Consider the following 70,457-nt stretch of genomic DNA (forward strand, 5'->3'; position numbering starts at 1 on the left):
TCTGGTGTGTCTGAAGACAGCTACAGTGTACTCATATATAATAAATAAATATTAAAAATAAATATAATAATAAATCTTTAAAGACATTTTGATAGTTTGGCAGACATATTCCAAGCTGGAGTGATGAGAATGGGCAGTGGAAGTGAAATCAACCTTTTAGGCTTGGGGATCTTATAAACAGGAAGCAGGCTTGAGAATCCAGAGCACACAGGTGATTCTCCATGGACAAGAGGGTATACCCAGCCATCTGGAGCGTGGAGCCTGACCCATGGGGAAGAGCTGAGCCCTGCTTAGGACTGCTTTCATGGTATGTGCTGATGGGATTTCAAGATTGCAGAGTTTTGGGGGGCTGGCCACCACAGAGCATGTCTCTTCTAGTATGTAAGCTGTGACTTGTGGAGGCAGACAGGCTTGTCACCCACCAGGTCTTTAGCTTGCAAAGGAGCACAGGAGCTCATACTTGTGACTTGCTACATTCCCACCTGATGACCAGCCAGCCTCAGCAAGGTGGCCCCTGCTTTACTCTGAGTGGGATGGGCAGCCAGGGAAACCCAGAGCCCAGGGATGACTGAAGTCTAGCACTGTCTGAGACTCACTTTGAGTTCTAGAAACACACCCCACCCCATTGTTTTGTTTTTTTTTTTTTTTTGGTTCTTTTTTTTTTTTTTTTTTTTTTTTTTTTTTCCGGAGCTGGGGACCGAACCCAGGGCCTTGCGCTTCCTAGGCAAGCACTCTACCACTGAGCTAAATCCCCAACCCCTCATTGTTTTTTTAAACACAGGATCTCCCTAGATAGCTCTGGCTGCCTTGATAGTCTAGAAAGATCAGGCTGACCTCAAACTCACATCAATCCACCTCCTTAAAGGGCATAGCTTTATACCTGGCTCTAAATTTTTTGAATGCTCTTAAACAGCAAGAAAAATAGGGTTCAGGCCCTGCTTCTCAGTGCTGGTACTATAATCTAGTATTTCCTATATGAATTCCTATTTTAAAATAACCAGTAAGCTAGGGACTGAGTTATCCTTTTACTGTGTACACTCTATAAACATGTGCCATTGTGTGCATGTGGAGGTCAGGAAGAACTTTCAGAGGTGGATTCTCTCCTTTCACACTGTGTTCTTGAGATTGAACTCGGTCATCAGGCCTGAGCAGCAAGTGCCTTTACCCACTGAGCCATATCGCTGGCTCTGGTTGCCTTGACTGTTCAACATAGAGCCAAGAAGTGTCAGAACTAAATTAAGCTGGTACCAGCATGATTAATTCTTCACAGTCCTAGGCTGATTGCTATCTCTCCCTATGCGTCTCAGGGTAGATGGGTCAGCTTATCAGGGTTGTCATCCCACAGCCTCTGGCTGGTGCTCTTTGTTGTGAAGCTGTCCTTGTTTCTGGCTGCTGTCAGGATCCTGTCTTTTTAGCAGTTCTGCTGCTGAATTGCGAACTTGTCTCTTTGGTAGGAGGTTGTCAGCTGAGACTCGAAGGCAAGTAATCAACTCTGCCTGAACCTAAGGAGTTTCTGAGCTCTGGGCAGGTCTGGTAAGCTCATGGGGCCCAGGGTCCTCCCTGTCATTGGCAGGACATATTGTCATTGGCTTGGACAAGTGGATGTTTATCCATTGGCATGGATATGTCATTGGCCGGACAAATGACATCCCTTGTAAGTTGGCATGAGAGCTTGACGACTTTGAATCTACACTGGTGCACTCTGCATATTCTCAAATATTTGAGAACGCTGAACGTTGGGTTGGGGATTTAGCTCAGTGGTAGAGCACCTGCCTAGCAAGTGCAAGGCCCTGGGTTCGGTTAAAAAAAAGTTAAAAAAAAATATTGAAGTTTTTTTTTGTTTTCTTTGTAAAATTACTGCTTTATCATATGTACTGCATGTATGTCTGTATACCACATGATTACAGCACACTCAGAGGCCAGAAGAGGTTCTCTGGAACTGGAGTTAAAGATGACTGTGAGCTACTTGCCATGTTGAGTACTGGGAACTAAACTTGGATCCTCTGCAAGAGCAGCCACTGCTCCTAACATTGAGCCACCTTTTCAGTCCCTGCTATTTGGTTTTTAATATTCAGACTTTAGACATAGCCACTTTATAAAAGCCATACTTTGGGGGCTGGAGAGATGGCTCAGCAGTTAAGAGCACTGACTGCTCTTCCAGAGGTTCTGAGTTCAAATCCCAGCAACCACATGGTGGCTCACAACCATCTGTAATGGGTTCTGATGTCCTCTTCTGTTGTGAATGAAGACAGCAATTGTGCACTGATATGCGTAAAATAAATCTTGAAAAAAAAAAAAGCCATACTTCAAAGCTGTCTAAGAAAGCTGGGGATGGTGCTTCATGTCTGTAATACCAGCACTTGAGAGGTGTGGGCTCAGGAGCAGAAGGTCTAGGTAAGTTTCAGATTCATTAAACCCAGTCTCAGTAGTGTCTGTGGCCTGTCATACAAGGGAGCTTTTGGTGAGATCTTTCCTCCGCTGCCCGTCCTGTGTCCTTACGACTGCCCAGCTTGTCTTCAGAACTACATGTATAAAGCTGGCACAGTAATAGAATCTCCCCCTCCTGGGAGGTCCCACGAATTAAATGGGAAAGTGAATGCTATGGGGTGATAATAATGTTACACTGGTGCCTCTGAGACCCCATGCTCCTGAACTTAGAACACTGAATTGTGAAGTAGTGTGAGTAGCACTCTCCACGCCTCCTTAATGTGCTTTGTCTTCAGAGACCTTGGTGCTATGAGCACTCACCATCCAATCTGAGGTAATGTGCTAACCAACCCCTGTAAACAGGCTTCCACTGTATAAGGGGTTTGCTCCTGTGCCACTACCACCCGTCTGCACCTGCTTAAAGAAAGTCAGCATCCGCATGAGTGCTCACAACCATCTTCACTCCAATTCCAGGGGAAGTTACCCTCTACTAACCACCGTGAGCACCAGGCATGCGTGTAGTGCACATGTGTGCGTACAGACAAACTTATAAAATTAAAAAACAAAACGTAGTGAGACTGGGAAGCAGAGGCAGCCGGATCTCTGAGTTTGAGTCTACACAGTTCTGGGCTAGCCAGTGTAATCGGTGGTTGGTCTCTTTGGTCCCTGAATGATTTAGACCCTGGAAAGCATATCAAAGGAAGGAGAGGAAGGCTAGGAAGACTAGGCGTGGCCTCTTGTGGGCGTGGCCTCTTGTGCGGGTGGGTGGTGTCTCTCACCACCAGCTGCTTTGCCTCCGGTCCCCTTGGAGCTGGTAATAGCAGGAAGCTGGGGCAGAGCCTTTCCCCTGTGGTTTCTCCTGCAGTTGAAACTGCTCTGTGAGGGCTGGAGAGGTGGCTCAGAGGTGAAGAGCACTGACTGCTCTTCCAAAGGTCCTGAGTTCAAACCCCAGCAACCACATGGTGGCTCACAACCATCTGTAATGGGGATCCGATGTCTTCTGGTGTGTCTGAAGATAGCTACAGTGTATATAATAAATCTTTAAAAAAAAAAAGAAAATGTTCTGTAAACTGTCTTGACTCTATGTATTCCCTAGACCTGCCTTTATGACCTCTGACCTATCTCCTGGATTCTTTTTGGATATCCAGAATTTGTTACATGCCAAAAGGTATCTTGTGACTGAAGCCTTTATTTGGTATGTTACTTCCCTGGTGACAAAATAATTGACAAACCAATTTAAAAGAGGAGATTTGGGCTAGAGAGACAGGGCTCGACAGTTAAGAGAACTGGCTACTCTTCCAAAGGACTAGAGTTCAATTCTCAGTACCCACCTGGCACCTCACAACTGTTTATAACCGTTCTATTAGTCAGGGTTCTCTAGAGGAACAGAACTGATAGTATCAATCTCTGTCTGTCTGTCTGTTGGGGTATTTATTAGAATGGCTTACAGGCTGTGGTCCAAAATGTAGTTCAAAAGTGACTGTCTGTCAATGAAAGATCCAAGAATCTAGTACAGTGTTCAGTCCACAAGGCTAGATGTCTCAGCTGGTCTTCTGTATACACGAGAATCACAAAGAAGTAGTCTCTTCATCAATATAGGGATGGACTTAACATACAGAGCAATCAGGCAGAGGGCAAGCTTCCTTCTATGTCCTCTACGTAGGCTGCAGAAGGTGTGACCCAGATTAATGGTGTGTCTTCCCAGTTCCAACAATCTGGATTAAAAGTGGGTCTTGGCCCTGGGTTCGGTCCCCAGCTCCGAAAAAAAGAACCAAAAAAAAAAAAAAAAAATGGGTCTTGGGCTGGAGAGATGGCTCAGTGGTTAAGAGCACTGACTGCTCTTCCAGAGGTCCTGAGTTCAAATCCCAGCAGCCACATGGTGGCTCACAACCATTTGTAATGAGATCTGATGCCCTCTTCTGGTGTGTCTGAAGACAGTGATAGTGTACTCACATACATAAAATAAATAAATAAATCTCAAAAAAAAAAAAAAGAAAAGAAAAAAAAAGTGGGTCTTCCCACTCCAAATGATTTAATTAAGAAAAGTCCCTCGCAGGTGTACCAGCCGTTTGGGTTTTAGTTAATTCCTTATGTAATTAAGTTGAGCAAGAATAGCCGTCACGACTGTATCCAATAAAGTACAGAAGTCTTTGAAAAGCCACACACACACACACACACACACACACACACACACACACACACACACACGCGCGCGCGCGCGCAAAGGAGATTTCTCTTGGCTCAACAGTTTCAGAGGGTAGTCTTTCATGACAGGACAGGGATGGTGGATGTTCAGCTCTGTCCTTGTCAGTTGGACCAAACTCTGCAGATCATGGAGCAGATACTAGGCCAGAATGTGGGTTGTATCCTTCAGATATTGCCCGTGTCTGCCAGCTGGGCCACGTGTTCCACAGGTTCCATGGCCTCCCAAAATAGCAGCACCGGCTGGGGATCACTTGCTAAACAATCTGGAGGGACTGGTTTTTAGATTCATGCTGTGTTTGGGGAAAGGGATTCTGCAATGTCCCTAAGGAGCTTGAAAGTGTTGAGTTACACAGATGACCCCTCAAATCCAATCACTAGTGTCCTTAAAAAATGCCACAGGGGCTGGAGAGTTGGCTCATCAGTTAGGAGTACTCTTGCAGAGGACCCAGGTAAGAGTCTCAGTGCTCAAATGGTGGCTCACACCCTCTATAACTCCAGTCTCAGGGGATATGACACCCTCTTCTGTTCCCTGCATACATGCAGGGAAAACACTCAGATGCATAAAGTAATTTTTAAAAATTAAAAATATCAAAGAGGAAAAGAAAAAAACAGTTCCAAAGAGAAGTGTCACAGAGGAGAGGAGTCAGAGACTGAAGTGGCAGGGACACAAGAAGCTGGAAAAAGCAAGAAGGACCTGTGGGAGTGCAACTCTGGGACAACTCCATTTTACAACTGCTGGCCTCAGAGCCACAGGAGAATAGTTTCTAGAAGTTCTGCATGTTATTTTGTGAGATTGGGTCTTGTTCTGTAGCTAGGTTGGCCTTGAATTTACAGTCCTCTTTCCTTAGCCTCCAGAGTGTAAGGAGTCCAAGCATATTTGTTAATTGTTTCTGTTGAGTGAATATCTGCTTGTAGCAGTTTTTTTTTCTCTTTTTTTATGGCAAAACCACTGAATAATAAAGTTACTGTCATGTAGAAAATTCAGCATCTTTGGACAGAAGTCTGCACGGGCTCTTTGCATAGTCCAGATATATCAGACTGGTGCATGGGTTATTTGCATATTAACCCAGATATATCTGGTGCAGGTGACAGTCATTATGTGGAGGGTAGCACTGGCTAGCTGGTTTGGCACACAGATGTCATGTACTTGGGGTACTTGTCAGCTCACTATGTCTCCTCTGGTCTGCGTAGCCTCAGATAGGAGGCAGGGGCAATGTCCAGTAGCCTGAGGCCTTTCTTCACACTGTGGCATTTAGACCCTGTGCTTACGTGTGTTGGGATATGCTAGAGTCTGTGGCTATGATTTGGGTGTATTAAGGTGGTACTGTGTTGGGATTGCTGAGCTGTACTGGGATAAGTAAGCTTGTGTGGACCAAGGTGAGCTAGGATCTGTTGGGGTGAGTTGAGGTGGGCTATGATAGTCACAGGTGTGCTCCTCTGGAACCCATCCTTACTTGAAGCTGTGCCAGCAAACTTACGTACTGGAGTAATCCGAGTTGTTCCAATGCTCTAGTAGTATACCATTGAGTAGTGGACTTTTGGAGTTAGACCATCACGGTCCTTCCCCTTAGCATGGCCCAGTGAAGGCATGTTTATCAGAGGGAGATGAAGGCAAGCATTGAGGAGGCAGGCTGGTGACATTGCTACTCCCCATCCTGGAGGGAAATCAGCCCCCTGGTGGAGTCGCAGCTTATCTGTGAATGAGGATGATTTTAATACCTTCCCTCAGCTGGTCACCTTGATAAACACTGTGTTGCCAGCTCCTGTCCTCAGCGTCACCAAAATGTGGCCTAAGTGGACCATCCAACATTGAGTGAAACACCACGGCTGGCCTACAGGCCACTCCCTGCAATCTGATCTGTAGGAGAGTTTGAAATACTTGTTGGTTTTATGTGAATCCATCGACTAACCGAACATTTCCCTAAAAGGGCACACATTGAAAGCCTTTAGGAATTACTCAAATACAGCTGAGCGGTGTGGCGCATGTAACTTAATCAGCCACAGGGCTTGGGAAACACAAGGTGACCGTGGTGATTTGAGAAGGCCACCATAGGTCCAGATCTGCCCAGGGAGAGGAGATGAGGACTGTTCTGGGCAGAGTTCCTCTTAGGCACTGGTGCCTGCCAGATGTCTCAGTCCTTATCTGGCCCCTGCCTGCTGTGATCCAGGTCACAAGTCCCCTGTCCTCAAGAAACCTGGAGGATATTAAGGGTCTGTAGCAGGTCGTGCAGCAGGTGAGGGCACTCCTGGCCCCGGTTGGCTGAGCATGTACAGGATTGGGCTTCTGGGCCCATAACCTGTGGTGGCCTGGCCTGACTCCTGGTATGCCTAGTATCAGCCCCAGGAATACCCAGTGGCTTTCTAATGTCTTCCTTTTTAGGTCTTATTCCAGATGCTTTCAGAACTACTCCATTTTGTACATAACCTAACCCTGTACCTAACCCTGCAACCTTTTTTACTTCTTGTTGTTTGGGAACAAGGTTGTCTATAGATTACAAGCATGTGGAATTACAGCCTATTCCTAGCCAAGTCAACAGGCATTTTTGCTGCCCCCCCCCCCAGCACCCTGGGAAGTGGTCCATCCCAGTCACACCCACCGGTAGAATGAGCACCCACCTTCAGTGTTCAAGTGCACAAAAGTGCCTTCCAATCACACTGTAGGTCCAGAAATGAGACCCCATAGGGCAGGGACTTGCCCAAAGACAAATTACCCTCAAAAGACGGGAAGCTGGGCGTTGGTGGCGCCTGCCTTTAATTCCAGGGCTCGGAAGACAGAGGCAGAAGGATCTATAGGAGTTCGAAGCCATCCTGGTCTACAGTCCGAGCTTCATACTGAGACCTTGTTATAAAAAAAAAGAAAAGAAAAGAAAGGCAGGGAGATGAAGGTGGTCGCATTGGGCTTTGGAATCTGGGAGCCACTGGAGCTCTGCCGGTAGGCACTACAGCCAGCCTTCGCCTCCCCGCCGACACCCGTAGGTTAACGTCACACCCGGCGCGCGCCAGCTCACACAAGGGGGCGGGGCCAGCAGCGGCGCACCGGACTCGTGGAGGGAGTGAGAGGAATGGGAGCGTGCGTCCCGAGGCCACGCCCACAACAAGCCGGGCAGTGACGTCGCCCGTCTAGCGGCGCGGCTGAGGGTTGATTGCTTGCGGCGGCTTCCGCGGGCGGGTGCGCGAACGGACGGCTGACGGCTCGGGGCGGTGGTAGCGGCACAGCGGCCAATGAGGGGATCCGGAGGGGGCGGGGCGTCGGCTGCGGTTTTGTTCCGCGGTGGCTGAGGCGCACGGTCCCCATGCGCGGAGCGCGGCCTGCGCGGCCGGCGCCTTGCCCCAGCTACGGAGCCCGGTGCTCACCCGTCGCGCGGACATTGCTCTGTGCCGTCGTTCGCCTGCCCATCGCTAAGAGCTCCATCCACCGGAACGCCGTGTCCTTGCGCTGTAAGCCCGGAATCTCCGTACGTCGGCCGGCGCCGCGCAGCCGCACGTCGAGAGCCGGGTGCATCGCCACAGCGCGCGGAACACCCTCTAGGTCCGGCCGGCACCTCAGCACCTTAAGGTCCCCGCGCGCCCCGGGCCCAGCACTGTCCTTGTGTCCCGTGTCCCCGACATCCTAAGGTCCTCCGGGACCCAGCATCTCAAAGAACCCTGGGCCCCAGCTCCCCTGAGTTCCCTGCGCCCCAGCTCCCCGAACTCGTGGCGAGTCCCGGGACCCCTCCAATTAGGCCAGGCCCCAAGCACTCCTGTTGTGCGCGCTCCTGCACGCCGGGCGGTAAGGCCTGCCCGCTGCGCCTGGGGCGCGCTGCCACTTGTTGAATCACTTTTCAGGTCGACTTTGAGACCTGTTGTCGCCATGCTGAGCCCGTGGGCCTGTGAGCCTGCTGCTGTTGAGACTCAGTGATTGTTATTTTGTACTCAGGAAGCAGGAAGTTTGACGAGATATGATGGTCCCTTAAGAGAATCCCAAGAGCAGATCCTCCCCGACGTCCTGTGGAAGGTGACTTGGAAGTGTATTCCGAAGCCACTTTTCTGCGTAGACTGAAGGGTGTGTAAGTCCCTTTAAGACTTCCTGTGTGGAGGATGGGATGTGCGATGTTCAAAGTGTATTTTATCGCTCCGAATGGCTATATTGCCTTTGTACGTTGCATTTTATTTTCCCTTAAACTTAAGATCTGCGATGTATCGCTCCAAATTAAAATCACAGCTTAATCTTTCTGCACTTCAAATTATTTAATCATTAGATATATCTTTAAGTATGATTCTAAGCTTCCGTAACTTTTTTTTTGTTGGGACTCTAACCCTGGACCTACAACCTCCAGTCCCACTACTTAAGTTTATACTGATGTCTCAGCTCAGAATTTTGAAATGGATTAGTTTGACTTCAAGCGTGTGCTTTAGTTTTTACTTTAAGAAATTTGACTTGTGCTTACTGATGCTGCCTCTTCAAATACATATTTGGTCATCTTATGAAAGTGGGTCTTGGAAGGGAAGATCAGCATCTCTTAGAAGGTAGGACTGAGGGTAGTTTTTCCAAATTCTGACTATTCAGGATGGAAATCGAAACTGATTAGGAAGAGCAGACTTCTTTACACAGGTTTGGTTAGTGCAGGACTGCATGTGGTAGTTCTTTCAGATGACTCCTTCCGACACCTTGTTCCTCTCCTTACTTCTCTTTGTGTATTGGGGATAGCAAGTCCCATCCCTGCTAGCTGACCCCTGGAGCTTAGATCTTGCTTCTCGAACTTTTTCCTCTGGTATGCGAGCTTGCGGCTTGGATGGAGCCATACCAACGTACATGGCCTTTCAGTTTTCCTTCCCTTAGGTTGGATTTGACAACCATAGAAGATTTTTTTTTAAACATTTTTTTCACGTGAATGGATGAGTGTTTTGCCTGATTGTGTGTCTTCATCATGTGCATGCTTGGCGGGTGTCCTTTGAGGAGAGAAGAGGGTGTTGGTCCCACAGAACTGGAGTTACAGATGGTTATGAGACATCATGTGGTTGCTGGGGATCTAACAGGTCCTTTGCAAGAGTAGTCAGCGCTTTTAACCACTGAGCTATTATCCCTGGTGCCCAAACAATCCTTTTTTTCTTTTTTCTTTCTTTCTTTCTTTCCTTTTTTAAAAATTTTTTTGTGGTTATTCAAGACATGGTTTCTCAGAGAACCATCTGCTCTGCCTCTGAGGTACTGGGACTAAAGGCATCGACTTTTTTTTTAAAGGTAGTTGTATTTCCAACTTAAAGTTACAGAGATTTTGTACACACACAGAGAGAGGGGGGGGGGTATGCTCAGGGTTCAGGAATATCAAGAGCTCCAGTCTAAGAATGTATAGAGTGAAGAAAATCCTTAGGTTTTTTTCCCACTGGTACTTTGGAAGCACTGAAAAAAGTTGTTTTTTTTTTTTTTTTTTTTTTTTTTAAATTAAGTAAAGGTACTTCCCAAGTGACAGACACCTCAATGCCAGCACTTAGGAGGCAGAGGCAGGCAGCTCTCTGTGAGTTCTAGATCAGCCTGATATGCAGAGTGAATTCCAGGACAGCCAGGGCTATACAAAGAAACTCTTGTCTCACAAAACAAAACAAACTTACTGGGTTGAGGATTTAGCTCAGCCGTAGAGCACTTGCCTAGGGTAGAGCGCAAGGCCCTGAGCTTGGGGGTGGGGTTGGGGGTGGGGGTGGGGGTGGGGGGAGTAAAACAAACTTACTGTTTTTGAGACATGGTATCCCCGTGTAGCACAGGCTGGCCTGAAAATGGGAAACCTCTTGCCTCTGCCTTTCAAATGCTGCAGTCATAGGTGTACACTATGGTGTCTGGTAATCCTTTATTTTTGGGAGCAGTTTTAGGTTTACAGGAAATTTTGCTCTCTTTCCTCCCCTTACTTAGTCTATGCTGTTATCAATATCCCTATTAGTGTGACATTTGTTACAGTTGATGCTGGACTTTTTTTTTTTTTTTAATGTTTCTTTAGAAAAAAAAATGTTATGTATTTTTATGTTTTGAGTGTTTTGCCTGCATGTATGTATGTGCACGACATGTGTGCCTGGTGCCTGCAGAAGTCAGAAGGGGATGTCAGGCTCTCTGGAATTGGAGTTGTGAATGCTTTGGAGCCAACATCTGGGTGCTGGAGGTTGAACTCTACTTCTGTGCAAGAGCAACAAAGACTCTTAACCACTGAGCCAGGCCTCTAGCCAGATGCTACTCCAGGGCTACTTTGCTAATTCTTTCAGATTCTTTTCTGTAGATGATCCTGTGCTTCTATTTCTTCTTAAGCTGTTGGTCTTTTATTTTCCTTTCTTTATTAGAACTAACTAGAACTTGTAGCATGATATTGAAGAACCGATGGTGATGGGACAATTTGTGCTTAAGTCTCAGCGATTTGAGTTTTTGGCTGTCAGTTAGGAATGTTAATTGTTGGGTTTTGTTCTTTTGTTTTTTGTTGGTTGATTTTTTTTTTTCTTTTTTCTTTTTTTCAGAGCTGGGGACCGAACCCAGGGCCTTGCGTTCGCCAGGCAAGCGCTCTACCGCTGAGCTAAATCCCCAACCCCGATTTTTTTTTTTGTTAAGCAGAGTCTCATTTTCATCCTGGTGTAGACCAGGATGACCTCGAATTTAGAGATCCATCTGTCTACCTTTTACATGCTGGGATTAAAGGCACCACGTCTGCCCCCTACACCCCCCAGCATTTTGCTTTGTAGCTCTGGCTGTCTTGGAACTCCTGCTGTAGACCAGGTTGGCATGAAACTCGCTTGCCTCTGCCTCTTCCTCTGCCTCTGCCTCTGCCTCTGCCTCTTGAGTTCTGGGTTTAAAGGTATGTGCCTGGCTGTCTTTTGTGTTTTTTATGGGGACTTCGTTGCATAGTCATGATTGGAGCAAGGACAGCCATGTTAAATGGGATTGGACACAAAGAAGTGACTTCATGCTGACAGTCTCTGTGGTAGCAGCCCAGATTCTTGAACATGTTTCTCTTGAGCACTTGAACAGGACCAGTTCTCATGGGGGGTGGGGATCTTGCTATCTACAGTTGACAAGACCTTATCTAAAGAGAATTTCATATTAGTGTTTCTAATATTAAGTTATCTTATTCAGGGACAAGAGCTTAGCAGGTGAGGGGGATTACAGAGTCTGCGTCTAAGCCCTGTTCTAACATTATACTAATAACTTAAATAGTGAGTTGGGAAACCTGAATGAAAACCAAGCTATCTGTGTAAAGCACATTATACTGAGTAATTATAAAGAATTCAAATTTATATTCCTAGTTCTGGAGGCTGGGAAGTTCAAAACAAAGAAGTCAGCAGGGCAGACCCACATCCCCAAATGAAGCCTTGCCATTGCATCTTCTCGATGGAAGGAAGGATGCACTGTCTCCAGGTGCGAGTGAGGAAGCCATGTCATGATGCAGGAGGGAGAAGGCCATGGCCTTATGAGGTTTAAAGCGGGAGCAAGGCTGCCCTTAAGGTGGTAGGAGGGAGAAGACCATGTGCTCATGTGCACTGGAGAGAGGAGACTACCCTCCTATGGTGGGAGAGGGGAGGAGGCCATGCTTTCACATGTGATAGAGGAGGCCATGTTGTCATGTACTGTGATGCGAGAAAGGCAGGGTCTATCTGGTACAAGAAAGGGAGGGCCTGTCCTCACATTAGGAAGGAAGGACAGACAGAGTCATGACATTTTGTGATAGAACGGAAGGAGAAAGCTTTTCCTTATGTGGGAAGGGAGGGAGAGGTTGTGTTCTCATAAGAAGAGAGGGGAAGGCCACGTCGTTCTGTAGTAGAAGTCAGGGAAGACCTTGTTCTTCTAGGGTAGAAGGGAAGGTTATGTCTCTTGTGGAAGGGAGGGAAAGACCATGTTCTTGTAGAATAGGAGGGAAGGGATCCTGTAGAAGGAGGTTCAGTCCTCATGTGCTAGGAGGGAAAGAAAAGGCTGTGGTTTTACAAGGCCCAAGAGAGGGGTCGTCTCCTCATGAACTGGAAAGCAAAAGGGTGAGCTGCAAAAGCCTCTTTGATTTTATTAGGGAAGAGTCCTGGTGATGTAATAACACTGAGAAGAAGGTTGGGGATTTAGCTCAGTGGGTTGGGGATTTAGCTCAGTGGTAGAGCGCTTGCCTAGCAAGTGCAAGGCCCTGGGTTCTCAAGGCCCTGGGTTCGGTCCCCAGCTCCGAAAACAAACAAACAAACAAACAAACAAACAAAAAAACAAAAAAAAACACTGAGACGCTCTGAGATACTATTACACCCACGTAGTAACACCTCTTACACCCCCTTTCTTCCCTTTTTTTCCCCCTCCTTGTACTAGGGAGTGGAACCCAGATTCTTGTGTGCTTTTCCCCTGAGCTATTCCTAGCTCATCTGTTCCTGTGAGGTTTTATTGTTTGTTTCGGTCTATTTACTAATTTTCTTCTTTAAGATAGGGTTTCTCTGTGTAGCCCTGGCTGTCCTGGAACTCACTCTGTAGACCAGCCTGCCACTGTAGACTCAGAGATGCTCTGGCCTCTGTGCCTCAGGTGCTGGGACTAAAGGAGTACACCACCACCTGACTGCTTTGTGTGTGTGCCTCTGTCTGTTTGTCTCTTTCTGTCTGTGTGTCTGTCTGTGTGTTTATCACAAATAGGTTGTTTGCTGCATTTTGTCAAATGCTTTTTGGCATCTCTTGATTCCAAAATGTGATTTTTTTTTTCTTTTTTGTTTTAGCTTGTCAGTGTGAGGGAGAGCATGAATTGACTTTTACTCCTGTACACCTTTAAATAAACATCCTCCTGTCCAAACAACTGGTTACGGGTTTCAATACTGTCAAGATGTTGATTTCTTATGTCAGGGGAGGTTCTGTCTTTCCTGTTTCGTTTTGAAAATGGTTTTCAAAAACACTTGTGCAGTTTGCCAGTAAGACCAACTTTGTGGTACCCAACAAGGCTTTGTTCCAGGCTTGCAGAATCAGCGTGGCATCCAAATATAACATTTCTTTAAAAAGGATTGAGCCCCAGCTTATCGGTGACTGCCAAAGAAGGACAGCAATCTAAGTTGGTAGTCTGCACTGCCTTCATTTGCTCGCCTTGTGTGGCAATGAGATTCTAGCCCTCCATCTTCCCTGATTTCCTGCAGGAGTGGTGACTGGCCCCAGGAGAAGAACAGGGCATTTGCTCTGTTCTGTGGATTAAGTGTCATTGTTTGGACTATGATGGCAGCATAACAAATTACCTGCACAATTGGTAGCTGGAAATAGTGTTAGTCATTGATTTTTGTCCATGGTTGCTGGGATGTGGAATTCACAGCAACTTAGTGGGATAGCCCCATGTGTAGGGTCTCTTCCAGGTTGATCAGGTGGCTCTGGCTAGACGTCACATACATATAGGCCACTGTCACGTGTCTTCTCGAATGCTGCCTTTGGGGTTTGTCTCTAAGAGCCTGGCAGATGGAGTACCCTTTTCACTTTAGTCTGTGCTGCCCAGCTTCTGACTACTATCAAGGTGGTAATAGACTGCTTTTCCTGAGAGGGGCGTAGGTGTCTCAGGCATGTTCTAACGCCTCTGCTCATGACTTGACAGGTATAACTGATGTGCAGTCAGATTATTGGTTACTTTTCAAGTGCTCTACCTGAAAATTATTTGGTGTGTGTGTGTATGTGTGCACGCATGTACACATGTACATGTACATGTAGTATAGTGTAGTGACAATTCTGGAATTTTGGGTTCTTTTAAACCCAGAAATAAGTTGATCATGGTGGCACACGCCATTGAACCTAGCATTCTGGAGACAGAGGCATGTGGATCTCTCTGAGTTTTAGGTCAGCCTGACAGTTTCAGAACAGCCAGGGCTTCACACAGAGAAAACTTGTCCTGAAAAACAAAAACAAAAACCCACACAGAAATACCGTTTTCATTTTAATCCCAGGTGTGGAGATATGGTGCTGCTTCAGGCTGTCTTTAGCAGCTGACTGATTTTCCTTGCGTTGTGGTAGAGGTGTGGTTTTGCCAGCTGCAGATAGTTTCTGTGACTGTGTGACGTTTGGAACTCTGGGAACTTTTCAGAGGGTAGATGTTAGAGCCAGAAGAGGAGGTGACTGGTTGTTGGTAATTCAGGACCAGGGGTGGTTTGTTAGTAGTCATGCTCAAAGAAGAAAGAAGAAGAAATAAATTAGATTCAGATCTCTCTCTCTCTCCTCTCCCTCTCCCTCTCCTTCCTCCTCCCCCTCCTCTATCCTTTTTCTCTTACCTAGTGATAGGAGGTAAAACCAAAAATGGGGGGTGTGGGGATAAAGGGTGGGAAAAGAAGAACCCACAAAGTAGCAAAGACCAGCTACAAGCAAAGAAAGGAAAGAACTCGATTTAGGGCACGATCTCTCTCCCCTTTTTCTCTCCTATCTAGTGATAGGGGATGAAACCAGGGGTGAGGGAGGTGATAAAAGGTGGGAAAAGGAAGAACCCACACAGCGGCAAAGACCAGCTCTGGCGTAATAGTCAGTTCTCTACATTTCAGTCCTAGGGAATCAAACTCAGGGTGTCAGACCTGGAGGTGAGCCTTTTACTCACTGAGTCATCTTGCCCCTCCTGCGTTGTAGTTTTAAAGATGTATCTGTATGTGTGAGAGCATTTTGTCTGCCTGTCTGTATATGCACCGGTTGCATCCTTGGTGCCCTGAATAGACCAGAAGAAGTCATTGGAACTCCTGGACTGGAGTTAATAGTTGTGTAAACTGCCATGCGGGTGATTGGAATAGAACCCAGGTTCTTTGGAAGATTGGTGAATGCTCTTAACTGCTGAGCCGTCTCTCCAGTCCTGTTTATACCTGTATCTATCTATATTCGTATCTATCTATATTTTAAGAGATGAAAATCTCTGTCCGCCCAGGCCAGTTTCCAGTCACTAGGCTTGATACTTTTCCTACCCTACCCTCTTGAATAGCTGAGATTATAGGTGTGTACCATTGTGCTTAGCTTTCAGATGCTTCTTTTGAGAGAAAACTAAAAAAAGAAACAGAAAACCTGGGGCTGGAGAGATGACTCAGTGATTTAGAGCCCTGACTGCTCTTCCAGAGGTCCTGAGTTCAATTCCCAGCAACCACATGGTGGCTCATAGCTACCTCTAATGGGATCTGATGCCCTCTTCTGGTGTGTCTGAAGACAGCTACGTTGTACTCATATATATTAAATACTTTTTTTTTTAAAAGAAAGAAACAGAAAACCTGGTATTGTATGCCTGTGTTTTAGCTGCGTATTGATTCTTAAGTTTGGGATGACCTTGGTTTAACAGAACTAACTGGTGGGCTTCTTTGTTAGAACTACCTCAGGAAGCTGTAGTGCTTTTGTCTGTGTGGTGGGAGCAACACAATACAGATAATTCTCTGTTGGGCAGCTTTTGTGGTTTAGGCTCCAGTTTTTGTGCTTAAAGACAAACTCTTCAAGCAGGACTTGAAAGCTTTTCTTCCTATGTAATATGTTAGGAGCCAGAATGGAGGAGATGGGGTAGCCTATGAAGCTTAGATTTGAACTTGGTATCAAGGTCTGTGTTGGCTAGGTACCTGCTTTGAGCCCGCTGCTCAAAGGTGACTTTCTCCACCTGTCCATGCTATTTCCAGACTGAGCTGGAGCCTGCTTGTTCACACAGATCCTATTGTGTTGCAAATCCTTATTAAAATCCGAGTCAGATGGCCTGCCTATGGAGCACCAGGATGAGATCTTCCCATTCAAAGGGGTTGTAACTCTGCAAGCCTGAGACCCTCTGGAGTATGGTGGCAGTGGTGGCTTCCAGCTCATAGTGTAAACAGAGCAGGATGACAAACACCAGAGGAATTTCCTGCCCGAAAGCCAAGAAGTTCAGGGATCCTGAAGTTTGTAGAATGGGAGTAGTGTAGAGAAGTCATGTAGAAGGTTAGGTGATGTGTAGGCAGAGAGGACAGACAGACACCGGAGCTGCAGAGATGAGGAAGCACTGTGGAGGCCAGGCTTACCAGGTGCATGCATGTCAGGAATCAGAAAACTTAGATGATGAAGCTGTGGATGGGCTCTAGAGTGAAGAACAGAATCAGAAAGATTGGAGAGGTGGCAGGAGAGACAGATGAATTCAGGAGTCTGAATGGGACAGTCCGGGCCTTTCCAGAGAAGCACTGAGGATACTTAGTAACTACCAAGTAGCTGAGGCCCCAAGGGACTTGGAAGATACCTGAAGTTCTTTCTCATTCTAACACTGGAGAGAAGATAGGAAGCCAGACAAGGGGTGTAAGCTTTCTGGGAGCAGCAGGAGAGAGAGGCAGCATGTTTCTGGGGCACCATTCCTAGGAAGCTGCAGAAGCTGCAAGATGAGGCCAGTCAGAGTGGGCAAGAAAGCGCTGCTTCCCAAGACGACACGGTAACATCTGTGAGCTAGTAGAAGTTAGCCTAAGAGCTTTATAATCCGGCCGGAGACTTGTGGGGCAGCATTAACTAGGCAGAGACATTGTATTTGAAAACAGGACTTAGGGACAGACCTCAATATGTAGTTAAATTGGACCATTTTTCATAGGCAGTGTGGTGTTGAGAATAGGTTCCTGAAAATGTTTAGAGGGAGCTGGCAAGATGGCTCAGTGGGTAAAGACACCTTCCAGCTTGATAACCCAAGTTCAAGCACCAGAACTCAGTGTGAAAAGAGAGAACCAACTCCTGCAAGTTGGTCTTTGATCTCTACAAGTGCTGTGCAAACATACAAAATAAATACATTAAAACTTTATTTTATGTATGTGAGTGCTTTGCCTCTGTGTGTGTGTATGTGTTTATGTATGTACTACATGTATTCATGATGTCTGAGGAGGCATCCACTAGAACTGAAGTTCCAGATGGCTGTAAGCTGCTAGTGTGAGTTCTAGGAACTGAACCCAGGTCCTCTCCAAGAGTAACAAGTGCTCTTAACTGATAAATAATTTCTCCAGCTCCAAAATAAATAGGTAAATAAGTAAATGTTTAAACATTTTTTAAGAATGTTCATAGCCAGACATGGTGGCACATGCCTATAAATCCCAGCACTTGGGAGGCAGAAGCAGGTGGATCTTTGTGAGCTCAAGGCCAGCCTACACTCAGTCTATAGGGTAAGTTTCAGGCCAGTCAGGGGTGCACAGTGATCCTGCCTTATAAATAAATAAATAAATAAATAAATAAATAAATAAAGTACACTGAGTCTTCAGGAAGGGTCGCATGGGCTAGTACAGTGGAGCTGGTGGCTAATGATGTAGGGGGTGGGGCCACTGGGATAAAGTGAGGATCCTAGAAGTCTGCAGCTTCTCACTGCTCATGTGAATCAGTCCCAGGTCCAGAGCTGAGGGACACAGTGTATCTGTGGGGAAGTCCTTTTCAGGTTCAGACACACACAGTTGCATGGGCTTTGAACCTGCACCATATATTTTACCCATGGTAAGATAAACTATGACTTGTAACAGTTTAACAGACTATCCCCAATTTGTTTTTTTTTTGGTTCTTTTTTTCGGAGCTGGGGACCGAACCCAGGGCCTTGCGCTTCCTAGGGAAGCGCTCTACCACTGAGCTAAATCCCCAGCCCTGACTATCCCCAATTTGTATGTGGAAGTCTTAACCCCGAGACCTCAGACTTGTGAACTAAGTTTAGAAACGGGGTCATTTTCCATCTGGCTAGTTAAGTCGTGCTGGTGTGGGATGGGCTCATTCTAAATGACTGGAATGTCCTGAGCAAAGTGGGACGTTGGACACAGAGAGAGATGTGGGGACGTGGAGATTGTGAGCCAGAATCCTGAGCACTTTCACAGAGCCTAGGGAGCCTGTTCAACAAGGGCGGGGCTTACCGCAGCACTGATTTGTGGTCATGCAGCGTGCAGTCCAGTCCATGTGAGAAACTGCATCCCACAGACAAACAATAGAGAACCTACCTCGATGCTTGGGGGGGGGTAGTTCGAGGTAATGAGGTCTCTGCCATTGGTGGGGTTGAGTTGGTGGGCACTCCTGCCTTTTGTGGAGCACCTGCTCAGCGTGTGCCGGTCTTGGGGAGCTGGCATGGCCATAGTTTGGGACAGAGAAGATGGGCTAGGATGAGGATTTTGCTCTGTATCCCGTACCCTGGAAGGATGACTGAAAGAGCCCTACCGTCACCTGCCGAGGCCAGGTCCAGGGTGCTACATGGGCCAAAGGACAGCCTTAGGAGTCAGCAGTTGCCAGGTCAAGCTGCTGGGAGCTGGGTAGAGGGTCATCTAAGCCACAGGCTTACTTGCAAAACAGTTTTGGCGAGTGTATTGTAGAGGGAAAGGAAGTGAGGGGACTGTACCCTGTCCTTCGTGGCGTGTTCACTCTACCTAGGAGTGACATTAGGGAGCAGTGTGTGTGGGACTGGGTTATTTCCCCGAGTGCCTGAGTTTGCAAGTCCTTTGTCATCAGCTCTCATCAGAGCACCTGCTGCCTCTGTCCTGGGCAGGGCTGGTCAGTTCCATCATCTGAGCCGGGTTTCTCTGATTCGGCTGTGTCTTCCCCATGTCTGCCTTGGTAAAGTCTTAGCCTTTGCCCCCCTCTTCTCTTGCTTACCTGCCAGTCTTGCTTAACACCAGAGAGGCTTCTCTGATTGCCCCTCTAAATAGGCCTTTTGAGCTATATCTCATTTTGTGCATTCAGGTTCCTGTAGGGGGAGACTCACTTGGCATTGTGGGAAGTGACCTTATCTTTTAGCACCTGGCTAGTCCACTCCACATGTATGCTGCAGTTTGTTTTGCAATGGTGGGGATGGAGCTCAGAGCCTTGAGCACCTAGGGACAGGTGCTGCCGCCCAGCCACACCCTAATTCCATGAGCTGCTTCTGAGTTGCCATATCCTTGTGACCTGTGCGGCACACACGCCTTCCTCAGCAGTTACCAGCAACCTCTTTGTTCCACGTTTTAAACATCTGTGATTATGACAAGGTGACATTCTGTACATATCCATTCCCCTATTATGCAGCACGCAGAACTTCCAAATATCCATACCTTGCCTCACACCAGGTCACTGATAAATAGAAAATAATGCTAGTAATATGCTGTCATCTAGCAACAGTTAGTCAGGCTGTGGATGTTGTCTCTTTGAGGACCATTGTTGTACATTTGTGCCCTTTGGCCTGGGTGGGGCCTTGCTATGCTCTTTCCTGACCCAGCATTTATTTTAAAAATTCCCTGGGGGGGATTTTATTTTTGTTTTATGTGTAGTAGTGTTTTGCTGGCAATATTTCTGTGCACACATGTGTGCATTGCTTATAGAGGCTGAAAGAGAGCATTGGATCCTCTGGGACTGGAGTTTAGAGAAGGTCATGAGCTGCCCTGTGAGTTCTAGGCGTTGAATCCGGGGCCTCTGGAAGAGCAGTCAATGTTCTGAACTCCTGAGACATCTTTCTAGCCAGAGGTACTGCTTCTAAAGAATCGGTCAGTTACTTTGATGTTTGCCTCACTGGGCTCCCCTGACATTTCCTCCTGATTAAATTGAGGTTCTGAGTTTTTGTAAGGAGCGCCCCCCTGTGGGCTGTGAACTCCTTCCTGTCCCCTTAAGAGTCTTGTGTCTGTATGTCCTGGCACTGGCTATAGTCACTTTGCTCCTGTGGTTCAGGCTAGTTTTGTTATTTTTTCCTTTGTAATTAAGTGTCTTGTGAGAAGATAGTTGGAGACTTCACATTCTATTGACCTTTGAAATTCACAGATGATCCCCAATGGAGATTTGTTATGTGGGATAGCTGTAAAATGGCAGGTTTTTAATTTTTTTTTCTGTTATTGTACCTCTGTTGGTAGTTGTCACTGTGTTATATAGGGAAGAATTTGACTTATGTTGACTGAATATTGATTCATTCAGGTAGATTTGGGACTTCTGCTTCATTCTGTGGATTGGATTAAAAAAAACTTTTTTTTTTTTTAAAACTTGCATTATACTTCTGTGGCTTTTCTATGTTGATGTGTGTGTTTTGTGTGATGAGGTTACAACAAGGTGTGTGAGGACTGGAGAGAAGGCTGGGGGGTTAAGAACAGTGGCTGCAGCTGGGCGGTGGTGGCAGCCGTGCAGTGGAGGCAGCCGTGCAGTGGAGGCAGCCGTGCAGTGGAGGATGCAGCACACACCTTTATCCCAGCCCTTGGGTGGAAGAGACAGGTTGGGTCTCCGTGAGTTGGAGCCACTGTGGTCCACAGATTTGAGCTCCAGGACAGCCAGGGCTACATAGAGAAACCCTGTCTTAGACCAGTGGCTCCCATTCCAGAGGAACTGGGTTCAATTCCCTGTGCTCGCATGACATCTAACAGCTGTAACTCCAGGTCCAGGGGATCTGACAGTTTCTGGCCTCGGTGGACACTGCATGCATGTAGTGCACAGGCATGCATGTAGTGCACAGGCATGCATGCAGGCAAAACATCCTCATACATACAATAAAATTAAATCTTAAAAAGGCACAACGAGGTGTTTGAGAGTCTCTTTGGTGGCATGTGGGCCAGGAGGGGCCACTTGCTGTCATTACTCTTCCTGGCAGAAGACCCTGCAAAGCCCTTGCCCTGTTAGGGCCTGACTCAGAGATTGGGATTTGGGGGCTTTCAGTCTAGGTGAGCAGTGAGGCCAGGCTGCCCGTGGCCCTGTGTCCCGGCTGGCTCTGCCAAGCTTATGGATGACCAGTACTTCTCCTATGACATGGCTTGTTAGGTCCTTTTATTTGAAAGAAAGAAAAGCAGACAGGCTGGCCCTGCTCTGGCTGCTGCCCCTCTCTGGTGTAAGTTGGATATGGTGTTCACTGTGCTGGGGTTGTGTTTACTTAACGCTGTTGCCTTCAGGTGTGGTGGGTGGGATTTCAGGTCAGATGGACTAAACAGGAATAGTACGTGAGTGGTGTGTTATCCTCCTGGCCGAGAACGGCCCCATGTGTTGATGGCATCTTTTATTGAACTTAGCTCACATATGTGCTGGGTACCTGCTTCCTGCGTCCGCTAATGGAAACTCATGACAGGCTCTAAGCTAGCCAGTGTGTGCTCAGTATGCTGTTGGTGACATGTGGCCCTGATCCCCGTGCTTGCTACATGCCAGCCTTGCCCTGTTCAGTCACACGCTGGCTTTTGAGCCTCATGTTTCAAAGTCGCAGGAAGTATTTGTTGTTTCTTTTTTTTTTTAAATGATTTATTTATTTTTGTATATGAGTACACTGTTGCTGTCTTCAGACACACCAGAAGAGGGCATCGGATCCCATTACAGATGGTTGTGAGCCACCATGTGGTTGCTGGGAATTGAACTCAGGACCTCTGGAAGAGCAGTTGGTTCTATTAATGGATGAGCTATCTCTCCAGCCTGTATTTGTTGTTTCTGTTGACAGAATGTATATGTATTTTCAAGAATGAAAAGTTGGTGTTTGACCTTATTTGAGATCTTTTTAATATCTGTAAAAATATCCCTATGATTTTCTTCTTCTGTTACAGAGCCCTAGGCTTGGGTGCATTTTGTTTGCCAGCATGACCCCTACCAGGCTTGTGATGTTTCTTCTAACAGGTGTGGGTGTTGTGGGTCATACCCAATGATCTTGGGGCAAACACTCCCAGGGTTGCTCTCCTTTGGAGAGCCTTACTGGGCCGGCCAGGTCTTCTTTTTGCATTCTAAGCAAGCGCTCAACACTGAGCTCCACTTCCGGCTCTATGTGTTGTTATCCCAATTTGCCATGTTTCCCACCCTGTGTTTTGGGTACTTTTTCTTTCTGATCTGGTAGCCCTTGGCTGCTCACACACCTGCAGTGAGACACTGAGTAGGAGCTCCCACGTGCACAGTAGGATGACACCTGCAGAGGGCACTCCTTGCACGGTCTTAGATGCTTACTTCCAGGACTGAAAAGCTAAGAGCTGCTGGCCTCCCTTTTCATCATTACCACGGCAGTCCTGATCTCTTGCCTCAGCCTGAACCTGGTGTAGTAGAGTTCTGTGCTTGCCTCTGGCATCCCACCCTTCATCTTTTGTAAAGAGAATCCCAGTTTCAAGGGCTGGAGTTAGGGGGCAGTTTGGTCAACTGCAAGAGCTAGCTGGCCTCTGTGGTATGGGGCCCAGTAACTTACCGCTGGTGCTCTCACTGGATATAGCTGTTGTTTCCCTTCTCATGTTCATTACCCGTTAGGGACAGAGCCTGCCACTTGCTTCTTCAGGAGAGGCCTCAGAGGCTGGTTCTAATAAGCACCTTACTGGTCTTCTCTAGAGCCGTGCTTCTCACCTTGCTGATGCCGTGACCCATTACAGTTCCTTATCTTGTGGTGACCCCCAACCATAACATTATTTTCATTGCTACTTCGTAACTAATTTTGCTACTGTTGTGATTAATAATGTAAATTTCTGTGTTTTCTGATGGTTTTAGGTGACCCCCATGAAAAGGTTGTTCGACCCCAAAGGGGTTGTGACCCACAGAATGAGAACCACTACTCTAGAAGATATTACTAGAGGTTTCAGGAAGGAACATAGTTATCTTGGAATTAGGAAGGCAGTTGTCAAGGAGGGATATTAGGAACATTTTATTTTACACAGGATGTTGTATATATAGAAATATGGACTGAAGTGAATAGTCATGTGGCAATTTCTCTTTACAGTGACAAAGCCCTGAAGAGTCTGCAAATGGGTCAGCATCTTTAAGTCAGAGCTATAACCCTGAGCTTTGGCTCAGACCTGATGGCTTGAGCCTGCTGATGTCCAGGCTTCTGGAAATCCAGTGCCCATAGATGTGGACTAAGGAAGAGCCCCGACCATGGTCACTCTCATCACGGAGAAGCTGCAGAACCAGAGTTTGGATGACCTTACCCGAAGGGCCTGTGAGGCTGTCCCGGTGAGTCAGCTTGGGGGTCAGAGCCGTAGGCGTGAAGAGCACTCTGTAGCGAGGAGGGTGGAGGCAGAGCTGAGCTAGGGGCACTGCACAGAAGCCAGTGTCTGTAATGATCATCACCAAACCAAATCAACGTCTAATACAAAGCTGACCTACACAGACTTCTGTGGCCTGCTTACCAGGTCGGCCACAGTAAGTAAGCCATCCTGTGATCCTGCTACCCCTTTCCAGGAACTGGGCTCAAGATTTCAACACAGATACGTTCACCTGCTTTAGCTTTAGGGGGTGGGTCTTTTTATTCTTTATTCTTACTGTGAACCAATTATTTATTTATTTTGTTAATTTATAATTAGTTTATCAGGTATATTGTTATGTGACAGGGTTTTACAGTGTAACCATGGCTGGTATGGAACTAACCGTGCAGACCAGGCTGGATTTGAACTCACAGAGATCCACCTGCCTTTGCCTCCTGAGTGCTGGGATATAGGCATGTGCTATCACATCCGGTGGTTACCTATTTTTAATGTTTAATATTTGTAACTTGTTACTTCTCACCAGATTCACTTTAATGTTTTGTCTCTGTGCCATGACTTGAAGCTAACACAGATACACTCTGAGTACTGCTAGCGATTCCAGAAACAAGCAGAGAAACCATGCAGACAGCTGGGACACTTTTCTTAAGGTCTTGTGTGATGATGTTGCCCAAGCTGGGCAGTGTTCATGCCCAGACTGCAGGCACAAGTCATTCTATATTTGGGTGTTTTTTCTTCCCAATACATTTTTCATAAAATTTGCTCTTAGAAAAGTAGATTTACTTTTTCAAGCTATCCTAAACATAACTAACAGTTTTCTTGGTTTTTCCCGGGACAAGGCTTCTTTGCGTAGTCTTGGCTGTTCTAGACCTTGCTCTATGGACCAGACTGGCCTTGAATTCCTGCCTCTGCCTCCTGAGTGCTGGGATTAAAGGTGTGTGTCACCACCATCCAGTGACAGTTTTCTAATAACAAAACTGAATATCAGTTTTAAAAGTAAAATTTCAAAGAATTAAATTTTAATAAAAAAGTCATTAAACATTCTGTGCCTCCATTGCTATGGCCGTGATGCTAGTCTGGTTGTTTGTGCCGCCAGCTCGAGCCCCACGTGCTGGATGGGTACAACTGGTAGTGGCAACAGTTCTCGTACTTGGGCTCCCAGAATGGTTCAGCTTTTGAATCCCAAGGCAGCTGAGTTAGAGCATTCCTTATGCAAGGACCTCCTCCAGTCTTGGGGCTTTGCTGGGGACAGTGGCTGATGTCTGACATCGTGGACTCTCATTATGGCCTCACGATGTGTGCCTGGTCCTGTGCCTCTGTCCTTCTCTAAAGCCAGTGTCCTCTAGTCCTCCCCTGATTCAGCAGGGTTGGCTCTTCCAATCTCTGCTTCTGTGTGGATTTTATGTGGTCACATGGGCTCCTCTCTTCCCAACTTTCACACCCGGAACCTGAGACACCCAGTTTTTCCTAGTTTGCCTTTTTGTATTCGAAGGATAGTGAACAATCCAGCTGTTACAGAAGGACCTGGAACAATTCTCACTGCTACCTCAGGGATGGAGTGGCACAGGTGGTTTATGGTCATAGATGGAGGATTGGTGAATACAGTGGACTCGTGTATCGATGGAGTGCCAGAGCCACAGCGAGGCTCTGTGGGATGAGTTGGAGTGTACGTTGAAGTTGGAAGGAGTTGGGGGCAACAAGGAAGGAGCAGTTGACAGGTAGTGGGGCCCAGAGTATCTTCAGACAGGAGGGGACATTGTGAGCTTGGACCTGGAGTTTACGTGTGCGTCTCAGTTGTGCACTGAGGCGTCTGATGCAGTTGGAAAAGTGTTTCTAAACTCCAGAGAGGCAGGGGGAGAGGAGCCAGTGTAGCCGGAGCATGTGGGCAGTGAGGTGTGGGAAGTGCTTTCCTGGCTGAGGACTTCGTGGTGTCACAGAAGGCTATGCCGGTTGGCTTTTGTCAGCTTCACATAGCCCGGACATATCTTGGAGGAAGTCATCTTAATGGAGAAAGTGAAGTTATAGGCATTCGTTCTGACCCACAGTCGACGGGAAGGGCACAGCTCAGTAGAAGTAGTTCTGTCCTGTAAGACAGCAGGCTGAACAAGCTGTGCAGAACAGGCCAGTAAGCAGCATTCCTCTGTGGCTTCTGCTTTAGTTCCTGCCTCCAGGTTTCTGCCTTGGTTTCTCTCCATGGACCGTGACTCAGGATGTGTAAGCCGTCAAACCCTTTCTTCCCCAGGTTGCTTTTAGTCATGGCATTTTGTCACAGCAGAGACCCCAAGACACATGCCTTGGTCCTGGGAGTTGACTCTTAGGTACCAAAGGCTTGAAGCAGAAGGACCATGATTCAGATGAGGGTAGAAGTCCCCTCTAGCTGTGGAAGAGGATAATGAGGCCAGGGGAAGCAGAGAGAGACGCCAGCCAAGACCACCGTTAGTGTTGGTCCAGGAAAGAATAAAAGGCTGAGTTAGATGCCAGTGGAAGAGGAGAGAGGACCCTGCGAGATGGCTGAGCGGGGACAAGGCACGGAGCATGCTACTCTCTAGATGGTTGTAGCACAGCTGATTGGTGCCTGTGTGTTCCCAGCCATGTCTGTCATAAGACTCTGCTATCTCAGCACATCTACTTTCTTATCTCCTAAGGAGGCTCAGCAGTTGCCGCCATGTCTCAAGGCCCTAGGATGTGGTACGACATAGAGAAAGCCTTGCAAATGGATGCACTCAGCACTCTGCTCTCTTGTGCTACACCCACTGTCCTGAGTATGTGCGCCTGTGTCCTTGGGCTGGTCACCTGCTCATCTCATCTCTCACCCAGCCAAAGCCTTGTAGATACCTGCTGTGAAGTGTCTGTCTGTGCTGTGCCAGTGCTGTCCAGTCCTTGAATGTGTGATATACTCAGTACATCTTGTTAGATACAGGGCCACAGCTCCTCAAATTTTCTAGGAGCCATTTCTGTTGGCGAAGAAAAGCCTGGAGCCTGTTGTGGTCTCATGGTGGATGCATTCTTTTTTTTTAAGATTTATTTATTTTATTTTATATAAGTACACTGTAGCTGTCTTCAGACACACCAGAAGAGGGCATCAGATCTCATTACAGATGGCTGTGAGCCACCATGTGGTTGCTGGGATTTGAACTCAGGACCTCTGGAAGAGCAGTCAGTGCTCTTAACCGCTGAGCCATCTCTCCAGCGTAGTGGATGTACTGTTATGCACACTAGGGATGTAGGCCTAGGGGAGCAGGGCTATTAAAACAGTGCAGGTGCTTACTTGCTCTCGGGAAGTGGTTGGACCTCAGCAGGAGGATTGCAGGCAGGAGTGGCTGTCGGCCTGATGGAAAAGCAATATTCTGGCCCACAGCTGGGGCACTTGCAGGTCTTTGAAAGGTGTGGGCAGCTCACTGAGTATGCCTGGCGGGCGGGTGGCGTAAGAGCTCCTGAGCATGTGCAGTGTCTGTAAAGCAGCTTTCTCTTCCCATCGAGCCTGAGGTTGTCCAGTGCCCACAGAGCCCAAGCTGGTGGTGTTTACCACCCCGATTCAGCCATTAGGGGAAGCATTGTCCACTGCAGAGGAAGACCTGCCTGTCTGTAGGCAGCCTGCATGCTGTTAAGGGCTGCCCTTTTCTGAGTCTCAAACCCAACTTTTAATTTGCTCTTTGTTTGTTTGTTTGTTTGTTCGTTCGTTCGTTCATTCATTCATTCATTCATTCATTCATTCATTTTCTGTAATGGAGTTACCTGGCTTTGAACTTGCTATGTAGCCAAACTCTGGTCCTTCTGTTTCCATCTGTGGAGTCCCAGGTGATGGATTACAGGCATGTGCCACTCTACTTATCTCGTTTATTGATTGGTTGGTTGGTTGAACAGGGTCTTGCTGAGTAGCTCAAGTTAGTCTGTGGAACTTGGAGTATTCCTCTCTGGCCTCTTTGAATGTTGGGATTATAAATGTGTACCAGACACCTGGCTTTCTCTGTGGGAAGCAACAGTAGTTCCCCAGCATTTCCGGTGCAGTTGCTATGGCATTTCCTGCTAAGTTCTGAGACTGCCAGTAGCTTATCTGCCTTCCTGGAGGCGGGTCACCCTGCTGTCTGGTCTTGCCAGGACTGACCACCAGACTAGGGCTTGGGTCCTGTACATGGACGAGCAGTAAAGGGCTCTTTGGTTTTGGCTCAGCCTTTTTTCTTCTTCTAATTTTGCATGAGTATTTTGCCTGAATGTATGAGCACTGTGTACCTGGTGCTCAAGGAGGCCAGGAGAGGGCTCCGGAGCCCCTGGACACGTGGTGCTGGGAATTGAACTGGGATCTTCTGAACCATCAGCCGATGCTCGGAACTGCTGACCCATCTCCCCAGCCCTCAGGTCTTTCTGAGAAGTAACTGTGGTGAGGTTTGAAAGACCGTTAGCCCAGATCATCCAAAGCAAAGGCCAGAGCTCAAGAGCAACACGAGGACGGCTGCAGTGGCTCAGGATGATGTCCGTTTGTTTAGCCAGATTTTGTTAGGTTTAAAAAAAACTTGTTCTGGGCCAGTAACATGGCTCAGTGGGTAAAGGCATTTGTTGCCAAGCCCGACAGCTTGTGTTTGGTCACATGGTGGAAGGAAATAACTGATTCCCATAAGTTGTTTCTCGTTTTAACATGTTCACTGTAACATATGCACAACCCACCCCTCTGTACCACCCCACACAAAACAAATGCTTTTTTTTAAATGTTAATTATTTTTAAGAAAAGTATTTTCCAGAGATCAGTACTTTCAATTTTAAACACCAGTGGCGGTGTTAGGGAGAAATAGCATTACTGTGGTAAACTCTTGAGTTTTCACCTGAGTACTGAGACTTCTCTTTTGTCACTTTTAGTATTCTGCTGAGAAACTGGACAAAAGTGGCCATTTGTTCCCTTTGGAGATTGGCGGTAAGTGTCTCAGAAGCCCAGGGAGGGTCTTACAAGGCTGGAGTGGCAGATGATGGAGCACGGTGTCATTGGGCCTCTGGCCAGGGGGTCTTGGAGCTGGACTGAGTGAGATAGTCCGAGAAGGTTCAGGGAGGCCGTTGTGTGACCTACATGCGGGGCAGGAAGAGCTGAGCCACCACCCTCCCTGCTCACAGCCAGGAGTCAGAACTGCTCTCTGAGCAGGACGAGCCAGGGCCAAGGCTCGGAGGAGCCTCTGCTTTTGTTGCAGGTAGTGATGTGGGGGGAGCTGAGGACTGTGCACCTTCTGTGTGAGACAGGGGTCTACTTTGTGGCTTCCTTCACCTGTTAGAGAAAGGGTGGCCAGGGGGTATGTGGTTCTGGCTGCCGTTCTGCTATACACCCTGGCTGAATGAGTGCCCCCACTCACTTCCTGACACATTGCTCTCCTCTCTAGCAGTTAGACAGGATAGTGGTCCCTGAGTGTGGGGATAAATCCAAACAAAGACCTTAGGGTTGGGCTCACCCTGTGTTGATCTTGACAGTTGGAACGAACACCTTACATGGTAGAACCACGTCAGGCTCACCTTGTTCACTACCAGATTTCTAAAGTATTGCCAACTTTTTTCACAAATAGAAGTGAAAGGTGAGGTCTCCATCTGGTTCCCACCTCACCTGGCTTGCACCTTCTCTCTCCTGGCCTGCATAGGAGGCCACATTAAGTACCTCAGTCCCTGCTCAGAGTTCTGAGGGCTCGTTTGCATTCCCTTCTTCCCTGCTCCCCTCAGTCTCTTGTCTTACCTTCGTGCTGTCTCAGGTCACCCCAGGGCCTGTGATGTATCTTTCCCCAGAGGTGACCTTGGCTGTTTCCTATTGGTCTCTGTGGTTTGTACTCCAGTGTCTCTTACCTTGTTGGTGGTTGGAGGCAGCAGGGAGAAGCTGAGTGACCTATTGGATGCCCTCCCATTAAGAGTGTCAGAGCATCTTCTGGTTAGGTCATGGGATATTTGAGCTTTACAGCTGGGCTGACTGCATTTGAAGTCACCCACATACCTGACTTTGCACTTCTGTGAGGAAGGGCTAGAGTGGGTGCCTGCCCTTACAGCCAACAGGAGGAACAGGAGGTTGGGTCATGGCAGCTCTGAAAAGCTCACGCAGGGTCTGGGTACCAAGTCCTGAGTGGTCAAGCTGACCAGAGGGGAGCTAGACTAGGCTGGACAGGTATGTGGAGAGCTGTCATATAGGCTATGCCCCGGGGAAAGTAGATTTGTATTGACTCCTAGGGTGTTGGGTCTTGTGAGCTGTTGTGAGCTATGGTCTGGCTCAGATGTCTTAAGGATTCCTGATCTTCCTTAACGGATTCGATGGTAGAGGCAGAGAACCCTACCCCTTATGCTGCTCTCCTGTGATGTCTCGGGCACATGGTTTTACAGGATGACGAGCCACCAAGGCACATTGCCAGCACCCTGCTGGAGGGCCGAAGTAGAGGGTTGAGGATGTCAGAGAGGTCTCTGTCCCAGTCCACTGTCCAGCAGGCAGATGTCCAAGCCACGTCTTGTTTTGTTTTGTTTGAGACCGGAATTTGCTGCGCATCCCAGATACAAAGTAAAACTCAAGGGCTCATTAATCCTGCAGTTGCCTCACAGGTACTAGGATCACAGGGGCGAGCCTCTACCCAGGTTAAGCTGGATCCTCTATCTGCAAGAAGGTTTGAGACTGGCTGTCTCCTTGGCTGGTTAAGAAATGAGGCTGGGGGGGTTGGGGATTTAGCTCAGTGGTAGAGCGCTTGCCTAGGAAGTGCAAGGCCCTGGGTTCGGTCCCCAGCTCCGGAAAAAAGAACCAAAAAAAAAAAAAAAAAAAAAAAAAAAAAGAAAAGAAATAAGGCTGGGGCTGGAGAGATGGCTCAGTGACTAAGAGCACTGACTGCTCTTCCAGAGGTCCTGAGTTCAATTCCCAGCAACCACATGGTGGCTCACAACCATCTGTGATGAGATCTGATGCCCTCTTCTGGTGTGTCTGAAGACAGGTACAGTGTATTCATACATAATAAATAAATAAATATTAGAAAGAAAGGAAGGAAGGAAGGAAGAAAGAAAGAAAGAAAGAAAGAAAGAAAGAAAGAAAGAAAGAAAGAAAGAAAGCGAGGCTGTTTCCAGGAAATAGCTTTGGCTCTTGACTGGCAAAGGTCTGTCTGTCTTTAGAGACTGACCAGGGACAGTGGTAGAGCGTTATGATGGCACAGTGTATTAATGAAATGGGATGAGATCAGAATCAGATTGTTTTCAGGAAGTAGGTGGAAAGACAGCTCTTTACGACCATGTGAAGCCAGGTTTGGTGGTGCAGGCCTTTAATCCCAGAACTCAAGAGGCAGAAGCAGGTGGATCTATAACTTGAAGGTTAGCCTGGTCTACAGAGTGAGCGCCATGACAACCAGGGCTACATGGAGAAACTGTCTCAGAAAAGAAAAAAACAACAGGAAGGACCAGGTGAAGTCTGGCCATTGAGATGCCAGTGGCCCATGTGAGCAGATATGTCTGTGGGCCTGGGAAGGGAGGCAGCAGGGTGGTTCCCTATGTTCACCTGTGTCTTTCCACACCTTTGTGTTTCCTTAGTGGATAAAAGTCCCTGGAAGGCCTCACATGGAGGATGGCCCTTTCGAAGCCGGGCAGCCTCAGGCCCCTTCTCAGTGGGCCCACATGGTGTGTCTCATACCGAAGGTCTCAAGTGGCAGCTGGAATCCCCAGGGCCCATGGCTGTGGGCCGCTTCCTGGACCTCCGTGAGAGCACAGGGCCACCCGCAGCTCCACCAACCAAGCGACACTGCCGGTCCCTGTCAGAGCCAGAGGAGCTGGCTCGATGCCGTTCCCCATGGCGCCCTGGTAGCTCCAAGGTGTGGACTCCCATCTCTAAGAGGAGATGCAACAGTGGCGGGAGTGCCACGCTGCAGTGCTGCAGTGGTCTCGGCAACCCTGCACTGCAGGGCAGTCTAGCCCCCGGCCTACCCAGGAAGCCTGTGTCGCCCACCGGCCCTACCTCACCGATGACGCCCCGGCCAGCTTCAGCCAGCAGTGGCTTTGTGGATGGCAGTGAGGGCAGTACGAGCTCAGGTCCACCCTGGCTTTCTACAGGACCCTGCCCATTTTCCTCCAGGCGCCGACTGTCCCTCTCACAAGAGCACCTTGTAGATGCAGGTGCCTGCCTGCCTTCCGCCAGCAGCACCCCCACTTCCACACCTGAGCTAGGCCGGCACCATGGCCTGCTCCGGTGCCGCTCACAGCCTTGTGTGTTGGATGGGAGGAGGGTTCGGCGCAAGCGGAGACGGGAGGAGGATGCCAGGTGGACGCGCCCATCCTTGGACTTTCTGAAAATGACTCGGGTGAGGCCACATCTTTGTTCTTGGGTGCTTAGGAAGCCTATGGTTTGCCTTCTGTTGGTCTTGGAGTGAGGTTGATTGTTGCCAGCAGTCCTATAATCTTACTGACTAGTTTCTTCTGAGCCTAGCGGCCATCGGGTACCTGGGTGTGCAAGCTCTCACACCCTGACACTCCTGGCACATCCTGGAGGTGTTTGGTTTTGAGGGAACGTTTTAGCTGGCGTAGTAGACCACTGTGTCTGGCAGTACCACTGCCTGTCATGTGAATCCCAGAGAGGTGCTGACAGTAGTGGGAGAGGACAATGAGAAAGGCCTCACTGTGGCTGAGTCCCCTCTGATGCATCTGCAGCCTGGGCACGGTTTCTCAGCTCCTCTGTGAGAGCGGGAGTAGGGCCCAGCAACTCTGCTCCCCTCTGGGTTACTAGGGAGGTACAGAAGTAATAGACCCCTCATGCTTTTTTCTCAGAGCCAGGGCCTCACTATGGAGTCTTGACTGGTTTGGAACTCATATAGACCAGACCAGCCTGGCCTTAAAGTCAGAGATTTGCCTGCATCTGCCTCCTGGATGTTGGGATTAAGTCATGGCACCCTGGCAATTCAGGAACTAAGACTGTGGGTATTGGGGAAGGCAGTGTTGTCCTTCTTCTCTGAGTGACTGTCAGTGGCAGTTTCCAGACTCCCTGTTGCCCATCCCTGTCCCTGGGGCTTTTGGCCTGACTTGTCTCCTGTCGGCATTACTGTGGATGCACGTCAGACTCAGCGTTGTGGGTGGGGTCGGGGCTGTCCTGAGCAGAGCTGCTTTAGTGTGCAGACTGGGGACAGTGCAGATAGGTCAGCCTCTGCCACTAGGTTCGGTAGAAGCCTGTCTGGCAGTCCCAATCTTGTGGGAGGTAGCCTGGCTCTGCTGATGCCTGTTGTGCATCCCGCTGATGTGACTGTTGACTCTGTCTGACAGGTTTTCCAGAAGCTTCTTGCTTGCAGCTGTGAGGGTTGAAAGCGCATTCTTTCTGGTATGACTGTAGAGGGCTGATAGAAAGGAAGTGGTGGTGCTTTTAGTGTGGTGTTGACTGTTGGGAAGTTAGCAACAAGTTCTGGATACCCAGGCTTTCCCTGCTAGCCAGTGCTGTGGGTGTGGCTTGTGGCATCACTGTGTCCTCTGTGGTGGTAACAGGACAGCAGCATAGGATGCTGTCAGCAGAGAAGTCCTGGACTTGGGTGCCTTCTGCGGAGGGGATAGCTCGTTACACAGAGGGCTGATGGCCAAGGGCTGCTGCTCTGGAGATGCTGTGAACACTCTGGGTCCTTAGGAGGTAGAGGAAAGTAGCTCTGGCCAGGTGTGCTGGTGCTCGACATTATAGACGGCTCAGTGTGGAGCTGTGGTGCCTGAGGGGCCCCACCTCATCTCTGCTCCATTCTCAGTCCTCCTCCCGAGCAATGGCTGTCACTTGGGTGTTCTCCCTCCCCTCCCTGGTTGTCTGCCTCAGGACTCAATGTCCTCTGTTCCTGACATGGACACTATTCCTGTCAGCCTCCACTTAGCCCCCACATCACATCGTAACCTAAACTCAAAGGTCAGGATTACGTATGGTTAGCTGTTACTGGCTGACAGGGGAGCCCAGCTGATCTGGAAGCATCTGAGCTGTGCTGTCTCTCCATCCCTTCAGGTCATGGGACAGGAAGCTCAGCCGGAGGCTCTGGTCATACTTGGCTGCAGGATCTGCTTCCTGACTCCCTCCCGTGGCTCCTGATCATTGGCATTTATGGGACACATTAGTGTTCTTTATCTATCCAGAGTGGGTGATCTGAAGAGCTGGCGAGGAGACACTGCAATGTCTTTTGGGACCTAGTTTCTGTGAGTGCCATTCATGTAGTCCACACGTAGCACACTGACCTGCTTAAAGGACCGCCTTGTAGTGGCTGCGGTAAGCCCTGCGAACTGAACAGGCACTGGCTGAAGCAGCTGGAATTATGCCGGCAGATGGTGTTGTAGGGACAGGGCCAGTAGGGAAGGAGGCGGGTGAGAATAGCCTTATGGCTTTTGTGCATATGCATTTATTCTTATTTCTGTTTGTATTTATGTGTGGATATGGGTGTTCATGTGAATGGTGCATGTGCAGTCCAGAGGTCAACCTTGGTAATATCATCTACTTCATTTTTTTTGTTTTTGTTTTTTGTTTGAGATGGGGTTTCTCCGTGTATCCCTGGCTGTCCTGGAACTTATTGTGTAGACCAGGCTGGCCTCGAACTCACAGAGATCTACCACCTCTGCCTCCAAAGTGCTGGGATCAAAGGCCCTTGCCTGTCACCATACCTGTCTTCCAGACCATTTTTTATTTTTTCTTTCATTTCATTTTCATTTATATTTTCTTTCATCATTCCTTATTCCTTCAAACTCTCCCCATATACCCCTCCTTGCTCTAGTTTAAATTCTTGACCTCTTTTTGTTATGTGCATATATGTATATGCACACATATTCCTGTAGGTTTTTTTTTAAAGATTTATTTACTATATATGAGTACACTGTAGCTATCTTCAGACACACCAGAAGAGGACATCAGATCCCATTACAGATGGTTGTGAGCCACCATGTGATTGCTGGGAATTGAACTCAGGACCTCTGGAAGAGCAGTCAGTGCTCTTAACCGCTGAGCCACCTCTCCAGCCCTTCCTGTAGTTCTTTGTGTAGGCTTGAGGCCTCGTGGTCTTTGCCTGCTCCACTCTGGCATGCTGTCCCTGGTTAGCTCGTCTAGGCAGTCATGTGGGTGAGACTTTATGCCTTCTGACATAGTGGAAAACACAGTCTAGCAAACTTGCCCATCCTTTGTCTCTTACAGTCTTTCTGCTCCATCTTCCACAGTGTTCCCTGAGTGAGCCTTACGTGAGGGACTTGTTTTGTAAGTGTGTCCATTGGGCTGGGCTCCACAACTCTGTATTTTTGATTGGTTGTGATCCCCATCTTTTGTAGAGAAGTTTCTTGGATGAGGGGCGAGGACTACACTTAGCTGTGGGCATAAGTGCAAATATTTATGATACAGTTGGGGATTATGCTAATTTAGTGACCACTTTTTTCTTTTTAATTGAAACAAGGTTTTTCATTTTCTCTCCAGGACCTGGGCTCACTGGTTTGGCCAGGCCAAGTGACCAGAGGCCCAGGTATCCTCTGTGCCCCCAGTGCTGGGATTACAAGCATGTATCATCATAGACATGTTTCTTTTACATTAGGTACTGGATGCCAAACTCAGGCCCTCATACCCATGTGGCAAGTGTTTTACCGAAGAAGACATCTTCCCAGCCCCCAAGCATTCTTAAGTACCTCCCTCAAAATGACTTTAAACTTTTGTCTAGATTTTGATCGATTAAGATGTCTTGGGCGGAGTCAGTGCGCTGCTCATTAGGGCTGAAACTCTGCTCTCTGCTTGACAGGCACATGCTGTTTCTGACATCGCCATTCTCAGTGCAGACTCTGGGCAGTGCAGCCAGCAGCGCAGAGGCGCAGGCCTGTGGTTTTGTATTGTTGAAGCTTCGTGATCTTTCAAATAAAATAACATCTGAGACTACTAAAAAGCGAAGTAATGAATGTTTGTGCCTCCCTCCCCAGTGATGAGTGACACTTTACAGTGCTTTCTTTAGTTGCCTTTTTAATAAACAGAGTGGCTGGGACCTCACAGGGCCAAACCCTGCGCATAGCTTGGGTCACCTAGTCTAGGCATCTTTGACAGCTGTGGGGTACCAGAGGGGCATGCTCAGTCATCCCTACCCTCTGACTATAGCACTGTTAGAGCTAGAGGCCCTCTGTGAACATCGAGAGCAGGGCTTCCTCTCCCTCACAAGTCTGATTGCATGCAGACTCACAGGCAGAGGAGCCAGCAGGCAGGCTGTCTTCAGATCTGCCACCCATGGGTGACCATGCCCACCCCCCACACTTCCCTCACCTGTCTGTGTGAACCTGCCTCATCATAAATGGCTCCACATTTCTCCTTGCCCTAGCCTCTCTGCTCCCTCTCTGTCCCTGTCAGCTAATGGTCCCCACATCCCCCATTCTTGCCCTCTAGTGTTGACTTCAGAATCGTGGGCTAGGTTTTTGTTGTTGTTTGTTTCACGGTTTAAGATTATTTAGACTGTGTGGTGGTGCAGTTCAATCCCAGCACTTAGGAGGCAGAGGCAGGTGAATCTGAATTCCAGGCCAGCTTGGTCTGCATAGTGAGTTCCAGGCAGCTAGGGTTGGTTACGTAGGGAGAGACCCTGTGTCAAAAGCCAAGGTGGAGGTGGGGAGATGAGTTGTAAGGCATTTCATGTTCTGTAGAGTGAGGTTTCTGAGGGACACCATGGCACCAGTGTGTTAGGTTCAGGAAGCAGCAGCTCGCTCTAGGCCCAACCCTGCATATGAGGCCCGAGTACCCGCCTCCTCCCCTGCCTTTCTTTGCTCATCGCTGCTGGTCTCTCCTGGCTACATCTGACCCGTGTATGGCTACCTGATGCTGTTACCTTGTTCTGAAACAGCTGTCCCACCCAGGAAAGTCCTGTCCCATCGTCTTCCTGCAATAGCCGGTGCTGACTTGTGTACTATGGCTGTGGCTGTGGCTAGGGTGCCAGGCCTGCCTTTCCCCAGTCTTATGGAGCACGGTCTCCAGGGTGGGCAGTTTTCCTGTGTACCTAGAGTGGAGTACTACCCTTATATCCCCTTCAGGCCACTCTCCCGTCTTCCTGAGACCGTGACCAACCTTGTTTTTCTCTTGGAGTAACACTTGCCTGGTGGCTGAGCATCTACTTCTGGGGCGGCCCTTTTGAGTTTCTGGTTTGTTGGCTCTGTTCCGCCCTGTCTCTGTTGCCAGGGTTTTATTCAGTGGTGCTGAGGTGCTGGGGCCTCCCGAGTCCTTCCTGCTCATGGCTGTCGGCTGGTGTCACTCTGCTGTTCAGTGATTACTTTGGAGGGCCATGATGTCTTACCCCTGTGGACACTGCACCTTGTTGGGAGAGGACGGACATCTGGGGTGGGGGTGGGGCTCCTCTCCTTACAGCTGGCTTCCCCCCATGCTTACTCTGACATGCCTTCAGATGCCTTCAGATGCCTCTAGTGTCCCCAGTGTTTGGCAGTGCCCGCCGTTTGCTCCTGTCAGATGGAGACAAGAGTCTACCCCATCTTTGAGATCTGTGGTGTAGACTGGTGTTGGGATTCCTGTGTTCTGGGAAGACTGTTAGTCTCTGCCTGGAGAATGGAGTCTTTGGAGCCTGGCCTTGTGTTTGGGGTACAGATGTTTTCATTTCACTTTTAAGGTGTTCTTAAAACCTTATCCATTTTTGAAATTCTTTTCTGAGAGCAGACCTCTCTTCTTGGACAGAGGTGGGGGTGGACACTGTAGGGTGTCTTTGTCATCTGCCACGGCATGGATGCTCCATGTATCCCTCAGGCCTCTGTAACTTGGGACCAGGCGATCTTTCCCTCCCTGACACTGAGGAAGGCCCTCTTGGATGTGCTCAGATGTCTACTGATATTTCTTGGCCAACCTGGGGTCTTGGCCGGGCACAGACACACACATGGCTCGGCTCTAGGCATGGCTTACTGCACCTGTCTCAGGCTCCAGCTCTACTCGGGTTTGAAGCAGCCTTGCTGGCAGGAGCAGAGCTCGTGAACACAGGCTTAGTGTCTGTATTTGCCAGGCGGCTTTCTCAACACAGAGAGGAAAGCGCTTGGATGCTTGTGGCAGCAGTGTCAGGATAGCTGTAGGATGCTGGTGTTTTAGAATCCCCCTGGCTTCATTGTGGTGAGGTTTGCAGTGGTAACTGGATACAACAGAATATGTCTGTTTCACTCAGCTTGGAAGATTCCTGGCATGGACAGCACCCTGGCTGGCCGACCTGTCTGCCTTCCTTCCTTCCTTTGTTTTTGTGGCAATAGGTGCTAGTGCCTCCCTTGAGACACGGTGGCAGGTCAAGTCATGATAGGTGTGGGCTGATTGACGGTTCTCTCAGGGATGGTAGTTTTGTGTCGGGCTCTTTGCTGGGTAGCAGTTATTTCTCTGTGCATAGAGGAGACGGACAGAGGTTGCTGCTTGCTGCTGAGCTGACCCAGAGGGCACTGGAGTCCAGCGGTGTTTTCTCCACATGTCAGACCATGTGGAAGTCCTGAGGTGAAGGCAGGCTTCTGACTGCAGACCCAGGTAGACCTTCTATGGTTGGGACTACTGGTGCATGCCTAGGGTCTGCTGTCCTGCATTTGGATGTCCCACTGTCCAGCAGGGCCACAAGAAATAAGCTGCAGGCAGAGTCTTCCAGCTGGTACATGACAGTCAAATTCATCTTGGTTTGAGCAAAAAATAAATTATTCCTTATTATTTTGGGGCCAGAACCTAGCTGCTTGTGTCTTTAAGGATTTGCCTTTGGAATATTGCTGCTCACATTGGCTTGTGTCTTTAAGGATTTGCCTTTGGAATATTGCTGCTCACATTGGCTTGTGTCTTTAAGGATTTGCCTTTGGAATATTGCTGCTCACATTGCTTGCTGGGTTTGCTTTGTGTCTTTGAGACCGGGTTTCTATGTGCACCCTCCCAGGTAGCCTAGAAGTTGAGCTCCACACTGCTCTCCTGAGCACTAGACGACAGCCGCATGCATAGCCGAGTGCCATGTGCCTTGCAGAGTCACTGTTCATAGTTGAACAATAAAACCGAAACAGTGCAGTTTGTCTTGTTGAGACAGCTAATTCCTGTACAAACACAGCTCTGAGGAAAACTGTGTTCTCCCTTGGCTTACGTGCTTATACTCATTTGTGATGGGCCTGTTTCCAGGGATCTTCTAGTCAAAAAGTAGATTTTTGCTAAGAGTGGTAGCACGTGTCTGAAACTCCAGCAGTCAGAAAGTAGGAGGAGGAAGATCAGAAGTTCAAGGCCACACTGAGCTACATAGCAAGTTTAAAGCCACCCTGGACTACTTTGTCTGTCCTTACTCCAGACGAATTTGGGATTGGGGGGTGGTGGTGGTTGCTGTTGTGGTTGCTGTTGTTGTTGTTGTTGTTGTTGTGGTTGCTGTTGTGGTTGCTGTTGTGGTTGCTGTTGTTGTTGTTGTTGTTGTTGTTGTGGTTGCTGTTGTGGTTGCTGTTGTGGTTGCTGTTGTGGTTGCTGTTGTGGTTGTTGTTGTGGTTGTTGTTGTGGTTGCTGTTGTGGTTGCTGTTGTGGTTGCTGTTGTGGTTGCTGTTGTGGTTGCTGTTGTGGTTGCTGTTGTGGTTGCTGTTGTGGTTGCTGTTGGTGTTGTTGTTGTGGTTGCTGTTGGTGTTGTTGTTGTGGTTGCTGTTGTGGTTGCTGTTGTGGTTGCTGTTGTGGTTGCTGTTGGTGTTGTTGTTGTGGTTGCTGTTGTTGTTGTTGTTGTTGTGGTTGCTGTTGTGGTTGCTGTTGGTGTTGCTGTTGTGGTTGCTGTTGTGGTTGTTGTTGTGGTTGTTGTTGTGGTTGCTGTTGTGGTTGCTGTTGTGGTTGCTGTTGTGGTTGCTGTTGTGGTTGCTGTTGTGGTTGCTGTTGTTGTTGTTGTTGTTGTTGTTGTTTTGTATCACTGATTAGCTAATGTTCTCAAGGCCAGGGTGGCCTGATAGTCCGTGTCCTGGCGTCTGTGCTACTTTCCCGGTACCAGTGTACCTCCTAGAGTCCCCATGTAGTGGCACATGGAAGAGGGCTGTTTAAAGCAGCCTGGTGGATATTGTGAGGACTTAGACAGGGCTGTGTGAAAGGGACTGAGCACTGCAGAAGGGGACACAAGGTCATACCAGGGACGTGGCAGCGAAGCAAGGCCCAGCCATGTCAAAGGCAGGTATGTGTAGCTCTAACATGTGCATCCCAGGACATGGGTGAGTTCCAAGAGACATGCGCAGTAGTCTGAGGTCATGGGGCAAGTGGACCACGCCACCAGACAGAAGAACTGGTAAGGTTAAGTGAGCCCAAACTCCGTGGACCTCAGGATTGAGAATGGTAGGAGTGGGGCCAACTCCCTGGTAATTCTACCTGCCCTGGATCATGTAACCATGCACCTCCCTGAGAGGGCCATGACAGTCAGGTATTTAATCCCTGACTCACCCCGAGTTAGGTGTGTGCATTCACATTTGCCATTGAGTAAAGCAGTTTGGACAAGCCAGGACAGTCTCATCATCAAGGATCAGAGCAATGGGTCGGCCTCCTAAGGAACAGCACCTGAGTCTCCCAGAGAAGCCAGCTGTCTTACAGCCCTTACATACTCTCACCACTCACTCGGAATCAAACTAGGTTCCACTCCCCACCTTCCACTTCCTGCCTGGCTCATGGATGCTCCAAGGGGAAGTGTGGACCAGGACCTCCACCCCTTTCCAACTCACCTGGGTACTCAGGAGACTGGGAGCCACAGCAGTTGTTCCAGACTCCCCTGTTTCCCACTTGGGAAAACACCGACTGCATTTTGCCTCCCCTGAGCGGTGTGTAGGCAACATTCCAGGCACCCAGCCACAGGCAGAATGCAGCCCTCTGAGTAGGCAAGTCTTTTTCAATAAGCGAGCTCTGGTTTGGAGCAGAGACTGGTAGTTGAGTTCACAGAGGGCATGCGGACAGCACAGCCTCTCAGCTGGCTCTTCTGGCTCTGTGCCTTGGGTGCGCCTTGGGTAGTATATGCTAGAGGCAGTCCAAGATGCTGGCAAGGCTCAGAGTGCATACCTGGACAAGGGTCATTAGAGGCCCCTTGTGTGTTTTTCACTTAGAGGTTTTAGGATGAGAAGGCTCTCCACATATTGTATTTGAGATGAGAGTGGACGGTGGGAGGCAGGGTCGAGGCAGTTAGGTTAGGGATTGAGGAATGAATCTGTGTGTATGTGGGTCTGATAAGTTACAGCTGGCTAACCTGACCTGAAACCTGTTTTGAACCACTGGGTGGTGTTGGAGATGGGGTACATGAGGAGAGGATTCCTGGATAGTCTGTCTACCAAGAGAAAGGCAGGCTCTGAGATGCAGCCTCTCTGAGGTCTCTGGTGTCTGGGGCTTCCCAGGTAGGTGTTAGGCACTTACATACCTGGTGTCTCTGGTCTTGCAGGCACTGTGGGAGCTCTGTGGCCCTGGTTTCTGACGAGGCCAGGAGTGAGATGAGCAGAGTCCAGGAAACAGCTCTTGGGCTGTGAGTGGTGCTTGGTGACTGGGATGGGCTAGACATCGTTGTAGGCAGGCACATATCTTGCATATCACCTCCCAGAAATGCCTTCAGCCCATTTTTTTCTATTGCAGACTTTAAAAAACTCAAAGAGCCTTTGTTCCCTGGACTATGAAGATGATGAGGATGACACCCAGGCGAAGACGGTTGTGTCCTCTCCGTGTAACTCGCAGGGCCTCGTGGGCATCATCACTCCCAGCTCTAGCCCAAGGATTCCCAGGCCTGGCCCTGCCAGCCCCAGTGTCTGGGCTTCAGGGGAGCCAGAGACTAGCACCGGTGAGGGTGGGAGCAGTGGGGAACCCAGTGACTGGGACAGTGCAGGAGAGGAGGGCATTTTCCCGCTGGACCACGGCGACCTGGACTTGGAGCAGATTGAGAACAACTGATTTTGGCTGAGCAGTGGCTGCTGTCTGTCACCTTGGTGCCTGACCAGTGGAAAGAACTTGTGTGTTATTTTGAAAATTGAGGTGTAATTTTGATTCAGTTTTTCCTAAAGAAGTATTTTGCATTTTTATGGCTTCTACAGTTTGGGAGAGCATCTCTATTTTGAAATGGGTTTTTAGAGGGCATTCTATTAAACATGGTTCTACGTACATTCTCCTTTTGTCAGAAGCTTGCTGTGAAAACCGAGTGTGATTTGCTAGACAACCTTGAGGCTGATGGTCTGCAGGCTTCCTGGGGAGGGAGCACAGCCTGAGAGCTCGGGGAGTTCTGCATACTTGTCCTTGCAAGCTGCTGGCTGGAACCACAACACCCACCGCTTTCTGATGGTGAAGTGCTGGCTGGGTTGGGCTGAGTCTTGAGGCTGCTCTTCTGTAGCCTGGTGACTTTAGGCTTCTGGGGCATGAAGTGGCCATTATCAGTCCCCAGGAGTGATGCTTCTAGCAGCATGGCTAGCACCTCTCCAGGGATTTAATCCCTAGGAGGGAACTGAGGGAACAACACCATTATGAGAAAGGGCTTTGTTTTTGTTTTTTTGTTTTTTTTTGGTTCTTTTTTTTTTTTTTTTTTTTTCGGAGCTGGGGACTGAACCCAGGGCCTTGCGCTTTCTAGGCAAGCGCTCTACCACTGAGCTAAATCCCCAACCCCGAGAAAGGGCTTTGTGACATCACAGGGAAGGATCATCTCTGGAGACATTTTCGTTTTTACTCTTTCAAGAAAATTTATGAAAGGTGACTGGCGTTAGTCCTGCTTCTCTCTCAGATGATCTGGGGCATGCATCAAGTTATGTGGAGATTGGCTTTCAGGGTCTCTTTCCCTTTCTCCTGTGACTGAACCAATGTTATGCCAGCAGCCCCCAGCCCCATCAGCAGACAGCAGATTCACATGAGTCTGTGTTCAGTGGTTCTTGTCTGACACATGGACTTGCACAGCTGTGACGTGACCTTCAAGGTTTCCTTTCTGTTGATGTCCCAGAGGGTTGTTGTTGTTTTGTTTTGTTTTTAAAATCTGGGCTGCATCTGAAGAGCCCTCTGAGACAGGCAGCAGCCCAGCACACCAAGCTTCTAATGTTTGGTTCTAGAACAGCCTGGTCCTCACAGTGTGTGTTACTCAGGATTGAGCAGTGTGGCTTCATAACTGCACCAGTTGGTTAGCATAGTCTATTACCTAGGGCTGATGAGTTTCCGGGCTACCAGGTACCCAGGCTTATGGCCTAGCACCGAGAACCACCCCTCTCTGGCTTCTGGACTCAGCTTTATCATGATTGTCCTGGCTCCCTTGCTGTGGTCCACGAGGATCCCGTGTGAGATCACCCATTCCTTGGCCTGTCATCCTGAGGACATCACTCTCAGGCTGTGCAGTGTCCCCTCCCATGCCAATGAGGGTTAGCCACCTGGCCTACTGGAGGCAGGGTGTCCTCATGGGAGACTATAGGGACAATAATAGGTTTGCTTTATGTCCCATCAGCACACCTGAGTCGCTACATGCTTAGTCAAGCTCAGGTGGGGCTGCCTGTCGCCCTTTGCCTGTTTGCCATATACCCTGTGGCTTTTCTTTAGTTCTTAGAGAACTCAGACTTCACAAAGGCTGCTGGGCCTGCCTACCATGTCTTCTGTTCCCAAGCCCTCTAGTCCCACTTCTTGCCCCCCTCCAATTGCCTCTGTTTCCTGCTCTGGGCCTCTGAGCTCTTCCCTGCCCTAACAACCCAGCCTGGGTGGGGCCCTCCTGGATCTGCATAGGTGCCCTGTTTCCTACCAGTCAAGCAGCTCCTGGCTGCAATCCTGCCAGACTTTCTCCCGCATCCTCACCTCTGCCAGCACCCATGTGGGAGACCTAGACCCCTCGGTGAGGCTGATTTCCTAGTATCCTCAGAGGTGATATTTGGAAACTGTCCTGCTGCTTTAGGTACACAGTTCAGTGACATCAAGACAGTCACGTGCCTTCCATCTCTAGAACTTTCCATACCTTTCTATTTTTCTAAATTTATCATTTACTTATTTGATGTATATGTGTGTTTTGCCTACATGCATGTCTGTACAACATACATGTGCCCGGCGTCCTTGGACATGAGAGGAGGGTCTCCTGGGACTGGAGTTAGAGAAGCTTGTTAGCTACCATGTAGGTGCTGGGAACTGAACCCCGGTGCTACTTCAGGAACAGCCAGTGCTCTTAATCTCTGAGCCACCTCCCCAGCCCCTGAAACTTTTATATCTTGAAGCTAAATCCATTTTTCTCATTTGTCACTTTCACCATTTCCCTAGTCCACCTCTGTCCCCACACAATGGCATTGTGTGGGTTTGTCTGTGATCTATATGACGTCTCAGGCGTTTGTATGTTGGAGTCTGTTAGACTTAATGTTTTTCAAGGACAGACTAGATGGGTGGCCTGAAGCCTGCTTATCTTTGAATCTCGTGGAGATAGATGTTGGCTCTTACTGTTGTGAGGGGGCAGAGACATACCCTGGTAGCTGTTCCCTCTGCCCAGCCTGCTGTGGACCTGACTGCCTGCTCACGCTCCCAGATTCTGTGGCTTGGCTGGCTCCTACCTCTTGAGTGCCATCTTCACAGGTGATATCTGCTCATGGGCCCAAACCTCCTGCCTGTCCATGTGGGGCTCAGGTGGAACAGGTCCTGCTGGTGTAGATACAGCGGTGGATCCCAAGCATAATGTGGCCCTCACCCAGGCCTGGTAGGCACAGACAGAAAACCTGGTCTCAGGCATCCATGTGCCCTGTGCTATTACTTGGCTGGGTGCTGCTCCTCACTTGTGGGGGAGGCCTCTGGGGAGACATGTTCTATTCAGGGAGAGCAGATGGTGGTACAAAGGCTCTGGGGAAGGGGCAAGTTTGGGGTGCTGGCTGCAGCAAGGGGACCTGGAATTCAGAGGAGAAAACAGGATTGGGGCACAATAGTTAATAAAAGTTGTTTAAAACACTTAAGAGTAGACTAAACTCTCCTGTGAATAGGAAGAAACCAGATGTAACTGTTCTCAGAAGCTGTGTGCCATGACAAAACTGGACAGACAGACAGGGAAAAAATCAATCTCCTCTCCCTGGGTGGGGGGGTGGCGTGGAGGGGGGATTCTGGTGAGTGGTAAGGACAGAATGAGCTCATGTATACCCCCTGGCAAAGCATTCCAGGCATGGGGAGTCTGAGTGTGAGCAGGAGGCTCTATCAGTACACGCCGCGGGATTGACACTCACCCAAACTACCTGACCATAAGTCCATAGCACATACAAAACTTCACTGTAAAAAAAAATTGATAAGAGGGCTGGAGACCTGGCTCAGCCATGAAGACCACTTGCTGCTCTTCCAGAAGGTCTGAGTCCAATCCCAGCACCATATCAGGGTCTACCAACTTCTTGTAATCCTGGCTCCTGGGCATCCAACACCCTCTTCTGGCCTCTACAGGCATCCACACAAGTAGCATACAAATGTATACATGCACACATAAAATAAATTCTAAATATTCACAAGAAATGCACCTAGGTAACTCATAGGTCAAAGAAGAAGTAGTAGGAATTAGAAAAAACATTTGGAACTAACAGAGTGAGGCTCCATGATAGCTCATGTCTAGACTCCTCCAGTGAGGGCCGGGCAGGACCGGGCAGGGCTGGGCAGTAGAGTACTTGCCCAGAATCCACCAATGAAGGACCGTAAGTTCTGACCTGGAACCTACCAGCAGGAGGCAAATGACATGGCTTAGAGTCTACCAGTGAGAGACTTGGAGGTGTGGCTTGGTGACTAAGTCCTGGCCTAGAATCCACCGTTGAGGGGTATGGCTTGGCCGCAGAGCGTTTGCCTGGCTTTCCGGGGCTCTTGGTTCATCCCTAGCACCAAACTAACCAACCAACCAACCAAATGAAAGAACAAAACAAGAAAACTCCCAAAAACCAAAACCAAACATTAAAACAACCACCCACCAAAACCCCCAGAAAATCTTTAGGACTAGGTGCCAGAGGAGAGGCTGCGCATCAGAATTCATAAGACGTGAAGTTGTAATGAAGGGAATTTATGACCTTAGGTGATTGTAAAAGAAAAAAAGTCAAGAGTAGAACACGAATAAGCTTAGTTTCCAGTTTGAGAAATGAAAAGAGTACCAAGTGTTTGTTTTTTTCAGGCATCAGATAGTGTTCTGGTTTTACCATCTATAAGTGCCCACCTGAGCAGCCGTATTCTTCCTTCTCCTCAACCCTACGTGAAAAGTTTGCAGGGCAGTTGCTCATGCCTGCAATCCTGGCTCTCAGGATGAACAGGTTTGTCACCAGTTCACTGACGTGGAGTTCCAGCTCAGCTGGGGCTACATAGTAAGATCCCGTTATAGGGAAAAAAAAAAAAACTAACTACAAATCTGTTCTTAGCTCCTGTTTTTTACCCAGGAGACATTTAGCTTAACAGTAGTTATTTTGCTCAATGAGGAGGAAAGAATAAATCTTAAAAAGAGAAAGCTCGGGGTTGGGGATTTAGCTCAGTGGTAGAGCGCTTGCCTAGGAAGCGCAAGGCCCTGGGTTCAGTCCCCAGCTCCGGAAAAAAAAGAACCAAAAAAAAAAAAAAAAAAAAAGAGAGAGAGAGAAAGCTCAAGAGATGGCAAGGAAGGTTTAAGAGCACTGGCTGGTCTTCCAAAGTCCTGGGTTTGGTTATTAGCACCCACGTGCCAGCTCACAACTGTCTATAACTCCAGTTCCAAAGGTTCCAGTGTCCTTTCCTGGCCTCTGTGGGCACTTCACACAAGCGGTACACAGACATATACCTTCTCTTCTCCTTTTTTTTTTTTTTTGTTTGGTTCTTTTTTTTGGAGCTGGGGACCAAACCCAGGGCCTTGCGCTTCCTAGGTAAGCGCTCTACAACTGAGCTAAATCCCCAGCCCCTCTCTTCTCCTTTTTTAAAAGATTTATTTATGAGTGCTTTATCGGCATACACCCCTACATGCCAGAAGAGTTCATCAGATCATAGTGTAGATGGTTGTGAGCCACCATGTGGTTGCTGGGAGTTGAACTCAGGACCTCTGGAAGAGCAGTCAGTGCTCTTACCCACCGAGCCATCCCTCCAGCCTTCATGACCCATTTGTACTCTTATACAATCAGGACCCAAGGCTAGGGAGTAATGCCTCTCACAATGACTGGGTCTTCCAAACCAATTAAGAAGATCAAAACCGTCCCCACAGAACAGTCTGATCTAACTCTTTGAGACTGTCTTCATAGATGATTCTAGATTGTATCATGTTGACATTAAAACTTAACTATCACACTGACCAAAGTTTCAAAAATGATAAACACTTCTAGGAATGGAAGGCAAGACTGTGCCAGAAGAGGTAGATTGCAGAGAAAGAGAGAGAGAGAGAGAGAGAGAGAGAGAGAGAGAGAGAGAGAGAGAGAGAGAGAGAGAATATAATATTAGGGGCAGCTAAGAGGAGACAGACAAATCCTTGAGGAATAAGGTCAGGAACTGACTCAAGAAGAAAGAGAACCCACAGTCCTGTGGCCATAAGCTCATCTGAATGGTAGTTAGAAATCTTACTACAAAGAACACTTGACCTGAGCCAGATATGTTAGAGTATACCTGTTAGTATAAGCACTCAGACTGAGGCAGGAGAACCATGAGTTCCCACCCAGCCTAGGCTACAGAATAAGGCCTTGTTTGTTTGTTTGTTTGTTGAAAAAAAAAACCAATATAGGGGGAAGGAGAGAGAGCTCTGCAGTTAAGAGCACTTGTTGCTCTTACAGAGGACCCAGGTTGGATTCCTATCACCCACACGATGGTTCATAACCATCCTTAACTTCAGTTCCAGGGACTGGCAACCATGCACTTGGTGCATGGACACATCTGCAAGTAAAACATTCACTTGCAATGAATAAATCTATTTAAAAAGATAAGTATGGCTCTGGGTGATTTTTTTTTTAAGAGAACAACTTAAAAATTACATTTGTGGGACTAGGGAAGTGGTTTAACAGTTAAGAGCACTTGCTGCTCTTGTGGAAAACCTGGGTTTGATTCTCATCACCCAGGTGGCAGTTCACAACCATCTATAACTCCAGTTCCAGGGGATCCAGTGTGCCCTTCTGCCCTTTCCAGGTCCCAGAGATACACGTGGTGCATGGACATATATTCAGGCAAAATTCCCGTGTGTGTGTGTGTGTGTGTGTGTGTGTGTGTGTGTTTACACATATGTGAATACCCAAGTGCCTGTGTGTATATGAGCATTCACATGCACATGAGCCGTAGTAGGTGTGTGGAAGTTAGAGGACAGCTCGTGAGAGTCCGTTCTCTCCCACTGTGTGAGGAGACATACGTGGGTTGGCAGGCGGGTGGCTGGCTTCTTTTTCTGCTCAGCCATCTCATTCACACTCTTCTGGGTGATTTTTATAGGCCAGGTCTCTCCCTCCACCCCATCTTCTTCTTTTGAGACAGGGTCTCAACCAAGGATGACCTTGAATGTCTAATCTCTTCCTCCAAAGTGCTGGGGTCACCATCAAGCTCATAGTTTCTGAGAACAGAGAGAAAGAGAGACGACCTTCCTAAAGCACAGCACAAGGCACACGTGATCTCCGCATGAAACCAGACAGACTCTGTGAGTTGAGGCAGAGGGCTGGTCCTCTCTCATTGTTCTCCCTGCATATCTGGATGGTATGGGGGAGAAGGAGGGGGATTGTGGCCTCATACTCACGTCCAGGGGGCGCTTGGATAGAGGGTAGCTAGCTGGTCCTGGTGATGAGTGGCTGTCACCACCAGCACACCTTGCTCTCTTTCCAACGCCTGAACAAGGGTTCTGGTTACACAGAAAAACTCAGGCCCCTCTCATCCTCCTCCAAGACCAAGGCTACAGGCAGGTGGTGCCCACTATGGCCTCAGGTCCTCAGCCTCCAGCCCAGCCCTCCGCACAGCCAGGAAGAAGCCCCTTCCCTCACAGTAGCCACCATTCTGCCTCTAGAGGGGGATGTTGAACTGGTTTCCATCTGCCATTCACCCCCCACCGCAGAGAGCCTCTCCCTGGTCTCCAGCTGGGTTTTGCCCCTTGAGGTGTACTAGGTCCTGCAGAGGTCGCTCTGGGGGGTGTGTTTCTGCCCCGCCCCCGTGTTGTGTCGGACTAGAAGCAAACGCACCAGTTGGAGCCTCACAACACACCTCTTTCTACCGCTCCGAGTTTGTGGATCTTTAAGTTAACTTTGGTAATTTATATTATCTTGAAATTGTCAATTTCGTCAAGAATATCAACTGTATTAGCTTGTCACTTTCAATCTCTTCCGCCGTTCTGACTTCCCTCTCCGCATCCTTGTGGACCTCTGTGTGTGTGTGTGTGTCTCTCTCTCTCTCTCTCTCTGTGGGTTAGACTGGCCAGAGGTTTGTTTATTTTATTTATTTATTTAGAGGAACCAGCTCTTGGATTTACTGGCAGGCACTCCCATTCTTCTTGTTTCCAATTCATTAATCCGCCTTTATCTTTACCCCCCTCCTGCCTCCTGTGGATTTACTTTATTGTTCTGTTTTTCCCTCCTTGTGTCGAATGTTTAGTTCATTTATTTTCGGGCGCTCTTGCTCAGTAATAAAAACATTTAAGGTTGTGAATTCTCCGCCAACTCCCCGAAGCCGCTCCAGGAATGTGCAGTAGGTTGCTCCTCCAGTATAATTGTAAAATCGCCTGTCGCCCGCATTTTATTAACTCTCTGGCTTAGGAATAATTTAGGAGAGCATCTCCCAATTTCCAAACCATCTGGCTTTAGCTTTTAGATCCTCTCTTGAACTTTTCTGGCTTCGTGCTTTGGTTTAATGATGTCTGTAGAAAGCAGTGCGTGTGCATGAAGACGAACCCTCCTTCCCCCCTACATACATGTACATGCATACAAGTTATCATGTGTATCCTTGTGCCTCTGTGCACATGCATGTTCACACATTGCACAGGTCTACATACATAGTGGTGAATGGCTTTGTGGCCTCCCTCCGTGTGGGGTCTACAAACTCACTCGCGTGTACCTACATGTGTGTGTGTACACTTTTATGTATCTGTGCGTTTGCATGGGTCTATGTATACCTGTGTTTCTGTGTATACAGTGTACTGTGTGCATCTATATGTCTATGTAGATGTGTATATATATGTAGATGTGTATATACTCAGACACGGTCCGCATCCATATCCGAGCACATGTGTGTGCATACATGCAGAGTGAATGTGGCTTTGGGTGATCATGCCATCTGCGGTATTAGGATCTGTGAACATAACAGCTGTTTGGTCAAGGACATCTGTGAGAGGATTCACTCCACATTAGTTCTCTTGATTCAGGGTGAGATCCAGGCATCATCCAGGGTGGTCTGAAGACTGGCCTCTGCAGGGGGAGCGGGGCCTGCGCCTGTGCCCATCACACATGTCTCAGGCTCACTGGCACTATGGCGATCAGGGCTGAGGGTGGGACTACCAGAACTCCTCTGGAATCAGTGGGAGACAGACACCTTTGATGTCACTGGGCTCACCCTGAACAGGCCACCGAGGAATCTTGCATACAATGTGGTAGAGATGGGCTTGACCTGGGGCCCTGTGCCCTTCTTCTAACTTTGCAAGGGGTCCACATGGTTAAACCACAGAGCTCTATGGAAGGGCGCTGGGAGATTTTCAAATACAGCGTTCCAGTCTCTCCCGAGTCGGTTAATTAAAATCACGAGTGGGGCTGGGATTTTATTCTCCGCTACAATGATCATGTAGCTGTGGCTGCCATCTTGGGCTGCCATCCCACAGGGCCGCAGACCAGGCTGGGCCTTGATAACCTTTTCACAGACATTGGAAGTAATGGCAAAATTTGCCACTTTAACCATCACCCCTGCCCCCTTGAGAGGGTTTCTCTGTATAGTTCTGCTGTTCTGGAACTTGCTCTGTAGACCAGGCTGGCTTTGAACTGGGAGATCCCCTTGTCTCTGCCTCTCGAGTGCTAGGATTAAAGGTGTGCACTACCACTGCCCTGCCATTCTAACCAGGCTCTGTTGCTGGCTGTGGCACCCCTGTTTCCCTCCCTGTTCTGCGTCCCTCACGTAGTTGTCAGTGTCAGTGCTGGCCCGTTTCATTTTCATAACTTCTCAAGGTTTATACATGTTGTGGAAGGTGTCTGACTTTCATTTACTTTTGAAGCAGAGCAATATCCCATCAAACACAATTGCCTTTCCCGCTGACGACGGACACTGACGACGGGCTATTGTGAGTCTATAAGCAGTGGTGTGCGTGTGTCTCCTTGAGAGCTTGCTCCATTCTTTTAGGTCTATACCTAGAAGTAAAGTTTCAGGGTCACACGTGATTAATTCATCGTCAGTCTGACAGTGATGTCCTCTGAGTGGAACTTCCACCTTCGTAAGATCAGCTGTGTCTGCTTGTGAACGGCTGTCACAGCTGGGCTTCCCACCTGTTGGCATTTCCTCATAGAAGGAGGGAGCATGGGAGGTCCTCTCATCCTAGCCAGTTGTATGCAATCCTGCCTAAATTGCACCTGGCTGTCTGCTAGAGGTAACTGGGTAGACAGACTAGGGAAGGCTGGAGGGGTCCGTTTATACAGCCTTGAGAGAGTCATCCACACTGGTTTCGGGACATACAGTGTGGCAGCTTTAAGGCCACCCATGTTCCTGTGAGTAGCCAAGCCCTTCTCTGTGCACCGTTAGTGGCCTAATAAATTCATTGTTTCCCAAGAGGGACCGTCAGTGGAATTGAACTGTGATTTGCCATTGAAACTGTAGAAGGGTCTGGAAGTGCTGTCCAGTCACCCCACCCCAGGAGATGATTGTCACAGCAGTTGGGTTTGGAATAACCATGGACATAACATGGAAGAAAGAAGACCTACCCTGAAGGCTGGTGACATCAGAGGAAGCAAGCTGAGTCCGGGACTCATCTCGTGGCACTTCCTGACTGTAGGCACCATGTGACCAGCTATCACGTGCTCCTGATGGTATGCTTTCTCCTTCAAGGTCGGCCAAATAACTAACACTCCATCCATAAACACGTTGTTTAGATTTTGAGGCACCGACTGTTTTCCATGGCGACTGTGCCACGGTGCATGTCACCGTTGTGCATGAGGGCTCTGACTTATCCACGTCCTCCCTGCGCTTAGTGTGTTCTGTCTCCATCTTGTTTTGTTTGGCATCCAAACGTCCACACACGCAGCCTGGGAAGATTTGCTGATATCTAACCTACTTTACAGCAGTGAACTGATTTGAACTTCGTGTGGAAAGGAGCTCGGGGGAGTGAAGGGTTTATTTGGCTTACACTTCGTCAGTGATGAAAGCCCAGGCAGGAACCCAAGCAGAGACTGGGGAGGAACGCTGTTTACTGCCGTGCTCCTAGGCTCACATCCAGCTAACTTTCCTACACCTCCCTTGACCACCAGAGCTCTTTCTCATAAGTCAGCAACCAAGAAAATATCCCATACACATGCCCACAGGCCATTTGTACATCCAACTACTTAATATTGTTCAAATCTATATCCATACTTTCTTATGGCCTTTATTTATTTTATTTTATTTTATTTTATTTATTTATTTATTTTTGGCAAGGTCTATTATGTAGCTCTGGATGTCCTGGAACTCACTCTGTAGACCAAGTTGGCCCTCAACTCCCCCCCCTTCCTCCTCCTCTTCCTCCTCCTCCCCCTCCTCCTCTTCCTCCTCCTCCTCCTCTTCCTCCTCCTCCTCCTCCTCCTCCTCCTCCTCTTCTTCTTCTTCTTCTTCTTCTTCTTCTTCTTCTTCTTCTTCAAAGATTTATTTATTTATTTTATGTATGTTACACTGTAACTGTCTTCAGACACACCAGAAGAGGGCATCTGATCTCATTACAGATGGTTGTGAGCCACCATGTGGTTGCTGAGAATTGAACTCAGGACCTCTGGAAGAGCAGTCAGTGCTCTAAACCACTGAGCCATCTCTCCAGCCCGCAACTCTTCTTTTTATGTGCCCTCATGCCTACCTCCTGACACATTAGTTATAGATGGCCACGTTAATTCTCCACTGTCTGACTTATCTATTCCTTCCCACAGTTCTGTTGGTACATAGAAGTTTAGAAGGCTACATTTTTATGGATTGAAACTTTTAAGTTGACTTTTTTTTTTTGGTCTCTGGCAATACTTTTTACCTAAATCCTATTTTGCCAGAGGTTAATGTAGCTTACCGCCTTCACCGTGGTAGGCCTTTCCACCGCAAGCTTGCCATTTTCCTGCTTCTCACTCTTCCGCATAGCCCCGAGCTTCCCTCTGCATTTCTCTTCCACCCCACTCACCTTCTTTAGGATTTATTGTGTTTATGCCTGACATCTCAAAGGTTGCTTGTTAGATAGAGCTTGTTGCCTCTTTGCAAACTTAAAAAAAATTACACTTATTTTTTGCGTGTTACTGTGTTTGGGGTGGGAGGTGCCTGCCCCAGCACACACATGGACATAAGAGGACAGTGTATGGGAATCTATTCTATCCTTCTATCATGCGTGTCCCTAGGGTGGAATATGGCTGTCACCAGACCCCTTTCTGTGATTCTAAGAATCATTCCCACTGTCTGGCTTGCTTAGTTTGGGTAAGTTCCAGGCTCGTTCTCCCCACTGCGGCGGCTTTCTGTGCAAGCTTCTCTAGCAAGTGCTTTGCACTGATGCTGCATGCTGTCCTTGAAGTCCTCACTGAGCCCCTGTGGGGAGCTCCCGTGTTGCTGTTGGGCTGATCGTGGCTGTGGATTTGGCCAGACAGCATCTACCCTCTGGACTTGTAGTTCATGCGGCTGGCCGGCCCTGGTCAATTCCCCATGCCTGTTGTCTCTGGAATGGCCCCTGCTAGGTATACTCTGCAACCAGGAGTCTTTCCCCCTCCAACTTGCTCTCCAAGGCATCCCTCAGTCCCTCAGGGAGCTGGCCTTGCTGATCTCTCTGCTCCAGCCTGGATAGACACTGCAGCAGACAATTCTTCAGTGTGGCCTGCCAGCTTCCTCAGCCTCAGGAGCCAGGGCTTCGGAGCCGACCGGGAGCTTCCGAATCCCACCTGACTAGTTTCACATTTTGCTTTGCTGTGCCTTCTGTGGCTTTGTTATGGACCTTCTATCTCTACCTATTGGTGACAAGGTGAGCTCCAGCAGGTGACAGGGTCAACTCCAGCCTTGTCTAACCCTTTTCCTAGAAATGTCAAGGGCCTTCCCCTCTTAAGGCCCATGGCTCCAGTGTCCATGCTTTCCTTCCGGACAGTGACAGGACTTTGTCTGTCCATCTCTCAGTCTCAGAGCTTGCCTCTCAGCTGCCCTGTGTGTTTTCCCAGTGCTGTGAGCCATAACCACCTTTCACGGACTCTCCACTTTGACAAGCTCCTCTTTGCCCTTTGATTCCATTGATTCCCCCAGGGTCAGTCACCATTCAGCAAGGACAGCATAGTTCACAAGCAAGTGACAAAGGTAGTCTTTGTTTCCTGCTCCTCCCGTGACCTGTCACATCTGCCAATCCTGTTCATCGAAGCCACCCCTCCCCTTCAGGAGCACAAAGATACTGAGGAGCATGGGTCACCGAGCCGGAAGCCGCAGGGATGCATGACAGAGGGGACCCAGCACTGTCCCCAGTGTCATGTATGTCCCTTCTCAGTTCCCCTCGCCCTTGCTGTGCACAGCAGAGCTTGGGTCCTGGTCGGAGGTGCGCCCTGCAGTTCCAGAGGCTCAAGTGACATTCCCCATTCATCTCAGCTGCTCCCCAGGTGGAATTCCTCCAGGAGCTGGGAGGGGCGGGGCTGCGGTTAAGGGTCAAATTCATCTCCTCCAGCACAAACATTTTCTTGGCTTCCAAGGAGCACCCTTTGCTGATATATATGAAACTCACTGATTTGGGATATTAATTTTATACATGGGGTTGGGGATTTAGCTCAGTGGTAGAGCGCTTGCCTAGCAAGTGCAAGGCCCTGAGTTCGGTCCCCAGCTCCGAAAAAAAGAAAAACGAAAAAAAAAAATTTATACATTACTATATATGTGAACTACCTGTCTTCTTTTTTTTTTTTTCTTTTTTTTTTTTTTTCGGAGCTGGGGACCGAACCCAGGGCCTTGCACTTCCTAGGTAAGCGCTCTACCACTGAGCTAAATCCCCAGCCCCGAACTACCTGTCTTCTTGAGACTTTAAAAATTCTATAACATAAGATTCCCATTTTAAAAGTGCGCAATTTAGTAGCATTTAGTACCCTCATAAGACTGTGAAGATAACACTTTTCCCAGTTCCATTTTGCCCTGAAGCCCACTAGAATCTCTAAAGTCAAGCCCCAGCCCTGGGGACAGCAGCACCTTCCAGCTCAGTCTACATATCTGCACCCATTTGTAGTTTGGGGGTTTTATTGTTGTTTGTTTGTTTTACTGAGTAGAATGCATGATTGCGAAGGTCAGAGGGCAGTTTTATGGAGCCAGTTCTCTCCTCCCACCTTTGCATGGGTTCCAGGGATGGACCGCAGGCCCCCAGGCTTTATGCACTGAGCATCTCACTGGCTCCACATTGGTGTTTTATTTATCTGTGTGTGTGTGTGTGTGTGTGTGTGTGTGTGTGTATGTGTGTGTGTACTGTGTGTGTATGTGTGTACTATGTGTGTGTGTATGTGTGTGTGTGTATGTGTGTACTGTGTGTGTATGTGTGTTTGTGTGTGTATGTGTGTGTGTATGTGTGTGTGTATGTGTGTGTGTGTATCTGTGTGTGTGTATGTGTGTACTATGTGTGTGTGTGTGCGTGTATGTGTGTTTGTGTACTATGTGTGTATGTGTGTGTATGTGTGTGTATGTGTGTGTATGTGTGTGTATGTGTGTGTATGTGTGTGTATGTGTGTACTGTGTGTGTGTATGTGTATTTGTGTACTATGTGTGTATATGTGTGTACTGTGTGTGTATGTGTGTGTGTATGTGTGTGTATGTGTGTACTATGTGTGTGTATGTGTGTACTATGTGTGTGTGTATGTGTGTGAATGTGTGTTTGTGTACTGTGTGTGTATATGTGTGTACTATGTGTGTGTGTGTGTGTTTGTGTACTGTGTGTGTGTATGTGTGTGTATGTGTGTGTGTATGTGTGTACTGTGTGTATGTGTGTGTATGTGTGTACTATGTGTGTGTGTATGTGTGTGTATGTGTGTGTATGTGTGTGTATGTGTGTGTATGTGTGTGTATGTGTGTACTATGTGTGTGTATGTGTGTGTGTATGTGTGTGTGTTTGTGTACTCTGTGTGTGTGTGTGTGTGTGTGTGTGTGTGTGTGTGTATGTACTATGTGTGTGTAGAGGTCAGAGGACAACCAGTGGGAGTTGGTTCTCTCCTTCTACTACATGGGTCCCTGGTATTGAATTCAGGTCTTCAGGCTGGTAAAATGCCTTTACCCACGGAGCCACCTCCTTCGTCCCCACATTAGTGTTTTTAAAGTGAGTTCCAGGCCTTCGATGTGCTGGGTCCTTGCTGGAGGGTCTTGGGTAAGGTGGGGGTGGCTGTGTCGTGCTGTGTCAGGCACTGGATCAGCTTGTTCCAGATGTAGAAGGCCTGCTGAGCACCGAGTGTATGATCAAGGGGATTTTGAGCAGTAGGACATTTGGGGCCTTGAGTGATAAGATTGTCCTTGAGCCTGGGATTATCAGGGAAGGTTGGCTCTTAGTGGGAATGGTGCTACTGGTGGCAATTTGAACCTTGTGTGAGCTGCTCAAGGGGACAAGGTTGAAGCATGAGAGGTCAGAGCCCTGGAGAAGCCACCGCTCATCAATGGGTTTGAGAACATAGTGAAGACAGGTGTGGCCCTGTCTGTGGTGGCCCAGCCTGATGCCACTTTGAAACTAAAAGCCTGGGGATTGCGGTCTGGCCCTGTTGTATGTGTGGTCTGTCCCACACAAATGTCATCCACTGTGAAGCGGGCAGATGAACATTACGACCCCTGATGCTGAGGGCAGAAAGGTCTCCAGATGTTGGAATAATCATGCCCAGAAACCAGCCTGACCTCCACAGTTTCCTACCCCTTCCTGGCCAGGCCAAGTAACTGACCTTAGGCCACTGGGGGAGGGGTGGTAAGCCTTGCGAGTCTGCCCCCTTTGGCCAGTCTTCTGCCTCAGCAGCCACTGGGTGGCAGCAGAGATCAGCCCTGGCAGTGCCTGTGCCTTCGCATGTTATAGTTGGCCTAGCCTGAGGTGCCCCAGACCCAGAGCCTGAGTGGGTGCTCTGACTTTCTGGACTCCTGTGGTAGAGAGAAAAATATGTCTATCCTACCAACCTTGTGCCTGGCTTTCTAGCTTGGTCTAGACACTGGGGTCACCTTGAGGGCATCAATGCTGTCCCTAGGAGAAAGTACTAGGCATCTTCTAGAGCTATGGATGGGAAGGACTTATCCCATGGAAACCAAGGCATCAAGGACTGTTCATCAATTCAGGGAGGAGGAAGCCCTTGTGTGTGGCACCAGGTATGAACCCCAGGCCTGTGGAATCCTCATTCTTCATTGCTAGGTGCTCTGGACTCTGAGCACAGAGGTGAGGAGACACTGCCTGGTGCTACGGCACACAAGCTGAGATGGGGCTGTTTGTCAGAGTCATTTCATGGCCCCCTGACGCACTGCATTGTCCCATTCCCCCACTGTACCTACCTTACAGAAAGCTGCCTTCTCCCCAGGTAAGGATGTACAATGAAATAGCTGGTGGTGGTGAGTCCTGGGCTCTGTTATCTTTTGGACCCTGGAAGTCCTGTCCCCACAGTCCTGAGTCTTTCTCCACCAAGGTAAAGCCTTTCTTGATCTGCCTCGGCCTGTCTAGCTGGCTGGGCGATGGTGCTTTGTAACCAGTGGCATGAATCTCTCAATTCCAATTGTCTGAGTCAAACCCCTGAGTCACCTAATGAGAAGGGCTAGTGCAGATCCCAGCATCTCTCCCAGCAGGCGTGTCAGCTCTGCAGGGTGACAAGGATGCATGGGTTGCCTTACCTGTCTGTCCGCATGGAGGACCCCACCATTGCTTTTGAGGGTGCGTAATGTCCCGGCGTGTCTGGGGTGAACCTCCCACGAGGCTTTGCTCAGATCCTGCAGGGTAGTCCTATCTGGACACTAATCATCTTTGAAGCTCTGGGTGTGTGGAAGCGCCTCCTCACCGAGATCCTGATTTGCTTGGTGCAAACAGCTGTACTCAGGAATACCACACAGTCAGGCTCTGGCCTCCTTGCAACCCTGGGCCAGTCTTTTGGATATTTATCTTCTCTCATACGTAGAAGAATGTTTACTGACCAACCCAGAGTACCTGGTAAGCCCTGGGCCAGCAATGTCCTCGCAGTGATGTGGCATCTTATTCGGGATGAAGAGACTGGGTACAGAGAACTGACCAGGCACCAGGAAGAGGGGCCAGGGGCACTGTCCAGTGCTCTCCCCAGTCTTGCTGGGCATGGGGTCTTTTGTTCTTTGTTGATGGGAGGGAGCCTGGCAGGAGGCTACTGGCTATCCTTGCAAACAGCAAAACCGAGTCACCGCTGGCCAGGAACCATGGAGACAGGAAGTCCAGGGGCTCTGAACCCCTTCCCCAGTAGTGCTAACACCACATGCCTTGCCGGTTCCTCAGGATGGAGCATCTGTCCTGCCTGGGGACTGTGCTTAGCCGGTTCCAGTGTGTCTCCCTGCCACTGGAGACAGAGCCCAGCAGCGCTGTCCTCCTCAAACTTTTTTTCTCCTCCCCAATTAATTAATTTAAATTGACCATTAAGTCAGCCGAGTTTTTGATTGATATTTTCATTAGTAGCCCTGTCCGACGCCCCAGGAATGTATGGTGATGTCCAATCTAGGGGCGGCCATGCTCCTCCTCGTACTGAGTTATGGCTGGCACCAGCGTGTAGCTCCCAGGGTAATTTGAATTCAGATGAGCTGCAGCGGCGTTCCGGAGGCTGGCGGCCGGCTGCTGACGGATGGCACTTGGGTTACTACAAGGTCACCGTGCAGCCGCCACCACACTAGAGGAGTAGGCCAGGCCGCTGGGGGAGATGGCCAGTCTCAGGGTAGGCAGCCCCACAGACCCCCCAAAACCACCCAAAACCACCTAGCCCTATGCACTTGTCCTGTTACAGCATAGTTGCACTCTCAGCTTCACAGCCACTGTCCATACAGTGCAGCCCCCTCTGTGGAAGGCAGAGCCAGGTCACATCCTCAGGAAAGCCCAGAGCCAAAGGGCACCTGCCAGTGGTAGCAGCTGGGACAGACATACTTGGAGCGTGACACTGTCTGTAGTCAGTATCATGTCCTGAGGAAAATGCTCCAAGTCCTGTCACACCAGGTAGGCAGCTGGACCAGTTTCACTCCTACTGCCCAGCATGGGAACTGATGGCAGAATGTCATGTGATCCACTGTGCACCCACATGGCTGTGTTAACTGTGGCTCCCGTGCTTTGTTACCTATCTCTACAGCAGTGAGAGCATGATGGCTGCTGCTTGGTTTAGGATGAGGATAATGTGTAGCTGGGCAAAGCATACAGCCTCCGCTCTGTGCACACTCAGCCCCTGCTCTGGACACACTCAGCCCCTGTACTGTGCACACTCAGCCCCTGTACTGTGCACACTCAGCCCCTGTACTGTGCACACTCAGCCCCTGCTCTGGGCACACTCAGGCCCTGCTCTGGGCACTCTCAGGCCCTGCTCTGTGCACACTCAGCCTCTGCTCTGTGCACACTCAGCCCCTGCTCTGTGCACACTCAGCCCCTGCTCTGGACACACTCAGCCCCTGCTCTGTGCACACTCAGCCCCTGCTCTGGGCACACTCAGGCCCTGCTCTGGGCACTCTCAGGCCCTGCTCTGGGCACTCTCAGCCTCTGCTCTGGGTACACTCAGCCCCTGCTCTGGGCACACTCAGCCTCTGCTCTGTGTACACTCGGCCCCTGCTCTGGACACACTCAGCCCTTGTACTGTGCACACTCAGCCCCTGCTGTGGGCACACTCAGCCCTTGTACTGTGCACACTCAGCCCCTGCTCTATGCACCCCTCCTGCTCTGGCTCCATGGTCACAGGAGGCACTGACCAATGGAGGTAGATCCTCCCAGTCCAGTTCTAGATGTAGTTACTCCCGGGGATGGAACTCCTTTGTCCTTGTGTCTGCCCCTTCCAATGTGAACTCTGCCACATGGCTAATCTACTGAGTGGGGACTGGGCAGGGAGGTAGCAGTGTCCAGCAGGGATCTGTCTGCTGTCTGTCCTCTGCTGTGCTTTTCTGGTCCGAGTTACCTGAGCATGGTGAGTGGATGAGGTCCTGAGAGAATGTGTATTGTTTGACCCAGGCAGGGTCATGCCAAGAACCCCAGGGTCTCAGATCCATGGGTGTGGACATCCTATCTGGGTGAGGCTCAGAGGGGTGGCAAAGCCTTCCTCTTGTCTGAATGGGAATGTTGATGGCGTGTGCAGGCACTACCAACCACAGCTTCCTCCTCTGGGATGACTGCAGCCTGGGACTGTTCCACTCCAGAAACACCTACTGAGGTGAACTAAACCTGTCTCCTTGTCCAGCTGTACACAGCAAGCCAGACTCCTCTATTCAGAGGTATGAGGTAAGCCCATTAGTTTCTGAGCCGCTACGCTTGTTGATGCTGTACCTTTATCAGAGAGCACACAACCCACCCTCTCCCAGTTTCTCCGTGCATGCTTCTGTGTGTCTATCTGTTCTTCATTCCTGCCTCACTTCAGTCAGGTTCCCAGGACCAATCCATACGGGACATGGCAGCTGAGGTTGCCTTCCAACTGGAAAAATATTACAGCGGAAACACCGATTCCTAATTGAAATAGTGACCCATCCCCTAGTGACATGATGGGGTCCTGTGTCCTCTCACCCTCTGCTTGCCATGTCCACAATACTTGTGCCATCCCGTAGTTGCCTAGTAACTACCTGTTATCAGAGTTAGCCATCTCAGTATCTCAGTGGTCGATACGAGGCTTGCGTATCCATGGTTTAAGGCACCTGTCAGGGTGTGGAGCCCATTTCTCATATGGGGGACACAGGACCAGCGTTGCCTCCAGTGATGTAGTTAGCCCCAAGATCTCCACGATTGCCGGGCATCCACAGGGCTTGTTGTGTGCTCAGTGGCTAGCGTGCTGTGTGTAGGTCTTAGTGTTGATGATTAGTTAGCACTGTTCTGCTGTCGATGGGTTGACACTGCTTAAGTAGTGATGTGGATGGCAATGTTTTGACCGTTAGTGATATTGGCATTGAGGGCGGGTGTTGTTAGTAGTTCTGGTGGGAACAGTGGTGTGTTGCGGTTGCTGGAGGTGTCAGTGTTGCTAGTGTTATTGGTGGTGACGGTGGTGTGGTACGTTATTATTGATGGGGGTATGTTGTTAATGTTGCCGTTGGGCTACTGCTAGGATATTGGTAAGGAGGCTGATGTGTTATGAAGGTTTACTGGTGGTGGTGGTGTTACCGTTGTTGGTTGTGTGTGAGTCTGTACAGCACCGAGGATTCTACTCTGTGAGGAAACAGCCCTGAGATCCCATATTTAGGATCATCAACGAGGTGAGAGGAGAGGCCTGAGGTGGACCCTAGGGAACATCTTATAGAAAGAGAGTCATATTTACTCAATACCAACCATTTGAACACACTCAGAAAAGATTTGTTATGGAAACAAGACGACACTCAGTAACACATTAGCTTGGAACCATGGGAACAAGAGCTGAGAACCAAGATGGTCAGGGGTCAGAGGGAGTGAAGTTAATCCAGGAGTCAACATTTGTGTGGAGGTTTCTGTCCTCTATACTCGGTCTGCCCAGACCTATTATCTGTCTGGGTTCATCCTAATTAGGACCCTGTATCCATGATCCAGCCTACTTCCCATGGTCCCTGGCTGGACAAGAAAGGGAAGAGGTTAGACCGTTGGTGTGGGCTGATCCCATGGGACCCCGGGGCCTGCCCCACCTTCCCCCTACACATCCCTACAGGCCTCTTCCCACTGCCCGGACTCACAACAGGGTGGAGTGGTGACCTCTTGCCTATATTGGCAGCTGCAGCCAATGGTTAGTGTTAATGGGCTACTTGTTATAAGAAGGTGCTGGATTTGGAAGTGAGCACACGAGTGTGTCTAGCCTCCGAGCCCTGCTGCCCAGGAGGACCCTGGTCTATTTGGGTAACTCCATAGTGCTCAGTCCCCTCCCCTCCTTGCTTTCAGCCCTAGTCTGGATGACTGGTGTCTCACAGATGTTTCTGTTTAAGGGCTCTCATGTTGTTTGTTGCTCAGGGTCACCACTGTGGGTGAAGCCCAAAGTACTCAGCCCAGGTCAGTCAGAAGGTCCTGGCGAGGGACCGGGAGCCAGTCTTTACACATTCTATAGCTCCATAGCCAAGTCATGCCAGGTTCACAGCAGGTCACATTCCAGCCTTTGAGGCCCTGGCTCAGTTCCAGCTAACTCCTTAATAGGGTCCCCGCTGCCCTGTTTGTCATTCAAAGGTGGTGGCTGATCCACTCTGCCACCCACCCTCAGGACTTCGCTTGCCCTCATCGTCTTTCCAAGGAACGTGTGTGACAGTCTCTCCAAATGTCTTGCTGCTGTATAGTTCAGGCCTCCACCTTCTCAGCGTCCTGTCCGTCTGCCTACTGGCCCACTTCATGCCAAGCAGATGCTTCTGGTGCCAGTTCCTGATGGCGAGGTGGCACAGGTTGTGTGCAGTGAACTTTCCAGTGCTTTCACCGATGCAGACACCGTTGAGCCCCGGATCTGCTGCTTCCAGTGCTGACGGGAGGGTATGTCTGTAGGCAAGGGTACATATCTACACAGGATGCTGGTGTTCCACGAGGCCATCTTTCAGTATATCAAGATGATCCCGGGTAACAGGAAGCTAAGGGTTGGTCACCGGCAGACCACTCCAGAAGAGTGGCTAAAGAAGTAAGAGTGAAAAGAGACAGCAGCTCCTACTCTGGAGAGAGCAGCCAGAGACTGGTGAGAGCTCTGGCCTCTTCATCTTTGGGAACAATCTAGGGCCTGCCTGAGCCTTGCGGCGAGAACCAGATGTGGTTTCACAGGACTCCTGACAGAGGCCGAGACGGCTTTGCTGAGTGGCGCAGGCTAAGGGACAGTGACAAAGGGATACTCCACACTTCAGTCAGATGGCACAGCACCAGCAGCAGAGAGCTGTGGTACGTGATGTGCAAGCAACTGCAGACAACAGCAGCCCACAGTGCGTCGTAGTCTCAAGAAACCCACCAAGTCAGCTAATGACCCAGAACCATGAAGAAATCTTGAGAATTTTCTAGAAGAGTCACAATATCAGCTTGTGGCGTGAGGTCGGAGTTCCTGTGTCAAAGTCATCCTCTGCAGGCTGTTAACTGATTGTTGCAGCTCTGTTCTTGGGAGAGTCCTTCCTCACTCCATTAAAGAGCATTAATGTCTTGCCACATGTAATTGACTGTATGTGCGGACCCCATACCGCTCTGTGTCCTCTGTCCTTACCCCTCTGATCTGTGAGCCTGTCTGGATCCTACTGTCTTGATTACCTCCGTGACCCTGTAACCCCCACAGTCTGCACGCACGCAGAACCAGCATTGTGTGAGTGACGTCAGGGTCTGCTGTCGGCCTGACCTTAGCTGGGCCCTCTTAGACCCCATAGCTTTAGTGATTTCTAAGCGCCCGGATGACTGAACCTGGGAAGACACTTCCTGGGCAGCCCTGTGTGACAGAGTGTTCTGGGGATAGCTCCGGAGGCCTAAGAACCACGAGTCAGGTTTATTATGAGAACAGCCTCACTTCTTGGACTTGGTATCACCAAGATCAAAACACCAGACCTGCACAATTCTAAGGGAGGGAAGACTTATTTGGGCTCAAAGTTTTGGAGAATTCGTTCCATCATGGTTGCGAAGGCAAACAGGCAACTCACACCATTGCGGAAAACAGAGGGATGGGAAGGAGCCAGAGACAGGGTTCATCTAACGGTTCCACCTCCTAAAGTTTCAAGAACTTTCCACAAGAGCCTCAGCAGCTGCGGACCTGTATTTTGTACCCCATGACCCTGTTGGGACATTTCATACTTAAAGCCTAACGAGAGGGTTTTACAGTTGGAAGTGTTAGGCCTTTTATCCTTTCTAACAAAAATTTTAGGTCATTCTAGACTTTTTGTATGGCTCAGCAAGTTTTACAAAGAGGCCATTGGTATTTTGATTGGTATTATGTTAGATCTATATACCAACTTAGAGGATAATTTACATCTTAACACTATTGAGTTTTCCGTGACCTCTGCCCTACTTATCTGTCTTTAGTTTCTCTCAATTATCAGCACAGCATTCCTGCACACAATTGTTCAATTTATCTCCATGTGTCTTTTTGGTGTTAATTAGGATTTCCCCCCATTTTCCGATTGTTTTCTACTCGCTTATAGAATAGAGTCAAATTTTGTCTACTGAATTTATCTCTACCGTCTCGCTAATTCATCTATTAATTCCAGTGGTGATACTTTGGATTCCTTAGCCCTTCCCCCCAAAACTTATTTTTTTAAACAGCTTTTACTCTAATTATTTATCTGTGTAGACGTGTGACTGTGCCTGCTATGATGTTTGCGTGGGCAGGAGAGGACAACTTGCAGGAGGTGTGCCTTTCCTTCAAACATGGGTTCCAGGAAACTCAGGTCCTCTAACTTGCTTTTCCCTGCTGAGCTATCTTGCCACTCCCCCAAACTTATTTGCTCAGAACATTAACTGTTGACCATGTTTTTGTGTCCAAGGGTCTATGACAGTACGGGGCTTAACTGGGCTCGGTCTTAAAAAGGTCTTCAGATGTGGCCCAGCTATGGGGTGGGATCCAGATCTCATCTGAGGAGCTCTTTGTAGGAACACAAGTCAAGAAAGTGGCATTCAGTGGGTGAAACCACTAGGGTCAGTGTCCCCAGGGATGGCAAGAGGCTGAGAAGGAGGGGGTGTCAGAAATAAGGATCAAAAGTTGTCTCGTTGGCTGGGACAGGGCAGGGTGGAGGCCCCAGGGAGCACAGAACAAAGTGTGATGTGCATCTTGAGCTGCCATCACAAGGGAAGTGACAAGGACCTAGAGGAAGGGCTCTGAGCATTAGGGTGGGTGGGCAGGGCTTGTATATATGGTGGGCCCACCTGCATTTCTCCATTCTTAAATATATGTGAGTGTTCATGTGTCCCTCAGGTCCCCAGAACCCACATTGCAAGATCCTTACAGACTCTAAAGCCCACAGGTGCTCAAATCCCTCCTGTAAAAGGATGAGTTGTTTGTGTACAGCCGCACATGTCTCTTCTAGGCTGCCTATCATCCACAGGAGAAGGTGGCTTCCATGCCAACAGTTAGCACACTGACCTGTTTAGGGAGTAACAAGAGTCATCTGTATTCATTTAGTAGAGACAGAATGTAAAGATAGTTTTGATTTAAGGTTAACAGAATCTGCAGATTACAGAACCCACAGGTGTGCATGCGCTCGTAAACACACACACACACACACACACACACACACACACACACACACACACACACACACACACAATCTTCCCATGTCCATCTGTGTGACTGTCTGTCACCCTGAACTCTAACAAACCCTTTATTTGCTTCTCTAACACTTGGACCCCAGGCCTCTGCCCTTATACATTTGGCCATTGGTTGTCCTGTATGTCTCCTCCTCCCCACCTCAGCTGCCCTTTCAGCCTGGCTCAGCTCTATTCACCTAACCTGTTGTCCTCCCCACACATGTATCTGGGGCTTGCAGAGCAGGGCACCCAATTTACAGTCCACTTGCTTTTGTGCCTATGGTCAAACAAATGTCCCTAGACCCCAGCCATCTGTGCCCACTTTCTCTGTTCCTCACCAGCCCTCCCTGAACCGTGTTGGTATCATGTCTTGTGTGTGACTTTTGGGGAAAGTGCTCTTTGTAAGATTCTTTATTTGTGATATTGCCTTTCTGTTAAAGTATGTTGGGGACCCCCAAATCAATGCCTGCTATACTTTGTGGTCATTTACAGACAAACATAACCACTAGAGTCCCAGGAAGGTGAGCAGGTTACACTCTGAATGACAAGGAACCTATTGGAGTTTGTGTCACGCTTTCTCTCTGGTCTTTTTGATTTTTTCCTGTCTAGTGTTCCGTGCCAGGCAGCTAAGTGTTACTTAGTGGAAAACTTGGATGTTGCAGAAGTTTTGGTCAAACGTATGACGTGCTCTTGGACGGCTGTTGACATTGTTAACTAACCAGCAATGTGCTTAAAAGAGCCAAGCAGAGCCAAGAGTTATCAGAAGACGTGACCCAGAAGTCCATGTCCCTGTAAACCAAAGGGGTGACCTGGAACATGCTAGGTGGCATTCACAGACACCCACAACAGAAACGCCTCCATCAGTGACCATCCACTGTGGGTTTTAAGCTTCTCTGGGGCTTTGGGCTGGCATCGGACACTTGCCCACCCAACTCTTGTGATGAAGTCCCATGAGTGGCTGTGTCCTATGGGGTGGTCTAGGCAGTGTGTATGTCCCCATCATTTCCAATAGTGAGCACTTGGGCCCCTGGAAAAGGTCTCCTTAGCCTCGGGAGCTCCACAGCAGATTTTGGAGCCTGAGGGTCCACAGACACAGACCTACCTCCTCACGGTTTACTGTCTGCAGCAGGATGGCCTGGGCCTCCTGTGCCCGCCAGGCTCAGACAGGATCTGACCAACAGTGTCTGTTCTCTTGAGGGGACAATGTTCCAGGTTCACATTTGTGTGATTCCTGTTGTGAGACTTTTCACCAGGAAGTGACCCAGTAGCTCTCTCTTGGAATTTTTCTGAACTTTCTCTTTCCTTTTAAAAAAGTTTTTCTTCTCTCATACATTAAATCTCTTCTACAGTTCCCTCTACCCCTCTTCTCCCAATCCCTCCAACGCCCCCAGGACTACCCCTTCTCTGTTTCTCTTCAGAAAAGAGCAGGCCTCCCAGGGATATCAGCCAAACACTGCATAACAAGTTACAATAAGACTAGGTACAAACCCTCATATCAAGACAACACAGTAGGAGGAAAAGGGTCCCAGGAGCAGGCAAAAGAGTCAGAGACGGGGTTGGGTATTTAGCTCAGTGATAGAGCGCTTGCCTAGGAAGCGCAAGGCCCTGGGTTCGGTCCCCAGCTCCGAAAAAAAGAAAAAAGAACCAAAAAAAAAAAAAAAAAAAGAGTCAGAGACGCCCGGACGCACACTGTTAAGAGTGTTAGGAGTGGGGCTGGAGAGATACTCAGCGGTTAAGAGCACTGACTGCTCTTCCAGAGGTCCTGAGTTCAATTCCCAGCAACCACATGGTGGCTCACAACCATCTGTAATGGGATCCGATGCCCTCTTCTGGTGTGTCTGAAGACAGCTACAGTGTACTCATATATAATAAATAAATAAAAATATAATCTTAAAAAAAAAGAGTGTTTGGAGTCCCACAAGAACACCAAGCTACACAACCACAACATTTATGCAGAGGACCTTGCTCAGACCCCTACAGGCTCTGTGATTGTCGATTCAGTTTCTGTGAGCCCCTATGAGCCCTGCTTAGTTGATACTGCGGGCTCATAGGGGAGCCCTCCTCCTGGGGACCTCAACCCCTCTGACTCTACAATCCTTCCTCCCTGTCTTCTGAGCCGTTCGCTGAGCTCTGCCAATTGCTTGGCTGTGGGTCTCGTTATTTATTTATGTATTGTTATTTTATTGATAGTTACAGTAGGAGTCTATTTTGTGTGTGTGTACACACACTCGCATGCACACTTGCATGCATGCTGGGGTGTAAAAGTGCATGGCCGAGTGCTGGCATGTGGATGCCATGGTGCACACATGGAGGTCAGAGAACAGTTTTCAGAATTCTTTCCTTCCACCGTGAGCTCCAGGGACTGAACTCGGTGGGCAGGCTTGTGAAGCAGGTGCTTTTACTCACTGGGCCATCTTGCTGGACTGGCCTTGAAGGATGGCCTTGACCTTCTGATCTTCCTGCCTTCACATCCCGTGTTACCTCTGAGCTACCACTGTGTGCCACTGTGCCTGGTTCTAAGCAGTGCTGGCGGGGGGAACCTGAGGTTTTGAACACATCAGGCAAGCATCCTGCCCACTGTGCTACATCCCCAATGCTGACTTTTTCCATCAGTTTCAAAAACTTTCTGACATGCTCTCCCGATAGATTTTTGTATTTGGCCTGAGGAAGGATGCAGCTACAATCCGCCCTCCCCCATATAATGATCGAGTTCACTTTTATCTCTAGGTTTTGTTGTTGTTTTGTTTTTCAAAACAGGGTTCTTCTGTATAGCCCTGGCTGTCCTGGAACTCACTATATAAACCAGGATGGTCTTGAACTCATAGAGATTCACCTGCCTCCCCGGTCCTGGGACTAAAGGCATGCACCACCCCCACCCCTACTTTTTAGTATATTTTTTTTTTAAAAAGAGATCATCAAAGCCTGGAGTCATGGCTCAGTGGATAAAGTGCTTGTTGAGCAACAATGAAGACCAGAGTCCAGATCAGCAGAGCCCATGTGAGGGCCAGAAGGTGTGGTGGCAGCCCTCACCTGCAACTCAAAGTCAGAGGCAGGGGTTCCTGGGTCAAGCTGGCTAGAGGAGGTAGAATTGGTGAGCTCTGGCTTCAGACAGAGGCTGTGCCTCAGGAAATGAAGGGTAACCAAAGAAGATGACTCTTGTCACCCTTGACCCCTACACTCAGCCACATAAGTATACCACACACATACAAACACAAAACCAACTAGTATTAATCCTCATGAAGCTTGTTTTGAGACTACTGTGCAGTGTATTTTCTCTAGACTCCTGGCCGCGCTACATTTGCGTAGCATGCTTTCTGCTGTGGAGCCTTCCGAAGGCACTCGACTCAATTTGTCATGAAGCCTCGTGTAAAACACTCCACTAGACGCAGTTAGTAACATCTCACTTAAAATATACACATCGCCAGATGTGGTGAACCCCACCTGTAATCCTAGCAGTCCAGATGCTAAGGCAGAAGGATTGAACGTTGGAAATCAGGGGACGATGTGATGATTCAGCAGTTAAGAGCACCTGCTGCATGCCGGGCGGTGGTAGCCTACTTCAATTCCGCACTCGGGAGGTAGAAGCAAGTGGACCTCTGAGTTTGAGGCCAGCCTGGTCTACAGAGTGAGTTGTAGGGTAACCAAAGCTGCACAAAGAGAAGCCCTGTCTTGACCCCTCCCCCCACTCAAAGAAAAAGAAGAAAAAGAAGGAGGAGGAGGAGGAAGAGGGGAGGAGGAGGAGGAAGAGGAGGAGGAAGAAGAGGAGGAAAAGGAGGAGGAAGAGGAGGAAACTGGAGACTATCTGGCTATACAATAAGCCTCTATCTTAAAAAGAGGAGAAAGGGCTAGCTAGCAAGGTGGTCCTAGAACCCACGCTCACAAATTAATAAATATAAAACTTACTTTCAAAGAAGAAAGTACACATAGTCAGACACATGAGAATGTGTGCATGCATGCCCATGCACATGTGTGCATGCATGACACAGCTGTGTGATTATCTTATGTGCCTTGTGTGCTTTGACATCAGAACACCTATGGCTTGAAGGATCATGTCCCTCCAGAAGTCACATTGAAACTTAATCTACAGTCACAAGGATTCTGCCCTTGGGAAGGAGGACTGTACAGAAGGCCTTGAAGAAGGAGGCTCCCCTCTGTGAGGTCAGCAATCAGCGGCAATGGTAACAGCTTGGTCCTCATCAGACAAGGAGCTGCCAGTGCCAGGTTTAGGATGCTGAGGAATGTGTAACAGTTACTTGTAACTTGCCTAGCTGTGGTATTTAATGGTAGCAAGAAAGGTTGAGATGAGGGTCATTCTGTCTCCCCAGAAAGGTAGCTATGGCCAGCATCTGCTTCTTGGAGAGCTGCCAGGCAGGGTTTTCTGAACTGACAGAAGGCTGGGAGGCATATGTGAGACAAGTGCTGAGTGCTGTGACACATAGGGTGAAGAGGGCCCGGTCCAGGGCAAACTGGGGTGGAGGAGACAAGAATAAGAAATGGGGTCAAGTCAGGGCCTGGTGGTACGCACCTTTAATCCCAGTACTCAGGAGACAGAGGCAGGTGGATCGCTGTGAGTGAGTTTACAGAGTGAGTTTCAGGACAGCTAGGGAAACAGAGGAACCCTGTCTCAAAAAGCCAGAGAGAGAGAGAGAGAGAGAGAGAGAGAGAGAGACAGAGAGAGACAGAGAGAGAGAGAGAGAGACAGAGAGAGAGAGACAGAGAGAAGAAAAAGAAAAAGAAAAAGAAATGGGTGGTGAAATGTCTTAGTGGTTAAAGACTGAAACCTCAGTTTTATCCCCAGGGCTCTCATGTTGAAAGAAGAGAACCAATTCCCAGAGGTGTCCTCCGGCCTCCACATGGCACATACATGCACACAAATGTAATTTAAAAATTGTAGCCTGAGAAAGCCAGAGCTGGTTTGTAGACACTGCAGTGGAGATCAGGCTCCTACTACAGTGTAATCACGTCTATTATGTCCTATAATGGAGGGGCCGTCATGGCCATGAAGGGAAAGAACTGTGTGGTCATCGCTGCAGACAGGTGTTTCGGGATCCAGGCCCAGATGGTGACCACGGACTTCCAGAAGATCTTTTCCATGGGTGACAGGCTCTACATAGGCCTGGCCAGCCTGGCCACTGACATCCAGACAGTTGCCCAGCGTCTCAAGTTCCGGCTTGAACCTGTATGAGCTGAAGGAAGGTCGGCAGATCAAGCCTTACACCCTCTTGAGCATGGTGGCCAACCTCTTGTATGAGAAATGGTTTGGTCCCTACTACACAGAGCCTGTCATTGCTGGCTTGGACCCCAAGACCTTTGCTCTCATTGGCTGTCCCATGGTGACTGATGACTTCAGTCAGTGGTACCTGATCCGAGCAAATGTATGGGATGTGTGAGTCTCTCTGGGAGACCAGCACAGATCCAGAACACAGTTTGAAACCATTTCTCAGGCCGTGTTGAATGCTGTGGATGGAGATGCCATATCAAGCATGGGTGTCATTGCCCACATCATTGAAAAAGACAAGCTCACTACCAGGACGCTGAAGACTAGGATGGACTAACCTGTGCTCTGAATGGTCTAACCTGTGCTCTGGTCCCGTCTCCCTTTTGTTGTTTTTCTTTTTAATAAAATCGCCTTTCTTTCAAAAGAAAAGTTATAGAAAGAAGCAGTGGAGAGAGAGCCTGTGGCGGCCATAGAGTGTCACGCTCGCTGGAGCTGGCTACAGGCAGTTGATAGCCTCTGTGGATGCTGGGACTGGAGCATGGGTCTTCTGCAAGAGCAGT

The 70,457-nt window shown here is 48.8% G+C and overlaps 1 protein-coding gene and 1 pseudogene across 16 annotated transcripts; both read left to right on the forward strand.

The window, feature by feature from the left end:
• Positions 1-638: 638 nt before the first annotated feature.
• Positions 639-41,442, forward strand: Fam53a (family with sequence similarity 53, member A). 16 transcript variants are annotated; one of them, XM_063273160.1, is made up of 8 exons: positions 639-8,161; positions 8,549-8,674; positions 11,104-11,438; positions 11,887-11,998; positions 23,160-23,392; positions 28,273-28,327; positions 30,937-31,700; positions 40,919-41,437. In XM_063273160.1, exons 5-8 carry the CDS (start codon positions 23,315-23,317, stop codon positions 41,228-41,230), a joined length of 1,209 nt encoding a protein of 402 aa, XP_063129230.1. In that variant the 5' UTR covers positions 639-8,161; positions 8,549-8,674; positions 11,104-11,438; positions 11,887-11,998; positions 23,160-23,314; the 3' UTR covers positions 41,231-41,437. The 16 variants fall into 16 exon arrangements, with proteins under 16 accessions (XP_063129230.1, XP_063129231.1, XP_063129227.1 ...); XM_063273161.1 differs by lacking the exon at positions 11,887-11,998 and having other exon boundaries at positions 639-8,188; positions 8,549-8,678; XM_063273157.1 differs by lacking the exon at positions 11,887-11,998 and having other exon boundaries at positions 639-8,188.
• Positions 41,443-69,014: 27,572 nt separating this feature from the next.
• Psmb3-ps5 (proteasome 20S subunit beta 3, pseudogene 5) overlaps positions 69,015-70,457 on the forward strand; it is a 1,857-nt pseudogene continuing 414 nt past the window's right edge.

The sequence above is a fragment of the Rattus norvegicus genome, chromosome 14 (assembly GCF_036323735.1).
Source record: "Rattus norvegicus strain BN/NHsdMcwi chromosome 14, GRCr8, whole genome shotgun sequence".
NCBI lineage: Eukaryota > Metazoa > Chordata > Mammalia > Rodentia > Muridae > Rattus > Rattus norvegicus.

Excerpts from the sequence above, each read along its gene's own strand:
- Fam53a (XM_063273161.1), top strand. The coding sequence starts at position 23,315 with ATGGTCACTCTCATCACGGAGAAGCTGCAGAACCAGAGTTTGGATGAC. Across the intron at positions 23,393-28,272 it reads GGGCCTGTGAGGCTGTCCCG|TATTCTGCTGAGAAACTGGA; the intron begins GTGAGTCAGCTT and ends TGTCACTTTTAG. Across the intron at positions 31,701-40,918 it reads ACTTTCTGAAAATGACTCGG|ACTTTAAAAAACTCAAAGAG; the intron begins GTGAGGCCACAT and ends TTTCTATTGCAG.